At 40.8% G+C, this 60,948-nt stretch overlaps 1 protein-coding gene across 4 annotated transcripts; it reads left to right on the forward strand.

Annotated features, from left to right (window-relative positions):
* The first annotated feature begins 7,598 nt into the window (after positions 1 to 7,598).
* On the forward strand, positions 7,599 to 58,431 carry TFPI (tissue factor pathway inhibitor). Of its 4 annotated transcripts, none has more exons than XM_064158153.1 (9): positions 7,599 to 7,618; positions 24,410 to 24,529; positions 39,157 to 39,357; positions 44,400 to 44,438; positions 45,971 to 46,147; positions 47,436 to 47,516; positions 49,819 to 49,911; positions 57,613 to 57,795; positions 58,149 to 58,431. In XM_064158153.1, the coding sequence occupies exons 2-9, from the start codon at positions 24,415 to 24,417 to the stop codon at positions 58,259 to 58,261; spliced, it is 1,002 nt and encodes a 333-aa protein (XP_064014223.1). In that variant the 5' UTR covers positions 7,599 to 7,618; positions 24,410 to 24,414; the 3' UTR covers positions 58,262 to 58,431. The 4 variants fall into 4 exon arrangements, with proteins under 4 accessions (XP_064014223.1, XP_064014237.1, XP_064014232.1 ...); XM_064158146.1 differs by lacking the exon at positions 7,599 to 7,618 and adding an exon at positions 12,814 to 13,169; XM_064158167.1 differs by lacking the exons at positions 7,599 to 7,618; positions 57,613 to 57,795; positions 58,149 to 58,431 and adding exons at positions 12,790 to 13,169; positions 50,544 to 50,896.
* The last annotated feature ends 2,517 nt before the right edge of the window (positions 58,432 to 60,948 follow it).

Raw genomic sequence — 60,948 nt, forward strand, 5'->3', positions numbered from 1 at the left:
ACCAGTGCAGAGTACAGGGGCAGAATGACCTCCCTGCTCCTGCTGACCACACTATTCCTGATGCAGGCCAGGATGCCACTGGCTCTCTTGGCCACCTGGGCACACTGCTGGCTCATGTTTAGGCAGGTATCAGTCAGCATCCCCAGATCCTTTTCTGTCTGACTGCTCTCCAGCCACTCCGACTCCAGCCTGTATCTCTGCATGGGGTTGTTGTGGCTAAAGTGGAGCACCCTGCACTTGGAGCTATTGAACGCTAATAGCGTTCAATAGACGTGAGTGAAAAGGGAGGATTAATTGCTAAGATCTTTGGTGAAGCACTGGACTCAGCTGCCATGTGAGAATGCAGAATGTGATCAATAACTAACAGTGGAAAACTACATAAATGTTTAACCCATAACTGTTTCAGAATTAGACATTTGCTGAGGCAAGTGAGGAATTAATTGTTTTTAAAACAAGAGCTTCATTGAGTGAATTTTTGTTTAACCAGACTTTGAAGTATTCCATAACCTTTTTTTTTTTTAATTAATAATAACAACAGAATTCAGTAGGTAATGCTTTTATATTTGCTTCAGCTATGATCTACCTCAGATCTATATAAAATTATAGAATCATAGAATCAACCACGTTGGAAGAGACCTCCAAGATCATCCAGTCCAACCTATCCCCCAGCCCTAGCCAGTCAACTAGACTATGGCACTAAGTGCCTCAGCCAGGCTTTTCCTGAACACCTCCAGGGACAGTGACTCCATCACCTCCCTGGGCAGCTCATTCCAATGGAAAATTTTTGATCGACATCCTGAAAGGAAGGTTTTGGCAAGTCATCTTCATTAGAGCTTGCTGAAAACCCACTAGAAACAACTCATTTACAAAGGAACTTTGTGGCTTGACCGCATGGTAGCATTGTTCTGGAAGCTCCTTAGCTGGTTTCTCATACTCTGGCTGCAGCTTGTGGCAGCTGCAATGACCATGCATGGTGTGTTGTCCTATTTCTAAAGTTTGACTGTATATCCCACCTGTGCCTCAAAATTCATAGTCCAACAAACTTGTGAAATTTTATGCTTAGTTGTGTGTTCTTGAATTTGTTTAGTTTCTAATCATAGCTACAGATAGGATAGAAGGCAGATAGCTAAAAGTCACTCTAGATATATAGCAAGAAAACAAATGGTGTAAACACGCTAAGAATTTTGCACATTCCATAGCAAATTGTGCTAGTTTGAAGCAAGCTGGAATGTTTTGGTAAAAGAACTAGATAACAGGCAGTGAAATTAAAACAATTGATGTCAACTTCTCTCACAGTTACGCTGAGAACTCTGGGAAGAAGAAGAAAGACTTTTTCTCCATTTTGTCTCTCACTCTTGCTTTTGCCTTAGACCTGGTCACATCTCAGTAACCTTGCTCCCACTAACCCTGCTCCCTAACCTCTTGGCTGCACCTCTTTTCTTCCTGAGAACTGGGGTAAGGTTGAGAGGGCCAGGGGAGGTGTTGGGGTGGTTTGAGAGCCCCTCCTGGGGACTCAGGTTTCTGGGAGGGGAGTTGTGCTTTTGTATTGTTTATCCTTTGTATATTTCTGTATATAATTGTATATAACTGTATATATTGTAAATAGCTGCTTGTAAATTCTGCTAGCTGTAAATAAATTGCTTCATCTATATTCCCAGGGTCCGTCTGAGTTAGCTGGGGCAAATACGAAGTGTGGGAGGGGCGGGGTAACCCCCAAACCATCACACAAATCTTTGCTAATAACAACATATTGCAAGGTAAATCAGCTAGGTTATAGTTCAATGGAACAAGAATTCAAAGACCTGGAATGCAGTAGAGAATATGAGCGGGTATTTTTCTGGAATGCCTTCTTTGCATCATACTTTCTTCCCATGCCAGCGCCCTGAAGTTGTCTCAGTTTCCCACCTTGTCATCTGGATTGTTGTTGCTCAAAGCCCCATCCAGCCTGGCCTTGAATCCTTGCATGGAGGGCACATCCACAGCCTTTCTGGCCAACCTATTCCAGTGTCTAACCATTCTTGCTGAAGAATTTAGTCTTTAAATCTAATCTAAATCTGTCTTCTTTTAGTTTCAAGACAGTACTCCCTGTCCTATCACTACAAACTCTTCTAAAAATCTACCTCTAGCTTTATTGTAATCTCCCTTTAGCTACTTAGGCTGCTATAAGGTCTCCTTGGAGCCTTCTCCTCTCCAAACTAAACAAGCCCAAGTCTCTCAGCCCGTCTTCTTAGGGGAAGTGCTTCATCCCTCTGCTCATCTTCATACACCTCCTTAGAATTCGCTCCAACAAGTCCATATCCTTCTTATGTTGGGGGCCGCAGAATTGAGTGCGGTATTTCAGATGAGGTTTCATGAGAGCAGAGTAGAGGGGGATGAGAGCAGAGTAGAGCAGCAGTATGATGGAGTTCTTTCATTCATTGTCAAACTAATGAAATAAAAAGACCAAAAGGAATAAAGAAACCTTCCTTGTGCAGAGAAAATAACAATGTTTACCACCTTTTCATGTAAGAAGTCCCATATTCTGTATTGGTTGTGTGCAATTTCTGATGAAATTCAAACCTCACAGAGCTTCTGTGTCTAGAAATTAGTGGTATCTGGTACTGACTTGACCCCCTACTGCTTCCTCAGTTACTGTAATGGAGGGGTAATTAATTAATGCAAGATGATATTTTCAACATTAATTTTATTAATGTTGATATTCAGCACTCTCACCATCCCCAACCACTAATTTTTAATAATAATGAGTTCTTCACACAGTCATGGAAACTTTATACAGATAATAACATAGGATATAGAAATTACTTGCAAAAATATATAAACATTAACTGAACTGGAAGAGCATGTTCTTGCAGCCAACATACTGCTTACCCGCTAGATGGACTCAAGGAGCTCCTTTCTGATTATGGTGGATTACAAGAGTCTTTAAGTATTTACTCCCAAAATATTATTTCCCAACTCATGGGGCTAGCTACAGCTTCAGACAGTACCCAGATGCTTTCAGGGAGTTCTGTTACTTGTCAGCCACTGAGGCTTTGGATTCATCCCAGGCTTCATGGAGTGCTGGGAAAGGAGGCAGACCATCTCTGAACTGGTCCTCTGGATGATCTTTTTATCTCCAGGACTTCCCATCTTGGCAGGAGACTTTCAGGTATAGGCAGGATGTCTTGTGATGTGCAGTCTTAATATGATGTCATGCTGGCTATGCAGGCCTGTTCCTGGTAAACTCAAGCCAGGCAGTTTCCAGGCAATTCAGGATGCACTGAGGCAGTGAGCAATAGCAGCAGGCAACAGCAGGCATGGGTGTCGTGGAGGGCCTGTAGGCCCGAAAAGAGGCTTCCTTATGCCTTGCGTTGCCTGGACATGTTTTTCTGCCAGGACCCCTGGTTGTAAACAGGTTATGTAAGCCCACACACACCCAGCTCGTGTCTCCCTGGGGCAAATCCATGTGATCTCCGTATCTGGGAAAGTCCAGGCAAGTAGCTTCTGCGTATTATGGTAATGTTTGGCTCACTGCCAACCTGATTGGTCATTCTAGTGGCCAAAGAGGCCATTAATCTTGGCCCACAGTCAATAAATAGGGGTGCACAGGGAAACAGTGTGCTCTGATCCTACCCACAGCTCAGCTCAGACCTCATTGCAGTGCCCTGCTGCTCTGACTCACTTGGACAGGCTCAGACACAGCTCTGACTCTCACTTGTAGCACTGAGCCACTCAGACCCCCATGCTTGGATGCCATTGCATACCTCCAATGCTCAGAGGCTCAGACCTCGTGCTTTAACTCATTCACAGCTCACCTGCCTGCATACCTTAGATGCAGAGCTCGTTTAAGCCGGCACATAGTATATATATAAGGAGCCTATAGCCTCCTAAGCCAGCTGTGCACACCTGCACACTGTCATGCTACCAGGACCAGATCCTGCACTGCATTTACCTACAGAGTTCAGACTCCCAGCAGCCGTGCAGACTTTGCCTGTCCGCTGCTTATCATTGCCTGCTAAGCGCCATTGCCGCTGAGATAAACAAGAAGCAGACTTTGGATTGTCTGCACACACACACATACACGGCCTGCTAGCTGTGAAGAACCGGGCCAGAGATAGCACCGATATTCTTCCTCTACTCCTGAAATCCTGCCAGCTGATAAGCCCTGGACACAGCATCCAGAAGGAGCCAGCAGCACCAAGGCAGAGATCATCCCTCGCCAGGAGAACAAAGGTCAGAAATATTTCCCCAGAAACTGGGAAGATTCATCTTCTCCCTTCAAGTCAGGAAGATTCCAGCCCCCCAAGTCCACAGGCAAAGATCCTGAAGAATTGGACATTAGGCACAAGCTGTGGCACAGCGCCGGAGGGTGATTAATAACTGATAAGAGCTGTGAGTAAAAGCTTTGATACCTCTGTAATATAAGTTGCCTCTGCCACAGACCAGAAAGAGCTTCAGCCTGCTCTGCTGGGCAAATAGCATAAAGATCCCAAGCGGCATTAAGCCGCAGGGAAAACTCCTCTCTCTGTTTATAGTTTGAATGTTTGCTAGTTAAATAACAAATTCCCTGCACGTATTTTATCCTAAATTGTTTTCATAACCGTGTACTGAATATTTACTATTAATATACAGTGGTTGGGGGTGGCAAGAGTTCAAATATTGAATTTAATCAATCAATATTTTTATATAAAATGTATATCACCCCAATTAATTTCTCTCCTCCGCCAAATAGGCGTAGGTGCTGAGAGCCCCCTCTGTGACAATGGGTACAATGGCAGAGCATACTGCATTCCAACATGGTTGATTCTATGATTACACTTTTATCAATACAGACCGAGACTAATGGGCCTTTGGACACAGAATAGCCAATTAGAATTGCAGTTATCCAAGTTTAACCATATTAGGTGAAACCATAGGCTTGCTTTACCCAAATTTGGGAAAAGCATAGGTCTTGCACAAGGTGGGTACAAGCTAAGCATGTGTAACTTGTTTACCACAGGATGTAAACAAGTCTGGGTAGGCCAGAGTCCTTAGACTCAGTGGCTCCAGGTTCTTTGTCCTCTTTCCTGCAGTTGCTGCTCCCCACAGCAGAAGCAGGGGGAGAGCAGAAAAAAACATGCCTGGGTAAGTCAGTACATGTATAAGCCTATTTGGGGCCTATCAGGCCTAGCACGACAGTTATCCAAAAGGTTTTTGAATGGAAGAGAGTCTTGAAATCTCTGTGTTATTCAATACATCACATGGCATCTTCTGCACCTTCTGATTTTTTTATGCAGAAGTAGCTTATCTCTGGTGTTTTTAAAAATGTAGAAATATAAACTCATTTGTTAGGATTTCTACTTCAAAATATGCTCCAAGTTTCCCATTTTTTTACTGTTAAAAAGTTGGTGAAAAAATATTGTAGGAGTTATGCAAACTCATAAGCAAAAAGAAATGCACAGAAAAAAATAACCCAAAAGGAAAAATTACTCAGATGAAAACAAGCAACATGAAAGTTTGTCACATCTGTGCTTTGGCAAGAGGCAATGGTTTGGCTGCTGCTATCAGCAAAAGAAATAGGAATTAAGCCTTAGTCACAGCTGCATTGCTGTTCCCTGCTTGTTTTAAGCAATTTTCAAATTACTGAAAATACTGTGTATTTAACCCCCCTTCATCTGACATGCACACAGTAACTCAGTTGGTATGCCAGTACTGGGTTTCTGTAGGATAGATGAAAACAAGCACTGTTTAGCTTCAAGAAAATAATAATTGTTTTTTTTTTTTTTAAACGAGGTGTCACTTTTAGAACTGGATTTGATGGAAGGATAACTTAAGAAGACAAAGTTTTTCCAGGAGCAAGCACAGTGGCATCAGCTGACTGCAGGAACAGTGTGCTTTTGCTGAACAAAGCAGAAGGTTAATTTCAGGAGAATCAGTTGCTTAATATAGGACAGCTGTGCTTGGAATGAGAAAGGGAGATGCTGAATGTATTCCTGGTGTCTTTCCAAATATGATGGATAGTTCAGTTGGAAAACTTCACAAATCAGTAAGAAATCGATCTGACAATCCAATCTGTGAGCTAACATTCCTTTTCCTTTTATCAGCCCTATAAAAAGAAGGCTAATCCACTTAACTAGTTTACCTGTCACCCTTGCTACCTGTTTAACTTTCAAAGCAAAAACCACCAAGATATATATGACAAAATAAAATTGGGTGAGGAACTTGAAGATTCTCTCCCCTTTCAAAATCAATTTCCTTTCCAATGATCATCTGCAGTAGTATTGTTACTGGATTATTTCCATTATTACTATCTTTGAAGTGAGGACAGAAACAAAGCCTGTATTTCCTCATTGTACTATCTCAGTAGTCTGCTATCAGCAACAACAGTTAACCTCTCTGCTCATTCCAATTTCAGTCTTTAGAAAACACTTGAGGTAGCCATGAATTTTATATCAGAACAGGAAATTACAGGAAAGAAGGAGGAAAAGAGTAGTGTAACAACAGGCTTTCAAGAGCCAGATGCTGAGTTCTGATCTTCCTTTGACTCAAGAAGATCTTTTGTTTCCACTTACTCTCATGTATTTTTAGGTGACTTTTAAATATTAAAAAACACAATAAAAACAATAAAGCAGATATAAAACAGTAATAGAATCATTTACAAAATTCTTATTAAAAGGAACTTTTAGGTTTCTCTTTTAGAAGCTGTGTGGGTTTTTTTAACTACGGTGTCAACATGTAGTTGCCCTCACTTGGAAAAGCAGGCACATGTTTCAATTGTAAGGTAAAGTAACACCTAACTACAAAATTGACTGCGAGTAGTGTAAATGTGGAGTCCATGGTAAGTAGCTGACTGCTGCTCCTGTGTTTGCTGTGACATGCTTATTGTATGTGAGAAACAGCAGCTTTCAGTGCTTTCAGAAATTCTTCAACGGCCTTGCAGTGCGTAAGGTGATTAGTGTCTGCACGAAGTGTCATGGAAGGGAGCAGAGCTCTTGCAAAGGCCCCATTTGTACACAGGGTCGTGGCTCACATGGGTACCTTCTATCGAAAAAGTCAAAACAATATTTCTATCTGCTTGCACTGACGCAGCTGCTGTACCAGCAGACATGCAGTCCCTGGGAGAATCTCTCCCTCAGAGGAGCAAAAGACATAAACATGGCTATGTTTTGAAATAAAGGCCTTGGTTCTCACGCCCACCAAACATCTGCTGGGGGGCTGACCCCTGGGTGGTCCCATAAGTTGTTTTTGGTAAGAATTATCCAATTGTGTGAGTTGATTATAACTTTGTACCAATCTGTAAAGCTAACGCAAGTCTGCCTGAGTTGGCTGAACACACCTCTTCTAAAACACTATAAAAAATGCTGCATTTGCCTTAACTGAGCCCCTTGCCCCTCGCCCTTGCTCTTTACCCTGTTCTACTTGCACTCCTCTTTTGCTCGTTACCCTGATCACTGATTACACACACACACACACACACACACACACACACGTGCGGCATTCGCATCGCAATAACCACCTTGAGACGGCACCAAACTTGGCAGCGCCCGATTCTTGCCAGCCTTTGGGAGCCAACGTGCTGCTTGACCGGACCCGCGGAGCCTCGGACAACGCGCCTTAAAATTTGTAATACTTTGAGACTTCTCTGAACTGCATTTGGACAGTGAGTAACTGATAAACTTTATTTAGAGTCTGAATAATCTCTGAAGACTTCAATGACCTCTCTTAAAATCATGGACTCTCTTCATTTTAACCATTCTGTATTTTAATTCACAACTACGAACCAAGAATCTACATGGGATATCTACAAATAAGTGTGGGGAAGGGGATTTCTAGTGCTTATAGTAATAAATAGTTTAAACCTTTATAAAATCGGCCTCACATATCATTCCCCAAACTCCCCCAAACAAACTTTCCCATCCGTGACACTAAGGAAAAGGGCCTAGAGAGCTTTTGCTCTATATAGTGACAGTGACTGCTGCATCTTGGCTCTGATTTAAAGCTGACTGGGGCAAGCCAACTATACTGGTGGTATTTTTCCTGCAAGCTTGCTACCTGTTTCTGTCAGAGTGTTCAGAAATGCTCATTATTTTGTCATCTAATTCCAGCATCAGGTAGAAGTAGTAAATTATGACTTTGTTGAAAACAGAAGACAGGAAACTCTTGCTGCTGTGAAAAGCTTGAAAGAACTGAGCAGTGGAAAAATTAAGTGGCATCACTAGGGGGCCACAAAACATCACAGACATCTATATTGTTAAAGACCAAACAATGTCACACCATCACTGAGAGGCATTTGTGTTACTACCTGAAGAAGTTTGTGTAAGCAGATGTTATTGTGTTTTCTCTGACTGTCTTATATACTACACCTTTTATTCAGGGATGATGTAACTCAAAAAAACCCCAAATATCTGTACATACACAAAACTTCTCATATAGCTTTGTGCTGTTTTATCTCTGTTCTGGTGCAGTAAACAAGATTGGACATTTGTGCATCATTTTCATTTCTGAACACCATGCACTATGGTTGAGTATAATGTATTCTGCTAAAGCCCATCACTTTGTACAAGTAAAGCTGCATCATACAGGAGAATCTAAATTTGAAATTTACTGCCTTTCCCTCTAATGGGCTTGATATCAATATGATTTCTAGTCTAAATTCAGGACAGACATTCCACATGTGATGTTGCTCCAGTCCTCTAAAGCTATTAGGTTAGGTATTTGCTCTTTATTCCTTTTTCCTGCAGTCTTGCTGGCACTAACAATTCTCCCAGTGTAAACCCAGTAATAGCTTGCCACATTGCAGTAGGAACGTATGCTGTGGTAGTACCATGGCTGATGATGCAGCAGGGAGTGCGGAGTTTCTGGTGCAAAGTCATTGGTGTGACTTGAGAAAGAGAGACACTTATGGCCTGTGTGTTGTAGGCATTTTTTGCCTAAGATTTTTCCTATTAGAGTTGTTATCTTAGCCAACCTTCTGCAGACCAGTAGACAAGGCAAAGCTCCAGGCTAAGACATATTCTGGAATGGCACATTGTGTACTGCTTTTGCTGCTGGAAAAACTGGAGCTATCACCAGAAAGATCTCTAGGACAGAATCTACAGCTGAAGGATTTCACTTGTGGTCAGGAAGTAGCTAGCCTGCTTTTCAAGCTGTGTCTGTTCATTCATCAGGTTTATAATGATGCTGACCTTTCACATAAAGCTTCTCCCACTTTGTTTTCTTTTCTTTCTTTCTTTTTTTTGTTGTTTGTTTTGTTGTTGTTGTTTCTGTTGATTTGTTTTGGTTTTTTTTTTATTCCCTGCTCTCCTGATTTGTGGGTATGAGTTCTATGCATTATGAGAAAGTTAAAAGCTAATCATCTCAACTTTGAACTCTGCAGAATCAAACTACCTTTGAGTATTCCAAGAATTTGTACATAGACTTTTTTTAATGGCATCTCTGGTTTAGTTTACTTAAGCTGTTCTTTTGCATGCATCTATTTGTTGATGCATAGTGAGGTATGCAGGTCATGAAAACTGCTGCTTCGTGCCAGTGTGATCTGGCAAAAACCAAGTGGAATTTGTTAGATAGCTTTTTGGTATCTGTACTGGAAACAGTCTTTTCTTACACTGATTCATGAGTGTGTATAGTTAGGTCCTACCCCTGCATAACTGGCCACAGCACAACTGTGGATTGCCTTCCAAAGTCATGTAAAATGGTGGTCTTCTGGATTGCAATCTTTGTATTGGTATTTCAGTCACATAGTACATGCTGTAAATAAATATGGAGAGAGAACATAATGATAATGACACATAGTCAAAGGTTAAAAACTTCCCTGAGAAAGAATTCTTGGTGTCTCAGAAGAGCACCAAAGCTTAGACAATCACTTATAAGGAAGTAATGTCAGTGAGTTTCATGATTTGGAAGTTATACTTTTTGAGAAATTTCTAGACTCCAATATAACCTTTTCAGTGACTAGCTTTAGAACTCACAAATTTCATCTTGCCTGTCTTGAAAGCTTCTTCCAAGATGGAAAAAAAATACATTTAGAATCGCAGGAACTTTTTCCACTGTGGACCTTTAGCTATTGACAACTGTCTTAAACTATCAGCAGGTTTCAGAGCAATCCAGAGGTCAGTGTGATTGTCTAGGCAGGTCACAGCTGACTGGAGTTCTTTGATCCCACTAAAAGTTCAAAACGTTTTGTTTCCATCTTCAAAGTTTGATTGCAGTTCCAACTGAAGCCTTTACGTTACAGTTACAATGCAAAAAAGTCTGAAGAATCTCCTGACAACTAAATTAGGAAGACTGCATGTAAGAACTGGAGCAACATTAACAGAATAGAAAGAGAGAATATTGCTCTGATAAATGATGCAAAATGAAGTAGTTTGTAATTTCTTTGAAATCTCATTGGATTTGTTTCCATTGTACATAGATAGCCTGAGACTTCTTTAAATTGTGGTGTCATTTTAGTACAGCTCTTACTACAGCTGTAGTAAGCTTCTGTAGTGTAGTAAGCTTACTACATTTTCTGAACTTCAAAGGGATTTATGAACAGCACTGGTTGATACTGATTCTTAACACATGGGCTCCTAAAATGTGTTTTTCAGAGGCATCATGTCACACAAATGACTGACCATTTCCACTTTACCAATTCTCCTAAGTTGTGTTGCTCCTTACTTTATCTGAGCCAGGAGTTGGTAATTAGTAACTGTATGATAGAACCCCACCCCCATAATTTAAACTGCCTCTCTGCTTTGTGAGTGCTTTAGTCTGTTTCAGGGGGGTTAATACATGTGATTATTGACCCAGTTAGTAGTCAGTATACTCAGCTGACTACTGACTTCACCTTCAGAATTGTTACAGACATTCTTATAATCAGGAACAGCAGATAGGAGATCTAAGAAGCTGCCAGGAGCACTTGTGTCTGGGTCAGAGGCAATTAACCTGTTAACTAACTGAGACACTTCCAATCTGTTGCAGAGTAGTGATGAACAGATAAATATTACTCTTCAATGAAAGTGATTTAACCTACCTGTTTGTCTTTGCCCACAAATAATTACAGTTAGTTGCAGCTACTGTGTTTAATTACTCTTCTTCAGCTGTTACGTCTGTCTCTTGCTGTTTAATTCATCATTGAGGAATTTCTTGTTCTTTGTGTAAAGGGCTAGGGTTCTAGTCGTGTTGCTCTACATCCACAAGTTACAAGGTTTTACTATTCACACTGGAGTCCCCATCTCTGTTTTTCACTTCTTCTTTTAAAGATGGTTTAAACTTTAGTTTCAGCACGTACTAGTGTGGTTAGTAAATGTTGGTATGTTCTAGCTGAAGGCAGAATAGCTTTTGTAGCACAGCTCTAGGTACTGTGATGAATGCAGCCCAGATCTGCAGTGGGTATTATGGAATCATAAAATGGTTTAAATTGGAAGAGATCTCAAAGATCATCCAGTTCCAACACCCCACCATAGGCAGGGACAGCTCCCACTAGAACAGGTTGCTCAAGGCCTCATCCAACCTGGCCTTGAACACCTGCAGAGAGGGATTATCCACAACCCCCCTGGGCAACCTGTGCCAGTGTCTCACCACCCTCACTGGAAAGAACCCTTTCCTAAAATCTAGTTTGAATCTCCTCTATTTCAGTTTAAACCCATTACCCTTTGTTCTGTCATTGCAAGACCTTGCAAATAGTCTCTCCCCAGCCTTCCTGTACGTCTCCTTCAGATACTGAGAGGCTACTATAAGATCTCCTTGAAGCCTTCTCTTATCCAGGCTGAAGAGCCCCAACTCTCTTAACCTGTCCTCATAGCAGAGCTGTTGCAGCCCTCTGATCGTATTTGTGGCCCTCCTCTGGACTCACTCTAACAGTTTGATGTCCTTCTTGTCCTGAGGACTCCAGAACTGTACACAGTACTCCAGCTGGGGGCTCAGAAAAGCAGAGTAAAGGGGAAGAATCTCCTCCCTTGCCCTGCTGGCCACGCTGCTCTTGCTATAGCCCAGCACACTGTTGCTATCTGGGCTGCACTTGCACACTACTGGCTTATGTTGAGCTTTTCATCAACCCTGACTCCCAGGTCCTTGTCATCAGGACTGCTCTCAGCCATTCACCACCTAGCCTGGATTTGTATTTAGGATTGAGCTGACGAGGACCTTACACTTGGCCTTGTTGAATGTCATGAGGTTGGCCTGGGCCCATCTCTCCAGCCTGTCCAGGTCCCTCTGGATGGGACTCTAGCAAGTCAACTGTACCATACAGCTTGGTGTCATCTGCAAACTTGCTGAGGGTACACTTGATTCCTCTGTCCATGTCGCTGACAAAGATGTTAAACAGCACTGGTCCCAGCACTGACCCTTGAGGTCACTGGTCTCCATGTGGACATTGTGCTGTTGGTCACCACTCTCTGTGTGTGACTATCCAGCCAAATCCTTATCCAGCAGTGCTCTGCCCATTAAATCCATTTTTTTCCAGTTTGGTGACTAGGATGTCATGTGGGACAGTCAAATGCCTTACTAAGGTCCAGGCAGATGATGTCAGTTGCCCTTCCCTTGTTCACTGTTACTGTGACTTCATCATACAACCCACTAAATTTGCCAGGCATGATTTGCCCTTGGTGAAGCCATGCTGGTTACCACCAGTCACCTCTGCTTTGTTTTCCATGTGCCTTAGCAGAGCCTTCAGGAGGATCTGCTCCATGATCTTGGTCTGTAGTTCCTGAGGTTATCCTTTTTTCCCTTCCTGAAGCTGGGCATTATGTTTGCCGTTTTCCAATCAGCAGGAAGTTCACCAGTCTGCCACGACCTTTCAAATGTTTAAAGCCAGGCAGGCAAACCAAACTCACAGTCCACGACGTATCTACTTAATATGGCATCACCGTGAGCCTGCAGGATACAATGTGGAGAAAATCCTGCTGCCTGCCTCTCATTCTTCCAAGGTGCATTTCATTTTAGCAGTGGTGGTGAGAAGAGAGCAGCTGCTTTGAGGTGCCGGCAGACAGAGAAGTTGCAAGCGGAAGCGCGCCTGCCGCTGCCGCCCGGCGAGCCCGCACGCCCCACAGAGAGCAGCGCAGCGAGCAGCTGATTCATCCGCAGGCAGCAGCCTGCTTTGAGAAGATCAGGCTGCAGTTCTGCCTCTGTAGCTTTACCGCAGCACCCTTTCGACGGGAGTTAGTAGGAGAGATTCGTATCCCCCACTGATTCAGGAATTCCTTACTTCTTCAGCAACTGTTGCTAGGAGTTTGGTGAGTACTTTGTAACAGACTTTCAGTTTAGCAGGAGAGATTTTTTTTTTCTTCTTTATCTAGCAGAAAGGAGCATCTACTGGTATGTTTTCTTTAGGATGTGGTGCATGTTTCGATTCGAAGTCCAGCGATGAGTGCTGCAAAAAGGGAGACTTTTCTTCTGTAAATTTAAAACAGCAGGACAATGAATATACTTCTGTGGCTCCTAACGCAACGTATCTTGCTTTGTCAGAATCTCGGGCTAAGGTATTCTGAGCATTAAGAGGCTTCTTTGAAGGCCATCCTAAAGGTGAATGTGTTAACTGTGATCAATAGCTAGAGTTTGATAAAAAGCTTTTGTTTTTTTAAAACACTTCTCCACTACAGTAGCTCCAAAGAAAGTGTGGTCTGCTAGGCTAGTTCAAATTCATATTTTGAGCAGTACGAGAATATTTTAGGAGAATCAAATTAACCTGATGCTACTATCAGCTAATTTCACTCACTGTGTATATTGAAATTCTCAAGAAAATAAAATAGAGGGTAGTGAACAAGGCTTACAGTGGTGTCAACATAACAAACACCACTCTCGCCCTGAATATTAGTGATATTTGTAGTATTTTACTTGAAATAACCATATTTTAGAAAAATCTGCCTACAACTTTGTGCCTTTAACAAAAGGCATGGGAAAAGTGGAGTAGGGAGAACAATACCAATGTTGAGGGTATGTGAAAGGGCAGTGTGACTCAGTACTCTAAAAATTAGTCATCCAAGTGGAAAACATGTAAAGATATAACCCTTCCTTCCTGAATGTCTTATGGACAGACGCAAAGGCAGGAAGTCCATCTGTCAGTACTGATAGGAACAGCAAAGGCATGCTGTAGGAATTGCTAGGCACCTACTTGGGGAAAATTGACAGCCTTTGCCCTTTGTAATCCTCTTCCCACTATTTAATTCTACTAGGAAAGTTCGTGTTTGTGAGGACATCAGGTGTCTACATCCACAGTAAATGTATCTAGATTGTTGTTCAAACTGAATTTCAGAGTTGTGATCTAGTTTACCTTGTGTGAAATAAACACAGAGCAATGCTGAGGAGATAAAGATGATTAAAACATATGCTACTCTGGCCTTTCCTCCTGTGTTTATTTAAAAGCAGTCACGTGGGCAATTGCTTAATAAATCAAGTTCTTAGACATTTTTATAACTTTAATGCTGGAGAATCTCCAAGTGTGTGTTAAATTGCCTCTCAGTAATCTTTATGTTTATCCTTATTTTGCACATTGCAGAGTTTGTAATTTGGAGACTAAATGCAATTCAGCTGCTGTAGTTCTATGACCTTTACAGAGCATTTAGTGCCCATATTTGCTAATATTGTTGATGAAAACTCAGTTGTTACTCATCTAGCTAAATGCATAGTGGCTGCAAGTTAAACTTTCAGGATCTGACTTGGGACAGACAAAACAGGTAATGACATTGAATTTATCTCTCCTCAGGGTCATCAGAGAGTTAGTTTTGAAAGTCTAGTGGTAAAAAATAATAAATTGTTTGAATCCATTCTAAAGTTTAGTGTCAGATCTAAAGGGCAACAAGGGAGAGTGTACAAAAAGGAGACAGAGTTTCTCTCACAGAGGAAATTAAGAGATTAGGGAGAAAGTGCTCCAGGATATAGCATCTAGGAAACAAAACAATGGTGTAAAAGAGCAAACTTCCCAATAGGCTTTCAGAGAACATGTCCAGAGCCTTTAGCAAGTTTGAAATCTCATCTCTATCTAGACCAGACTCACAATTAGAGAAGGTGAGTTCCTGGATTCCAAATCTAACTTGTATGTTTCACTAGCAACCATTCCCAGTTAGATGCATAAACAGGAGCAGATACCAACATTGATTGTCTCTTCCCCCGTACAGCAGCACTGCCTTTCTGCTATTCTTCTGATTCTGTGGATCTTGAACAAACGTAATTGAAGTAAAGGGCAATGAGCAGAGACTACTCTCTTGGATGTATCAATGGCATTGGGATTGTTTCTGAAAACACAAATATTAAATCTCGGGGCGGGGGAGGCCGGAAAGAGACATTGACACACTCTTTCACAGGCTGGCAAACTGTTTTAGCCTCCAAATTTATTTAAACAGATGATTCTGGCAGTAACTCTCTTCTGCATGTAAAAATAAAGTGCTAGCAGCTTGAAGTGCTTTGTAAATGTCATGGTTTTGTTGGTGTGCATTCAGCAAGTTCAGAGAATACCAGAGGGAGTCAGAAAGGGAGAAAAGAAAACAGTAGAGCTTCAGAGCCTCAGAAATTGCATGGTTCACATCTCGCAGTTTTGAAGTAAAATTAACATTAACCTAATTCCAGTACTTAGTATTCTTCTTTGTTTAGACTACATCCCAGAATCTTACTTTTTTACTAAGAACAAGGAGGAGCTGATGAGGTCTTCATACCCAAAGATCTGCTTCACATTGAAACCAAGGGGAATTGTCTTGAAAACCAGGGACCAATTGCCTACTTCTGTGTGTGTTTCTCTTTTGAAACTCTTTTTACTTTGCAATAGGCACAGAGTGTCCCTGGGGACAGAATGAATCAAAACCATATGGAGAGTTGTATAATTGCTTTCTTCTCATAGTTATTTCACAGCAAAAGACTTATTTTTAGTCTTTTTAAATTTTCTTTCATAGCTCCTTTGTGTGGGTTCCCTAATTATTTCCTGTTGCCATTAATACAGCTATTCATTTTCCATCCTCTCTATTGTTGCTATCTTCCGTGATGTGTGCTGTTCATCACTGAAGTTAACTTAGGTAAATTTGATTTGCTGTTTAGTGAAAAAAATTAGATTGAGTGTTTGAACCCAAGATATGATTTGTACACAAGAAAATTCAGACTTCTTCCAGAAAATAGAACATTCCAAAGAGCTGATTTTAAATTAATTATGTTGGAAATAGCACTTGCAGGAAGTAAATTAGACATGCAAGTGCTACATAAAGGTAATACTTATCCAGCATAGCTTTTGTCACCTTCACAGAAAGATCTGCAGGAGTATATTAGCATCCTCTGTAAACATTTTCTGCTTTGGTTGAGAAGCAATCTTTTCTCTTCATATTTACACAGTCTTTACCATGATAAGGCTCTGGACACTGATTTATGCTTTGACCAGTCATAGAAATGTAGTGTAGAAAGATAAGCCTGATGTTTTCTGTGTTCTGAGACTGATGAGTGTCCTGGGTCCACAGAACTGCCACCCAAACAAGCAGCATTAGCTATACTGTAGTGGGAGACAAAGGAAATTTGACCCTTGCAGTGTTATTTTATGTTGAGCCTAAGTATTTGCATGATGATAATCTGAGGTGATCTGCATCTGAGAATGTTCCCACTGATGGCACTTAAAACATTTCTGAGCTATGTGATGTTTTAAAGCTTGTACATCCAATGCAGTAAAAATTTTTTTAGTGTCTCCATCTGGGAAGTTAGGGTGAGCTAAACTTGCTTTACAAAACAAAGAAACCAGCATTTTGATCTTTGGTATGTGTGTAAAATGTCACCTATGTGGTGATGAGATTACAAAAGGTTAATGGTTAGTAATAGTCAGAATCAGTGATGAGGTATCAGCAAGTCAGGGTGCTTCCTTCTGTGTTACTTTCAGTAACACAGCTTCACTTCAGGGAACACAAGCAGTTCTGTTTCTGGAGGATGCACAACGTGAACTTAGGCACAACTGAGTTGATAACAAATACACAAGACTCAAATGACTCCGTTAGGAAAGATTGTGGTAAGTCAGCTGACCTCTAAATACTTCACTATCTATCAGTAAGTACATCTGAGATTTGAAAACATATGCTGTACTTTTCCAGCCCAAAATGCTGGGAAAAAATACAAGCAGAGGCCAATGGGATGAGATTTAACAAGGCCAAGTGCAGTGTTCTGCACTTTGGCCGCAACAACCCCAAGCAGCACTACAGGCTGGGGACTGAGTGGCTGGAGAGCAGCCAGGAGAAAAGAGACCTGGGGGTACTGATAGATAGTAGGCTGAAGATGAGCCAGCAGTGTGCCCAGGTGGCCAAGAGAGCCAATGGCATCCTGGCCTGCATCAGGAACAGTGTGGTCAGTAGGACAAGGGAGGTTATTCTTCCCCTGTACTCAGCACTGGTCAGGCCACACCTTGAGTACTGTGTCCAGTTCTGGGGTCCTCAATTCAAGAAGGATGTTGAGGTGCTGGAACATGTCCAGAGAAGGGCAACAAAGCTGGTGAGGGGCCTGGAGCACAAATCCTATGAGGAGAGGTTGAGGGAGCTGGGCCTGTTTATCCTGGAGAAGAGGAGGCTCAGGGGTGATCTTATTACTGTCTACAACTACCTGAAGGGGCATTGTAGCCAGGTGGGGGGTGGCCTCTTCTCCCAGGCAACCAGCAATAGAACAAGGGGACACAGTCTCAAGTTCTGCCAGGGTAGGTATAGGCTGGATATTAGGAAGAAGTTCTTCACAGAGAGAGTGATTTCCCATTGGAATGGGCTGCCCAGGGAGGTGGTGGAGGCACCGTCCCTGGGGGTCTTCAAGAAAAGACTGGATGAGGCACTTAGTGCCATGGTCTAGTTGACTGGCTAGGGCTGGGGGATAGGTTGGACTGGATGATCTTGGAGGTCTCTTCCAACCTGGTTGATTCTATGATTCTATGATTCTATAATGCTCATGTTGGGACTGCCGTGCTATGTTCCTGAAACTATATCTAATATTGCTGCTTGTCTGTTTTGCTAGTGGCTTCTGTGAACTGAGAGTTGCTATGATGCTGAAGGCATTCTCTCTTTGAAAACAGGATCACAATACCTATGTTTTTGCTGCACACAGGTAGCTTCTACCCAGGTAGCACAGGTTCAACTGTGGTGGGTTTGGGATTTTGATTTTCAGGATTTATGAAATTATGCAAAGTAGTAATTTGGTTTTGTCCACATTAAAAAAATATTCTTGTAGGCACAAAATAACATTTCCTTTCCCTGTTGAAAGCTGCAAAAGCAAGCTGTACAGAGATTTAACTTAGGTTAAGATGTGGCCTGTCAGATACAGTTGTCACATCTAAATAAATAACTTATTTCTTTATTTGAATCAGATCTCTTTGGGGGTGGAAACTGAAATTCAGATAGTGATGTCAGTATATCCTTCATGATAAACACATAATGTTCTATCCTGTGGCATGTGTTTTACTTTGTGAGGCTAATAGAAGTTTTACTTTGTAGCTAGTAGAAATAGATACAAAATCATTAGTTCTTTTCCACAAAGATATCAGTAGTACTTATTTAATGGAAGCAAATTCAGTGGTCCTGTAAAAAATTGTGGCTATATGAAAAGATCACTCTTAACTTAAGAGTTTTTAATTCACTCGGGCTGTCCATCAGGTGCCCAGCACTGCGTGAGCAGTGAATGAAGAATATCACTTACAGGCTAGCGCAAAGACATAATCTCCCTGTCTCTCTGCCTCCCAGAATATATACAGTTCTCAGCTCCAGGGTAATGGATAGCATGGATACGAGGCCCCAACTCAGACAGGTAATAGAAACAACTCAGTTGAGGAAGAAATAAAGGTCCTGGAGCTGTGTCTCAAGAGAAGATGATTTGAGACAGGATGACAAAAATTCCCTGTACCAGGAGTGAGCTGATTAGAAGGGACTAAATAGGTCCTGGAGCTGAGAAGATGGAAGCCAGTTTTAAAGCACAAGTGAAAGGAACTGACAAAGGAAAGTGAAAAGACAGGAGAGGTTATATGAAAAAACAGAAGGGTGTTCTTATGGTAGGCATATTAATTGTGGTGGATGTTTCTTCATTTCGATTTTATAACAAAGTTTTAATTTATTAATTCTTGTATCTGTTGTTTTGCAAAACAACATTTACAACCTTAGTAAAAACAGCACCAAACTGAGACTTTAAATCTGAAACAGTGATGTCAGGCCATACAAGTTTTCAGCATAAAAGCCAATGAAGACCTTTGATTTCTCACTACTTCCCAGTTTTCACCCAGGAATTTAAGAGATGGAAATATTGCAGAGGCAAGAAAACCTTTATGTTAAAGGATAAAAGGTAGATAACCAACTGAAATTCTCTTTCATAATAAGAAGGGATTTTGAAGTTCTTGAAGAAATCTGACAGTCTGTGATCTCAGGACTGATACAGACTACCAGGATAAGTTGAGGGCAAGGAGGGGGAGAGGGGTAGTTTTGATAGCCGTAGTTTGAATCATTTATGTTTGTATGCTGAAGACCTAGAGTAGACTGCCTCCCTTTTCATTGTTACAGAGACACTGCAAAGCTTTGCTGTGGGAGAAGTCAGTTTTGAATGACAGACCAACCCTGACTCTTGTATTTAACAAAGCTTAAGGTGTCATCATTCTTTGTCCAGTTTACATCAGAGGAAGGGTGACATAATTCGTATTTTGCTCTTTATGCTTCCTCTAGAGCAAATCAGAAAACATGACCCTTCAAACAGCTGTAAAATAGCCCATGCAATAAAGTACTTTTGAAGGGAACTCACTGACTTTGCCAGCTGGGAGACAATGCTACAGGTACATCTAATTAGAGCAATCATCAAGTCCTAGTGGGGAATAAAAGAAAGCAGGGGGTCATACTATAAGGCCTTGGGTGCTATAATCCTGTCTAATTAAACTGTTTTATCTTTAATTTTAGGCTGTGCTAAATTTGGCATCTGACTATGCACATCCTATCTCCTGCTATTCATTACTCTATTTACTTACATCCTTTGCCTTTTTGTGTGTGTGTGTGTCTGTGTGTATATGTGTGTGCATTTCCATCCCTTGGGCTGTCCGTATGAATGAGGCACATTTGCAGTCATTACAATGTCACTTTATGCTATTTTGCTAGAGCTGCTTTAATTTTGGCTACTACTGGAAATGCTGTCTTTCCTTTGGCTTTTTCCAGTTAGCTACTTGGAGATAAACACTATGCTGAGAAATGTTTACTTCTAAACATTCTGCTAACTACAGAAATTGGTGTTGAAGAGACTGCTAAGTAGAAAAAAAATCTATATACAGATAAAGATCTGGCCTAAAGACTGCAAGCCTCATGGAGAACACACTAAGTTTTACAATGTCTTTAGCAAAATAAAGTCTTGATAGCTTTCTTGTATTTCTGTGTTTAGGTGACAGGATGAAATCAGCCTTGTTATAAGATTAAGTGATAAGGTTCTGTTATTGGGAATTTCCTTGTCTGCTTGTTGTCTGCTTTGTCTACTTATATGCCAGCTTGAGGGAAGCTAATGACATTATTCACAGATGAAATTAAATTTCATTAAACCAGTAAATAAATCAGTGCCAATTATTACTCATTGTCATGGAGGCAGGAAATTAATGTGGCTGAGTCAGGAATTATAAAAATAGAATATATTTTATTTTCCTGAAAACCCCACCCCAAACTATATACAGAATTAGTTTAGTTTTATTTACAGGCTCCGTTTGATTGGGAATTCTTCAAAGGATGTTATGGGCAAATTTAGAGATTTAGGAAGTCAGGAAATGGAAAAGGCTAAGCTACAAATAGAGTTTTACCCCACTGTCAATCAGGCTGAGCAGAGAATCTGAGGGAACAACAGGCTTTACTCATGGAGGTGGGATTAGAAATTGGAGATGATCTACTGGATTCCTCTGCATCTCGGCTGCCTTCTGACACTGAAAGCAATATGCAACAGTGGATCCACATGGCAGAAGTCCAAGGTGGGTGGAAAAGCCTCCAAACTCAGAAGTGTCTCAAGACAGGGCTTCCGCAAGGCAGGGATTCGTGGAAGCGATGCTGCCTCAGAGGTGGCAGGGGAGAGCCAAACTGCTAGGGTCTCCCCATCTCGTAATGGCAGCCAGGATATTGGCTGCCATATAGTCCAAGAGTAGCCGGGTCTGGATGCCACCAGCAGCTCTCTCAAATGGATCCCAGGACTTGCCAAGCTTGCAAATTTCCACAGAATGGTGCAAAAGTGGGGCAAACTGTCCAAAAGCAGGAACAGTGCAAAAACCAAGGGCCACGTAAAAGTTGGAGCAGTACAAAAGCAGGGATGGTCCAAAATGGAACCCTGTCACAGCAGAAGCTCTATCAAGATGGGGAACTGTCCTATTAAGAGCTCTTTCAAGGCAGGAACATCATGTCTTTTTCCCTTACTCTACTTATGCTTTTCTAGACAGTGTCCATTTGCCATTTTATACTGGGTGTGAAAACTCAGCCAACCACCAGCCCAATTCCCAGTGCAAGCTTCCACATGGGTCAGTACACATGTGGAAAAGGTGTCTTTTGTTGTTCCCTATTCAAACCTGGGGGGTGGGGGGAGGCACAAGGAAGGAATTTGTGCTTCAGAACACTCATAGACCTTTGATCCCCTTTGTCAAGTAACTGAAATGTTACAGGTATACAAATGTTTCATTCCAAAAGTCGTTATCTGGAAGCAGTAAAGTGCCAGGAAATCTCTTAGAATTTTATGACATTTGCATTTATGGCATTTTGATGTAGAGAAAAGCTGGTGTAGATGCTGGACTGATTCCTGACTGTCCTAAATTAGAACCCTTCTTGACTAAGAGGATATATTTGCTTCCATGATCTTCAAAATTTACTCCAAATTATCAGACCCTTTAGCATGAATTGCTTAAACTCAAAACATTTCCTATCTTTCCCATAACAAGCTGTCCTTCACTAACGTTTGTGATATTTTACTGAGCCAAATGTCATAGCTGAAGTATTTTGACTGGTGCTCTCCATATAAATACAATAAAAATAAACAAAGTTCCTTAAAAAGGAATTAAAATCAATAATTAAAGAGGCTTATAGCTTGACAATTATGTTACCAGGAAGCTGGACATTAAATCAGAAAACTTCAACTTTTCTAGAAGATTTGCATTTTTTAATTGAAAAAGCTGTGCCAAGTTCACTTTGACCTTGGATTTCACTCTTCATTGAAGACCTAATGAAGACATAATTAAGAAATAATTAAACTACAGAAGGATTTAAGCATTTTAGTATTAAACCCTTCATCCCACCTCCACCTATACCTGACACAATGTTGTGGGAACATGTAACCTTGGAGGAGGATAAAGAAGATAAAGGAGATTGTGTGTGGTCAGTAGACTTTGCAGTAAGGCAGATAGGTAGTTACAAAGTCTGAAATTTAACTCTTGGGAAACTTGCCAAGCATCAAGAAGCCCTGCTTTTGAGAGGACGTTCTTGTAAGGGAAGGTAGGAGTTGAGTGAAAGACTAGAAATACTGTACTCCAGTAAGAATTTTGTTGTCTGCACAAATGTGATAATTTATCCTCATAATAATATAGTGACACATATTTGCTAGCTCACAATATGCAAAATTCTTTCTATTTTCAAATGAAAAGAAGAAAGTTATTAAGGATTTCCATTTCTGGCTGATTGTTTCCTATATTTCCCTTCTAATTTGGAACAAGCTTTTGGGAGTAGTGGATGGTTGGATGCTGTTCCAGGAACAGTTATTACATCTGTAGGACAAAGTACCACTTTCTGAATTTGTTCATAGAAATAAAAGGAGGCTTTGAGGAAAGGTTGTTTAAAAATTATGACTAAATCACAAAATGAGGTCTGAATTATTTGTACCAGACATCTTGCCAAACTTTATATGGATAAAGGACTTTATTTGTCAACCTAGAAACTGAGCTTAGAAGGAATGAAAGACAGATGCAGTCTTCTGTTTATTTTGGCAGGAATGCAGTATGATGAAAAAGTTAATGCTGTTGTATTTTTTGGTCAAAACAGAAATTCCTTTGATCCCAAAATCTGGTTCCATCACAAAACAAAAGAATGAAAATATCTGTGAGTGGTTTTGACTGCACTATATGCTGAAGCCTTCTAAATGGAATTGTTAATTTTAAAAAATTCACCAAATAATTAGTGCTATTCACACTCTGGTCTGTAATTTCACCAAAATGTATTTTTAGGAATGTGTTTAATTTTCAGTACATGACCTATGAGTTAGGAAAACAGTGCATTTGCTGGAGGGAATAACTGGGAAGTTGTCAAGAGAAAAATTCGAGTTCTGGCTTGGATTTGGTGCTGAAGATACAACTGCACCTTCTGGCTTTGGAACAGTTTTACTATGGTTTATTTCTAACTTAGCAGACAAAGATATATCACTCAGAGTAAAGTTTAATCTGTTAAAGATGACTTCACAGAATCACAGAACACTGGGGGTTGGAAGGGACCTCGGAAGATCATCTAATCTAATTCCCCTGCCCCAAGCAGGATCACCTAGAGTAGGTCACACAAGAAATGTCTAGGTGGGCCCCAGCTCCCTCAGCTTTTCCTCAGAATGGAAATGTTCCACTGCCTTCAGTGCCTTTGTGGCTCTGTGATGGACTCTTTCAAGCAGTTCCCTGCCACTTCAGCATCATCTCTTTAGCCTTGCTGCTATAAAGCTGTCCCAAGTTCAGTGACAGCTCATTTTATCTCCTCTCATAGCCTCTCTTTCACCCACTGTTTGAGGTGATGCAGAGGTGGAATCTTTGTATGTATGTTAATAAAAACACTGAAGGCAAAAGTGTCTGAAGGTCAGGAACTTCCTAGTCCATAGATCTTCAATTTCTAGTAAGTTAATACTAATTAACTTAGCCAAGGTTAAGCATCATATTTTAAGAAAAGAGGATGTCTGGGAATGTATTTGGTGATAAGTAAAGGAGATGCCGAGCCTATTCTCTAATCGGAATTCAGAGGTCCTTGAGGAACTTGTAGTTAGTTGGAAGCTATGTACTTGTAACACCGTTAAAGCTAAAGTTTTCCAGAGGCACTCACATGTGCATGTATTACATCATCTTTGGCAGCTTGGACGTGCCAGCTGCCAGGGAACAAATGTTTTCGTTTTGTAAGACACAAAATACTTCTTAAAAGATTAAAGCCCATGTAAAAAGTTCGCTCCTGTGAAATGCAACTTACACAAAAGGCCAAGAACTTGATAAGTATACATTGATGAAATATTTGTTAAAACCAGAATCTTACATTACTGGGATGAATCTAGGGATCTGATGGAGTTCTCTGAGAGGTGATTTCAATTGTACTGAGGTGGGATGGGAGACCTGCAATCAGCTGGGCACAATTATAAATCTTGCCTTGATTTTCATTGTGCTGACACTATAATTACACTAATGTGACTCACAGTATTCCCAGAGTTCCTGGTTTGTGTATCTACCTGTATAGCCATGTGCTCCCCTGCTAGTGAATTTTGCAGAGCACTCAAGGCATTTGACTCAAGTGTGTATTGTCATTTCTGTGTTATACAGGAAAGATGAAGGGAAGGAAGAAGAAATGGTCCTTACCTTTAACCTTTATCTTGCTGTTCATCTGTATCACTGAGAGTGTAACTACTGACCTAGATGACAGTGAAGAAGAGGATGCTTTAGGTAAGAGGTTACAAAAATAACACACAAAAACTTTTTATTTCAAACAACAACGCACACTATGCACTATAAATGTAATTCTTCCCTGGGAAACTTTAGAAAGTGAAACTAAGTGAAAATACACTGGATTCTAACAGGAAGATGCTCAGAGTCTGGCAATCACATAATTACAGTTGGAAAAGACCCTCAGGATCACCACGCCCAAACTATGACCCTACTCTACAGGATTCATCTTAAACTGTATACCTAAGCACCATATCCAAACAACTCTTAAACACATCCAGGGTGGGTGACTCCACCTCCCTGGGCAGCTCATTCCAGTCCCTGACCACTCTCTCCATGAAAAACTTTTACCTAATGTCCAATCTAAACCTACCCAGTCTCAGCTTGAGGCCATCCCTCCTTGTTCTATCTCCAATTACCTGTGAGAAGAGACCAGCAGCAACCTCTCCACAATGTCCCTTCAGGTAGCTGCAGACAGCAATGAGGTCTCCCATTAGCCTCCTCTTCTTCACACTAACCAGCCCCAGCTCCCTTAGTCTCTTCTCATAAGATTTATTCTCCAGCCCTTCCCAAGCTTCATTGCCCTCCTCTGAACCTACTCCAGCACCTCCACATCTCTCTTGTATTGTGGTGCTCAAAACTGAACACAACAGTCGAGGTGTGACCTCACCAGAGCCTTATCACAAGGGGACAATCACTGCCCTACTCCTGCTGGCCATGGCATTTTTAATCCAAGCCAGGATGCCATTGGCTTTCTTGGCTGCCTGGGCACACTGCTGGCTCATATTCAGCACCTCTCTATTACAATCCCCAGATCCTTTTCTCTCCAGCCGCACTGCCCCAAGCCTGTAGCATTGCTTGGAGTTGTTGTGACCCACGTGTAGGATCTGGCATCTGGCCTCGTTGAAACTCATCCTATTAATGTTGACTTATTGGTCCAGCCTATCCAAGTCTGTCTGAAGAGCCTCTCTACCTTCATTCAAATCAACACTGCCACTTAACTTGGTGTCATCTGCAAACTTAGTGGTGATACTCTCTATGCCTGAATCAAGGTTGTCAATAAAGATGTTAAAAAGAAGTGGTCCCAACACAGATCCCTGTGGAACACCACTAGTGTCTGGACACCAACTGGGTTTAACTCCAGTGACCCCCACTCTCTGAGCCCTCCTGTCCAGCCAGTGCTTTATCCAGGAGACAGTGTGCTCAGCCAAGCCATGAGTAGCCAATTTGTCTACAAGAATTTTGTTGGGAACGGCAACAAAGACTGTTGGAAAGTCCAGAAATACATCGACAGCTTTTCCTTTATCCAGTAGCTGGGACCTGCCCCTCGTGAATCCATGGTGTCTTGGCCTGATCCCCGGTTGTTGTCTATATGTCTTATGATGGCATTTGAGATGACCTGCTCCATGACCTTCCCTGGTACCAAGGTCAGACTGACAGGTCTATAGTTTCCTAGATCTTCCTTTCTGCCCCCCCTTGTAGATAGGCGTTACATTTGTACCCTCCAGTCCATTGGCATCTCTCCAGTTAGCCAGGACTTCTGGTAAATGGAAAGTGGCTTGGGAAGCATGTCTGCCAACTCCTTCAGCACCCTTCAGTGCAGCACATCCAGCCTCACTGACTTGTGTACATCTAAGTGGCGCAGCAGGTCAGTGACCCCTTTCTCAGTTTTTGTGATGTCCTTGTTCTGATGCCCCACCCTGACTCCTACGTCATGAGGGTGGGTGCCCAGGGCACTGATGGATCCAGTGCTAAAGACTGAAGCAAAGCAGTCATTGAGCACCTCCACCTTCTTGTCCTTAATCACTAGGTTTGCCTCTGAACTCAATAGGGGCTGGAGATTTTCTCTAGTCCTCCATTTGCTGTTAATGATTTTATAGAAACATTTCTTTTAATCTTGAACAGCTTGTAGCTAGGTTAAGCTCTAGCTGTGCTTTGGCTCTCCTGATTTTTCTCCCTGCATAGTTTTGCTATGTCTTTATAGTCCTCACAAGAGACATATCCCCTCTTCCAAGGCCACAGATTCTCCTTTTGTTCCTGAGGTCCAGCCAGAGGTCCATATTTAGTCAGACTGGATGCCTTCCCCCCTGAGTCCAACCCTGCTGGACTCCTAAAATCTTTGGGATAGCTTCCTAAGGGACTTCATCCATCAGCCTCCTAAACAGGCCAAAGTTTGCCCTCCAGAAGTCCAAGGTGGCTGTTTTACTAAGCCCTCTCCTTGTTACCACAAGGATAAAGAACTGAATCATCTCATGATCACTGAGCCCCACATGTTCTCCAACATTTACTTCCCCTACTAGTTCATCTCTGTTCACAATAAGCAGATCCTAGAGAGCACCTTCCCTGGTTGGTGCTCTCACCAGTTGTGTCAGGAAGTTATCCTCCATACCCTCCAGGAATCTCCAGGACTGTTCTCTCACTACTGGATTGCATTTCCAGCAGACATCATGGAAGTTAAAGTCTCCCACAAGAACAAGGGGTAGCAATTGTGAGACTTCTCTCAAGTGCTTATAAAAAATTGCACCTACTTCTTCATGCTGATTGGGTGGTCTGTAGCATATTCCCATCACAGTATCACACTTGCTGATTCTCACTCACAACAACTCAACCCTATCATCACTTTCATTAATTTGTGTGGTTTCATTTGGTTCCTTAATATAGATGGCCTCTCCTCCACCTCTTCTACCTTGCTTATCCCTTCTGAAGAGTTGGTACCCTTTGATTTCAGCTCTCCAATTGTGGGAGTCATCCCACCAGGTTGCTGCTATGTCATAGTTACTCTGTAGTATGATGGCCTCCAGCTCCTCTTTATTGCCCATGCATCATGCATTGGTGTATAAACATTCCAGGGAGGGAGTTGAGTACATAGGTTTAATCCTTGAGGGGGAGAAGTGCTTCTGGTTGTGTAAGATACCAACACACCAGTCCATGAGTGATGGACTACCACTCCCAGGTTTCTCAGCAAGGCCAGCTACATCCCTGTCCCTCTCTGAAACTAGTTTTTAAAGCCCTGTCAATGAGGCCAGCCAACTCATGTGCAAGGATTCTTGTTCTCTTATGGGACAGATGAACTCCATCTGTTGCCAGTACATCTGGTGCCAAGAACACTTCCCCATGGTCAGAAAACCCAAAGCTTTGTTGATGGCACCATCTTCTGAGCCACGTATTAATCACCTGTATTTTCCTTTTCTCTTCAATATCACTTGCTGTAACTGCAGGGATTGAGGACATCACCACCTGTGCTCCCAAACCCTCAAGTAATCTTTCCCAAGAACCTGAAGTACTTTCTGGTTGCTTTTGAACTCCTGTATATTGTTTCATCACTCCCAATCTGCATAACCAGCAGCAGGTAATACTCAGTTGGTTGTATGAGATTGAGGAGCCTCTTAGAAATATCCTTAACCTGCGCCCCATGCAGGCACAGACATCCTTGTGGGATGGATCAGGCCTGCAAACAGGGCCCTCAGTTCCCCATAGAAGGGAATCCTCTACTATTATCTCCTTGCCACCTTTTCCTGCCTCACCAGAGAGGGACCTATCTCCATCCTTCCATATATTTTCTAATAGGCACCTGAATCTCTTCCTACTTCTTCAGTCACTCCCCTCTACTAGTGGGGTCTGCAGAGCCTGGTACCACATGTCCAACTCCTTTTCATATTCCTTAATAGATCTTAAGTCTTTCCACGTCATCCCTCAGCTCATCCACCAGGAAAAGCAGATCTTCAGTTTGCTCACACCTAGCACAGGTGTTGCCTCCATTGCTCTATTCCAAGTGCCATCTGGCAACACTCATTGCAGCCTGTTGCCTGGACACCTCTATGCTTGTGTATGGCCTCCATTTGGGTGCACACCTGTTTGCATGTGACTTCTGTTTCAGTATCCACAGCTTTTCTGACCACCTTTGGCCAAGTTGTAACTATGGTGTGACTTGGTGTTTGTTTGGTTATTTTGTGGTTTGGTGTTGTTTTAGTTTGCTGTTGTTTTTTGGGAGTTGTTTTGTTTGTCTCTCTGTTTGAATCCTGTCTATAAAGACTTCACACTATTCTGAATTTCTACTCCTAATCCAGCGTTGTGTTATTGTCCTGGAGGGTCTGTAGGCCCAAAAATAGGCTTGTTTATGCCTTGCCCTGTCTGGACATGCTTTTCTGCCTAAACCAGGGGTAAACACATAATGAGCACAAAGGGACAAAACAGACCTGGTGCCACAGAGTCTGGCCTGCTCAGGGTCTATGTTGTATAAGGTGGTTGTAAATATGTTGTGTAAGCCCCCACACACCTAGCTCGTGCTTCCCTGGCATAAGGCCCATGTGATTCCCATATCTGGGGAAAGTCCAGGCAAGTGGCATTTGCCTATTATGGTATGGTTTGGCTGACTGCCAACCTGATTGGTCATTCTAGTGGCCAATGGGCCATTAATCTCGGCCCACATTCAATAAATAGGGGTACACAGGTAAAGAACGTGCTTGGACACCCCTGCCCACGCTCACTTGTAGCTCAGACTCCCTGCATAGCTCAGACTCTCCCCGGATAGCTCACCAGAAGCCTGGAGGTTTCCATCCTCAAAGTCCATGGGCAAAGCTCCCCTGAAGTTTGGACACTAGGCATAGGCTGTGACAGAGCCCCAGAGGGTGACTGATAATTAATAAGAATTTTAAGTAAATGCTTTAACGCCTCTGTAATAATCTGTTCTCTCTGCCATAGAGCAGAAACAGTTTCCAGCCCGCTCTGCTGGGCAAATAGCATGTAGACCCCAAACAGTGTTTGCCACAGGGAAAAATCCTCTCTCTGTTTATAGTTTGCATGTTTGCTAGCTATTAGTAAGTTATACTGTAGATATTTATCCTAGAATGGTTTCATAACCGTGTAGAATCCTTTTAACATACAGTGGTTGAGGGTGGCGAGAGTTCAGAATACTGAGTTTAATAAATATATATTTTTATAGAATATTATCTCTCACCAATTAATTTCTCCCCTTTGCCAAAGTCGGCATAGGCGGCAGAATACCCCTCTGTGACAGTTAGATACCAAGTGGTTGAGGGTGGCGAGAGTTCAGAATACTGAGTTTAATAAATATATATTTTTATAGAATATTATCTCTCACCAATTAATTTCTCCCCTTTGCCAAAGTCGGCATAGGCGGCAGAATACCCCTCCGTGACAGTTAGATACCAAGGTTATTCCCTTAAAGCTCTGCTTGAGGACCCAAGGAAAAGTTCAGTGACTGGGGAAATGAACACAGAGCTACTAAAGCCAGGCTTTAACTCTCTGTGCAAATGGGGGAGAGAAACAAATAACATTGTAGGGTGATATTTCCCTGCCTCATGTAGAGCTTCTTCAGTCACAGTTAACTGGCAGAGTTTTGCCTAAAGACGATGCAGTTACTGCCTTAGTTGCTTGTCTGGGCTTTGAAGAAACACTTCATATATCCCCAAGTGATTTGCTGTTGCAATAATAAAATAATAAATAAAAACTCATCAGCTAGAGATATTTATTAAAAATAATGTCGCAAGTGTGACTATTAGAACTTAGGATATTCTCTGTTTCTTACCATTGTAACTTCATTGAAATTAAGTAAGGTAGGTCAAGCTTTGATACTGGGTTTCATTGTGAAAGATATTTTAATTTCATCCCAAATAATTTTGAGAGAGCAGATGATGGAAAAACACAGATTTTGGGCCATACCTGAATATTATGCTTTCCTTGGAGAAAATTAAATTGTAATCTCTTTCTTAAGCTGCAGAGAACTATGCAGTGGATGCTGTTCCCATTTGACACATCTGATTTTGCAGCCTAACTGGGAATGCAGCTAAGGGAAACCTTTTTTCACTATGTAGGCACCCAATTTAATCTGCCCATGCCTTCTCCAATTTTCATCCAGATTATTTCCCTATATCAGACTTTTTTTGTAGCAGTGTCCCTTGAGACAAAAATATCAATTGTGCACCCTTATGGCTATACTACAAACTAAACTTCTGTATTCAGAGCAGGTCACTGTTAGTCACTACAGTGTAAGATAGGTGCTGTTCCGTATTGAGCATGCTCTTGGCATGTTTGTGCCTTCAAGACTTTTTCATACAGAATAAATTTGTTTCTCTTTAACCCCAAAGTATGTGAATTACCTTCTTTGAAGACACTTATGTTACATTTCTCTTTACTCTGCTCTGCAGGTCTCAGTTTCATAAAAATCCTTAACCTAAGTTTTTGGTTCATGAAGATCAAATTGTCTTGCTTATTAAAATCATAAAATCAAGCAGGTTGGAAGAGACCTCCAAGATCATCCAGTACAGCCTATCACCCAGACCTATCCAGTCATCTAGAACATGACACTAAATGCCTCATCCAGTCTTTTCTTGAACACCTTCAAGGACGGTGACTCCACCACCTCCCTGGGCAGCCCATTCCAATGCCAATCACTCTCTCTATGAAGAACTTCCTCCTAACATCCAGCCTAGACCTCCGCCAGCACAACTTGAGGCTGTGTCCCCTTGTTCTATTGCTGGTTACCTGGGAGAAGAGACCAACCTCCACCAGGCTATAACTTCGCTTCAGTTAGTGGTAGACAGCAATGAGGTCACCCCTGAGCCTCCTCTTCTCCAGGTTAAACAAACCCAGCTCCCTCAGCCTTCATCACCAGAACAGGGAATCTGCTGGGTTAATTTTTTTCCCCTCAATTTAACTTGTTTGTAAAAGACAATAATAAAATAATCTCAGGGAAATCAAAAAGTATTTTTATTGGCATTATTTTATCACTGCTTATTTTACAACCAGTCATTTAAGATTATACAACCAGTAAGTGCTATAGTATGAAGAACAATTTTGAAATGCTGGACTTGTATTCCAAAGTAAAAAACAATCAAGCGTGATGTTTAGAAATTAAACTAGGGCCCAGGTTTTGTGATTACTGAAGATTTAGTTGCACTGTTTAAATTTTTGCAGTACTTTTTTTTAATTGAATGCTAATAAATAATGCTAATTATAATTATATTTACATATCATGTAACAATATAAATATAGTATAATTATATGAATGTAATATAATAATGAAAATAATGGTAATTATAATTACAGTTAAATATAATAGCATAAATAGAGTGATATAAATGTAATATAATAATGTGGAAAATGCTAATTATAATTATATTTGCTAATTATTATTATATTTGTGGCTCCTTAAGAGTGGTCATAGTGAACTCTAGATACTTTAAAGGCTGCAATTTCACAGATAGCATTTATTTTCAGTAAGGTACTTGTAAAATGTTGACATGTTTTACCATAGAATTCGATACTTTTCAGGCATTACAGGATAAGTGGTGTAAATCCACTTTTGCATTGTACTTTGTATCACAAGGAAGGGTACAAGTCAAGTCCAATTGGATAGAAAAGGGTTTTTTTAGGCAAAAGCTATCATATTTCTACCGATAAATACAGGGAAAACCAAATCCAAAATATACAATAATAACTATTTTATGTATATTGTTCAGAAATACCTTTAGTGTTTGGGGAGCATTTAGTTGATGTTCCAAAGCCTGATGAAAATGACTCAGAAGATGAGTGTGCTTTTTGTTCGTATGTGAAAGTTTATCAAGAATAAATGCGACTGCATAAAGAAAGGGTAGGAAACACATGGGTAGGAAAAGCAGTGAACAGTGTGCGGGTGGGAAGCTGTCAAACTGACAAAGATGGAGGGAGAAGAACCAGCTATTCACTAGTGACAAGGTGCTTAGTATTGATATCACTTATCAAAGACAGACATTCACAGGAAAGCCTGGAAAGATGACAGCATATCTTTATAATGAAGGATAACCACAGAAACTCTTATAAGGTTGAGAAGCCATAGCCTTAAGCAAATAAAACCAGAAAGTATTTTACATGAAAATTCAGACATATTCCTGAACAAGTTTTATTTCCTCTATTTAGTTTATATAGTTCTGTTCTGAAAAACAACTCTGCAATAATAATAATGTTGCCTTTCTTATTTATTGTGCTGCAGGAATAACACAGGAATCAGTTCACTTTCTAATTAAAATCATGTGTTTTAATAGCCAGCCTTGAAAATTATACTTAATATTCTGAAAGTCAAGCTGGAGTCTTTTTTCATGCCAGGGCATGGAGTACTGTTTTCACTTGTATTAGCCTAAGAGGATTAGAGACATAATTCACCACTTCTGGTTTTGAAATATTATACTGCTTACTAGCAAAGTGATAACAGTGCTGTATATTGATCATATAAGTTCATGTGCTCAGGGCTATAGCATGACTAACTGTGGATGTATTAGAGGTCTCACAACAAAACTACTGTTAGTTAATACTAGCTGTTCATGCATTAAACAGCCATGCCTTGAGTTACAGAAGTTGCCCCATGAATGGCAATAAATGTGTGAGTGGCTGTGCTGTGTAGGAGCAGTCTTGGCCCATGTCCTGTTTCTGACAATTGCCAAAGAATGAAGGAATGGAGGAAGGCAGCTATTCCTGCACTAACCTAGTGCTCCTTGTGAGCCATTTCTTCAGCATTAGTTTGTGCTGTCCACAACCTCCATGGAGTGGAAAGACTGTTAAGATAGAGTGGTGCCTTATGTTATAAAAACCTATATAGCTGGTGTAATGAAGTCATTAAAAATTTGAGGAGGATGGAAGAAGAGGAGAGGAAGTTTTGCTCTGCTTTATTTTGCTTTCAGCATGGAGAGTAATTACTTCTGTGTGGCAATATGTGTCAGCTGTAACCATTACTTAAAGTGTTTCTAGTAAAACAAATGCAGGTTTCTTAGTCTAGGCTAGTACAGTCTTTCAATTCTGTAGAGTTTTCTAAGTTTATTTGGACAAGATGCTTAAATTGGATATGTAATAAATATCCAACAGAGTCAGATCCAATTTTCTTTTTAAAATGACAAATGCAACATCCTGTACTGAAGGAGGAGAATCAATGCATGTATAAATACAAGGTGGAAAATAGCTGCTGAAGCACTTGCATGAGATTATATTTGCTGGAAAATAAGTGGAAGTTGCAGACTATAACTAAAACAATGCAATGTAAAAAAGGGACAAGTAATTCTGTGTTGCATTAAGAAGAAAAACAAAGGATAATTATTCCACTTGGTTTGGCATCAGTAATGCCTCGTATGGAGGATTATGTTCAGCTCTGGGCAGCAGACTTTAACAGTAATCCAAACCAGTAAAGGAAAGAGTCAAAAGGAGATTTGTTCTGGGGTTATAAAGCAAGGCCAATAGAAATATTGGAAGAAAGGAGTTTATTTAGTATAAAGATAATTAAGAGGAGACTTAAGTCTTTTGAAAGAAAGTAAGGAAGAAAGGAAAGAGATCAGAGGTGGGCTGCTGAAGTGATGCAGCAAGTGCAACAGGGCTTCAAGTAGCCTGGGAAGGAGCTGAACCTGGAGAACCCAAAGTAAAGGTCGAGAGTACAGGAAGCTGTTTCTCTATTGCAGCATCCTTGAATTGCAAGACATGAATTTATATATGGTTTTAAATTATTCTGTCTATGCACTGAAGGAAGAACAAAAATATTCAGCATGTAATTATGGATGTTCAGCCTGTGTATTACAAAAAAGGCCAATCTTACAAGAAGCATAGTGAAATCCTGGAACTGGCTGCTTCAGGATCCTGAGACCTTCACTGGAGTACTTTACAAACTGCTTAGACAAGGTATTTATTTATCCCATAGAAATATGCCAAAACTTCAGTGAAAAACTTCATTGAAACTCTTTCTAGTTCTAAATTCCAATGTTGGTGTTGAAGAAAGTTCACTGACCTTCCTGACAGATGTCCTCCCTAAATATCATCTCTAGTGCTCTTCACAGAGGACCTAAAATGTAGTAAGAACAATTTGTTCTAGTGTTCAAGAATAAAGGATACCTCATATGAAGAATTAGTTTTCTTAAGATATATTCCACATGTGAACTGAATAGAGGTAGATTTGTATCCCATATGCAGATCTACTGGCCAAACACACTTGCCTGCTCATCTGCTGCTCTAATCTGAGAAGGAAAGCTAGTTTTATATCATCTGTGTGAGTTAAGTGTTCCCAGGTGTAAAATAATGGGGAACAATTCTTTCACTGTTCCCAGACACAAGAATGATTCAGTTCCTGTGAATCCCCTTGAGACTTCAGAGTCACTTGGTTGTCATTTGAAGTTGGAAGGTTTGATCCCTGGGAGTTTCACAGGGTACAGTCCAAACTGTGGTAACTGGAGTATTCCTAAGAAAATTTAAGTCTAATTGTCGAAAAGTGTGACACAGATAGTCATTATGTCTGCAGCAGATGTCACCACATCTGACAGTGGTGGCAGTGTCACTCTGAAGAGGAAAGGCCTCAGGAGGTAAGCAAACAGTAATTTAGTTCTATGCGTTTGATGGGAAATAGGCTAGGGGTTGAGACTTAAGTTCCTAAGATGAACTCTACTAAGCCATTTGTTCATCGTCTTTGTGCCGTTTTGCAATTATGCTCACACACTGCTTCTGTTTTGATAGCCCACACCACTGGCATGGCGTAACGTGGCAAGCAAAACAAACTGATGTAACTCTGAAATTCCAGCTGTTAGGAAATCTACCCAGTTTTCACAGCCTTCTCTGTGGATGAAAACTGTGTCACTGACACAGATCATGTAGGAGATCTCATTTCTTGTGTGCCAAGAAATTAACATGTTTATAAACCAGCTGCCAGTCCTCACCCCAACCACATTTAAGTTGGATGAGTTTCATTAGAGCTCTAAATGTTTGATTCAGGAGTTATTCCAAAAGTTACTGAAAACTTCATTATTGTGAAGGCAATTTTACCCTATTATTGAGTGGAAGAATTCCAGCATTTCATTTTGCAATGCAGTATCCTCTCAACTTTTCATGTTGAGCCTTTTAAAATCTCTTCCAAAGGACTCCTAAACCTATTGGAGAACTTTAGACTTTGAGGTCAAACTTGTGATTTTTAAATCCTAATTCTTTGTGGATTCAGGAAGACCCAGATAAGGAAACTGGCAAGAAACAAAATTCAGAAATCTGTTTGGCAATCTGAGTTCTGTGGGAAGTTCACCAAATCTAACATTTCTGAAAATATATAATTGGTCATCTTAATATGTATTTTACCACCAAACTGCCCATTTTTGGAAATCTAATTTTCACATCAATGGTAATTGTGTAATAAAGGTTGTTAATTTTTGGGGATTGTTGTGGGTTTTTAAAAAGAGACAGCAGAGATTAAACTCTCAAGTCAAATTGGAGAGAAAATACAGAATTATATTTAAAGAGAGAAATACAGCGATAATTACAAAGCAATTACCATGGCAAACCCCCTTGAAGTTTTTCCCCATCCCAAAAAAGCTAAATCTACATTCCCCAGAGCTCCAATCCTCCCCCCCCCCAACACCTCTGCCATCCAAGAGGCCTACTGCTTACATGTTCCCAATAAATTGGCTCCTGCCACACACTCAGGGCAGGAGGAGGAGGAAAGGAGAGCGAACTGACCTTGTGGTGAGTCTATAGAGAGATAGCAGAATTAGGGGATTGGATAACAATCTTCTAGTCCCCAGAAAATTTTTTAACCCTGCAGCCTCAACCTGGAATAGGGATTTTAAATGCTAGGAGTTAAAAATATTTTAGTGCTGCAAATTTGCCTTTCCTCTAGCTTTAATAGCTAGCAGTGGGTCAATCAGAATAAAATTAGTAAAATTCCACTGACCTCAGTATTTAGGAGGATTTATCTCAGCTGTGTATTTTATTTAAACGTTATATAATAGATCTCCATAGAGCAGGTAGGTACTAACTATAGCAATTTTCTTTTACCCTGCCATAAAGCCTGACTTTTGTGAATTCTTTTAATTAAAACTGGAAACTTCATCTAATTAGTAGTAGAAATCTGTGTGATGATTGTGTAAACTCTTTTCCTCAGTTTTCTTTTTCTTCCCTGGCACACAGCAAAGTGCAATGATAGCTACTTTTACATACACACATTAGGAGACATCAAGGTTCTGACAATGTCTGGGAGAAGTAATGGCAACTTTTAGGTCTGTGCTTCTGGTTGCTATTGCAAACACACAAAGTCTTTTAGGGTAAAATAGTTCTTTGAGAAAGCACACCAAGACAAGATGTCAAAGGATATTGATAAAGGAAGAATGTCACAGACTGGGTCATCAACCAGAACATCCTTGTGGACACTGAGAAGGCAGAACTTTGCCTTAGTGTTCTTCACAGTATATATTTTTACAAAACTTTCTCTGACCTAATAAAGTTTTTTGAAACAGATAGAAATGCCACAATTTGAAAATACAGCTTCTTTTCACTTTTACTCTCTAGTTGTGTGCTTCTTATCATTGATTTAGGGGATCAGATCCAGCCAGCACAGATTTAGGAGGGGCAGGTCCTGCTTGACCGACCTCATATCTTTTTATGACAAGGTGACCACCTGGTGGACATGGGGAATGCTGTGGATGTAGTCTACCTGGACTTAAGCAAGGCCTTTGACAGCATCTGCCATAACAAACTCCTGGCCTTGCTGGCAGCCCTTGGCTTGCAGAGGGGCACTCTGTGCTGGGTTAAGAACTGGATGAATGGCCAAGCTCAGAGCGTGGTGGTGAATGGAGCCACATCCAGTTGGCAGCTGTCACTAGTGGTGGCCCCCAGGCATGAGTGCTGGGCCCAGCCTTGTTTAACATCTTCCCTAATGATCTGGATGAGGAAATTGAGTCAACATCAGTAATTTTGCAGGCAACACCAAGTTGGGAGCATGTGTGCATCTGTTAGAGGGCAAAAGGGCTCTGCAGAGGTACCTGGGCAGGTGTGCTAGTTTGAAGCAGGCTAGAATGTTTTGGTGAAAAGAACTAGAAGATAGGCTATGAAAGGAAAACAATTGTGATGTCTCCTTCCCTCAGAGCCTTGCTGAAGAAGAATGTAAACATTAGATAACACTTTCGCCATTTTGCCTTCACTTTCGGGCTGGGCTTTGGCTGAGCTGCATCTCCTTAACCTCTTGGCTGAACCTCTATTCTTCCTTAGGACTGGGGTAAGGTTGAGAGGGGCAGGGGGAAGGTTCAGGGGTGGTTGAGAGCCCCTCCTGGGGACTCAGGTTTCTGGGAGGGGAGTTGTGTTTCTGTATTACATTTTAGCTTGTATATTTTTGTATATTGCTGTATATACTGTAAATAGCTGCTTGTATATTGTGCTAGCTGTAAATAAATAGCTTCATTTATATTCTCAGAGCCCGTCTGAGTCTAGTCTGGGTATTACTAAAGTGTGGGGGGTCAGGTAGCACCTAAACCACCACAAGAGGCTGGACAGATGGGCACAGTCCAATGCCAGGAGTTTTAACAAGGCCAAGTGCCAGGTTCTGCACTTTGGCCACAACAACTCCATGCAGCACTACAGGCTGGGAACAGAGTGGCTGGAGAGCAGCCAAGCAGAGAGGGACCTGAGGGTACTGGTTGACAGGCAACCGAATATGAAACAGCAACGTGCCCAGGTGGCCAAGAACACCAATGGCATCCTGGCCTGTATCAGGAATAGTGTGACCAACAGGACCAGCAAAGTCCTTCTGTCCTGTACTCAGCACTGGTTAGGCCACACTTTGAGTACTGTATCTGGTTCTGGGCCCCTCTATTTAAGAAAAATGTTGAGGTGCTTGAATATGTCCAGAGAAGAGCACCAAGGCTGGTGAGGGGGCTGGGGGTGTTCAGCTTGGAGAAGCAGAGGCTCAGGGGAGACCTCATTGCTCTCTACAGCTACCTGAAAGGATATTATAGCCAGGTGGGGATTAGTCTCTTCTTCCAGGCAACTGGTGACAGAACAAGAGGACACAGCCTCAAACTGTGTTGGGGCAGGTTTAGGTTGGGTATTAGGAAGTTCTTCACAGCAAGAGTGATTGGCATTGGAATGGGCTGCCCAGGGAGGTGGTAGAGTCACTATCCCTGGAGATGTTTAAGAGGAGGCTGGATGAGGCACTTGGTGCTATGATTTAGTTAACTAGAAGGGTTAGGTGATAGGTTTGACTTGATGATCTCAGAGGTCTTTTCCAACCTGGTTAATTCTGTGATTCAAAGCTTGGTGAAACTATGCACGATGACCTTTCCCTGGTACCAGCTGGGTTTATGTACCAGTAAAGAGTAATCCTACAGGGTAATGGTGCCCTCTTCTGGGTTGCCTTGCTTAGTTCATTCCACACTGCCATGAGGTGTCTGAGCTGTGTTCACTAGTAGAAGTGCACGGAAGAGAGCACAAGGAGGACTCTTTTGCGTGTTCCCCCACCACTTTTTTTTCTTTTTTTTTTTTTTAGGCAGGGATAGTCACTGTGTCTTTGGCAGCTACTAAGATTTTCTCAACATATCTGTTCAGAATCACTTACTAATTCCTGTCACTATTTAGAGATTTATGATGATGAGTTAGAGTTTATAGTATGAACTGCTTTGGTTAAAAGTTGGAACCACACTGCTCATTTGATCAAGTGGAATTTGTTTTCCAATGCAGGTGATAATTTTATTTACTTTAGATCTATGTTTAGCGTGTTTAGAACTTTATAGATAGATGCTATGCAGTACCTCTAGCATAAGATGCAAACAGTCCCATTTTGAAGTTCTGCTGTACAGTAAAGCAAACTTACTCCATAACACTTACCCTACTTCTCTGTATTACAGGTGCTGTTTTGCCACCACTGAAACTAGGGCATTCAGTCTGTGCCATGAAAGCGGATGAAGGTCCATGCAAAGCAATCCACATGCGCTATTATTTCAATATTCACAGCCGTGAGTGTGAAATATTTGAATATGGTGGATGCCATGGCAATGAGAACAACTTTCTTACACTGGAAGAATGTCAGAAGAAGTGTGTAGTAACAGGCCAGTACCTATTCTCTTATCTTTTTAATAGTTCTTTGTCTACATTGATTGATTTTCATCCCTAATGTGAATTTTGGAAGTAGAGACCATCTTCAGTTGCTATTAATACAGTGATGTGATATCTCTAATTATTTCCCAAGTATATTCCTAAGTTTCTGCTATGTTGTATTTATCTGAATTATTTTACATTGTGCAAACATTCAGGACTTGTGGCTTTTTAGTGGATGTGTGGAATGTGTGGATGTGTGGAAACAAAGCTTCTTTTCTAGCTAGAGCCCTGTTTCGAATGCATTCTTACAACTAAATGGATTTTGAGGCTGGCCTAAGCTGCTGTACAGAACAGATGTTTTTTATTGTCCAATTTTTGATCCCAGGTTTCTCCTTCACTTGAGAAGCTGATAGAAACTGTTCAAAATCTTGGGGTTTGAGTATTAATTAATGCTGCTTATTCTTTATGGTCATTAAGAAGATGTTTATCTCTCAAAGCTGAATATTTCTATGAGTGTCAAGACAGATTAATATAGTTTAAAGAAGTTAAAAAGTATTAAAACTGTGGTGTTCATATTTCACATAGTACCTTTTGACAAATGGTCTTTCTAGATTCTAATTTCTTTGTCATATAACATCTGAGAGTCATAAATCTTTATTGTGGATTTAACTGATTTTTTTTCCTCTTTCCACACTTATTAAAATTGCAGCAGAGAAATAAATGAAACTTGCTGCTGAACTCCACAGAAGCAATATAAATGTAAAAATTAATGTGGAATTTCATTCCAAGATAACTTTTCTTAAAAGACTTTTTTCCCCCTTCTACAGTGTTTTGTTTAGAAAATTGTGATTAATCTGTTTCTAGTTATGGCTTCACAAAGCTTAATGAATGCAATCTTTCAAGAGGAAAAAATATGGACATTTATTTTTCTTAAGCAGCGTTTCAGTAGCATGTAAGAAAGACCTGGGGTCTAGGATGTGAAGATAGCTTTTCTTTTTCTGTCGCCACACTGGCTTTTGGTATCTGGTTTTGGATTTCAGCTGGACCCACGGCACATTTGCCATGCTTGTAGCAGGGTTATTTTCAGGACTGCAGCTGCCAGAATCTCATCCAAAACATGTGACTTCCTGGTAATTTAGAGTGTTTGTCTTAAATAGCAGTTTAAAGGCTAAACCAGAAGTCTAAACTGAAAAAGGCAGCGGTGATGGATAAAGAATTCCAAATTAAAGGTGTCCAAAAGATGTGGTCAAGTGCCATAAATGAAGATCTATAATGTTCTTCAACTATTTCAACTAATATTGTGGGTTTAATTCCAACAGATATGTTAAAACCAATATCTAGAGAAGACATTCTGGACCAAGTCCTGTACTTGCATATAAGTGGCAGAATAAAACAATGTTATTTAAAATGAGTAGCATCCATGATTTAGTGTCTGCATTTTGATTCTCAGCCCGAATAGAGTATTTCATATAAGCAATCATTGAATCTGCTATGAGGAACTGCTATGGAGCAATAAAGGCTCATTATTTCTGTATTCTCTGAATAGCAGCAGATAAAATGGTTTGCTGGCAGACACAGTATACTGTCAGCCATCAGGCATAAACTAAACTAATAACTTAACCTGCTTTTGTCAACATAATTTGGTTAAAAAAAAAAAAGAATAAATACAACTCAGTAGGTTCTATTTGTTGAATCTGGCTCACTCTGTGCACTCTTGTAGTGTATGGTTGCGTTTATCTTAATAATGTTTCCAATATTTATGACTGGAGGAAAATCACTATTTAATACCTGTAGAAATCAGACTGAAAAGGCAGTATGAGTGATAGGAAAGTCTTTAAAATAAAGAATTATCAGATAATTACCACTGTGAAAAATGTGAAGGTCAAGATTGATAAAAATAAGGTAAAGGGAAGTTTTGCAATACCTATTCAAATTCAGAAGAAATAATGCTACCAGTCAGAGTATTTGATACTAAGTACAAACACAGGAACAAATGAGCCAGCATGAGTGAATTGCCAGGCTTCTTCTATCAGAGCAACTTCTTAACATTTTTGAATGCAAAGACAAAAAAATGAGCAATTCATGGAACTGACTGAAGTCATTACAGGAGCGTTCAGGGAGCCCAACTACAGGCTATCCACTCCGAGAGACTCTAAGACTGTTCAGATTCTAGATGCCTAGTTCTGACACAAGTTCTCCTAGAAATTAGATGCATTTGTTTTCTCATGTACCCAGTAGTCATTATTTCAGAGAAGAAAAAACTACTTTTAAGAGGAATTCCCTGTATTCTCCATTGCTTACTGGATGTGAGCAGAATCACAAGTGTCTTTGCTAGTGCAAAGTTCCTAATTTTCAAGGCAGTAGATACACATCTTGGGCTACTCGGGCTACTGCGCCATGAGGACAGACTGAAAGAGTTGGAGCTGTTCAGTCTGGCGAAGAGAAGGCTCCAAGGTGACCTTATTGTGGCCCTTCAGTATCTGAAGAGGGCCTACAAAAAAGCTGGGGAGGGACTTTTCAGGATATCAGGGAGTGACAGGACTAGGGGGAGTGAAGCAAAGCTGGAGATGGGTAGGTTCAGACTGGACATAAGGAGAAAGCTCTTCACCATGAGAGTAGTGAGACCCTGGAATGGGTTGAGGCCCTGTCCCTGGAGGTGTTTAAGGCCAGGCTGGATGGGGCTTTGGCCAGCCTGATCTAGGGTAGGGTGTCCTTGCCCATGGCAGGGGGGTTGGAGCTAGATGATTCTTGTGATCCCTTCCAACCCTGACCGATTCTATGATTCCACTTAAGTTTCTAGCATGGGAAAATACCTGCTGATAAAAGATTCTGGACATGACAGCAATTCTAATGGCCACTATTTACACAACAGCTTACTCAGAAATACAGTTTGTTTCCAAAGAAGAAATTAACTCAGCTGTGGATTTGGTGTTTTTACTGAAACCAGAAGCAAAAAGACACTGTTGACATTGTAGTAAGATTAAAACATCCTAAGCCTGTATCCCCTCACATTAAATTCTTCCTGTTCTGTGCCAGGAGAGCAGCTATCATATGCACAGCTGCTGATTTTGGCCTAGGGGAACAGCTGAGTGAAATTATTTCACTCAGTGAAAGGGCCTGATGTCCATGCTTTAGGTCATGGGTTTGGGTTTAAATGCTGCAGGCACAGCCTCCAACTAATAGGAAGCACTGGAACTACATTCAAACAACTGACATGCCACTCTGAAGTGCACGTCCAATCTTTAAAGGATACTTTTTTAAGGATGTCAGCTACACTGTCCTAGAGATGAAAGGAGGATGTAACACAACAGAATTTCTACTTGACAGATTAGCTTTGAAAATACAACACGGGTGGGTTCCAGAAGAAAATAAACAAATAGAGAATCCCACAAAAAAACCTGGGTGGGATTACAGCACACCAGGGCAGTACAGCTATTGCTAAAATCTTTTTAGACAGCAGCAGCACCTCTTAAAACAGAGGCCACGGAAGGTATATCACTATGTAAAGTGTTTCTGACCAATGTTAGAAACACTTGCTCTGGAATATGAGTGGAGAATAAACTGTTAAAACTCCTTTCCATTTTGTCCTGTGAAGCGATTGTTACTAAGGGGGAGAGGACAGGACCTTATTAAAATTACAATTTACAGACAAAGTGAGGCTACAAATGTCTTTCTGTTATTGGTTCCATAACAAGGAAGGGCACAGCAGCAGCTCTGCTGTCCGGCACAAGTTGTTTACAGTCTGAGGTCTTGCTAGTAGGTACTTCGAAGCTGGGATAGGGCACAGCATGACTATACCCCACTCTTATCAGCTGGACAGAGCAAGTGCATCTCACCCAGTCACAGAGGCTGTAACCATGTCATTCAGGTGTATGGCTTAGAAGCTTTTTGTAAATAAGGTGTGGTAGACTAATGCACATTATTTAAATCTAGCACTTCCCCTTGAAATTCCTCTCATTTCATGTTTCAGAGAAAGCTAGGCCATGGGTTTCACTGAGGTCTTACAGGCAGGTCTTCCAAAGATGAACCCACTGAAGCAGAGCCATCAGCAGCAGAAAGCAGTTGTATTACACTTCTACTACTGAACTACTACTCTTGGTATCTTTTTAAGGGTAGCTATGATAGCTGAGAGAGATGGCCAGGGTCAGACAAATGTATTGCTTCATTATAATATTTCTTTAATTACATTTGCCTTCCAGCAGACAGTTTCAAGCAAAGCATTACCTGTACCACTCTATTCCTTCTCTCATATGCAATAGATCAGTAGGCAAAGGAGGGTTTTAGAGAAACCAGCACTTTTTAATGCCATTAAGAAAAGCATGAGTACAAAATACAAATTATGGAGCAATGCAATTCAGATGACTTAGGTGAGGTCTAGAAGCTGATATTTTGTGTGCCTTGTGAAATACATCTGTAATAGACAATGTGTAAGCTAACTTTAGCCACTTCTTTCTCTATCAGCTGCTGAAAACTTTTCAGCTTTTTTTTCACATTGGCTCAGCCAGGGACCCTTTGGACTCATTTGTAGTTTTATGATTAGGCAGTCTCCTAGAAGGGAAGAAGGTTTGCTTTCAGTTACTAAGAAGGAATGTGGGGTCAAATTGAGTTATCTAGCTTCTTAAGCAAGTATGACAAACCTCAGGCTTCTCCATGAAAAATGGCAATAGAAACTTCATCACTGCTGATTGCTCACAGAACAGTACAAATGAGTTTGTTGCCTGTACTACCCTAAAGATACATGAAGAACAGCAGTATCAGCAGCTACCACAGCTGGGTTAAGTTAGTCTGCTAATTACCTGTCTTTTGCCCAGCAAGATTGCATAGTGCAGGATCCTGGTTCCATTCAATTCATAGTGACCTACTATGGCACAGTCTATATCCTCAGATTTCCAATATAACAGATTCTTTGTAATTCTCAAGTAACGAGAAGAGAGAAGATGAACAGATGCTATGATCTTCCTCTTCAGTGGTCACTGTCATTGCTAAGCACCAGTATCACAAGAGGAGGCTTACTCTGTTTGCTTCTGCTAAATTCTTTTTGTTTGTATTGCAGAATTGCCTCAGAAGATGATGACAGCAAAGATTAAGAAAGGTAATTATGTTTACATAGCAATCTAAGACTCTTACACAACAATAAGGAATTTATCTTGTTTTGGTAACTTGGAACAATACATAAAGAACTTCACTCCTAACAAAACCAGCAATGTCAGACAAAACTGAATTCTGACTCCTAATCTTGTTCTTCTGTAGACTTCAAAGACTTTGAGGACAGTTGTGGTCACTGAAGATGATAGCTGAAACCTCTTCTCCCCAAAATAAATACATTGTGACACTTTTTTCCTTCTATTTCTTCAGTAAAGAGAGAAGCAACCTGCAGAGATTCAAGCACTGTGTTATTAGATGTGATGCAGAACTCTTATTGTGTGTTTTGAGAGCAGTCTAAATGTTTCCTCCAGTAGAACTAGCAAGTTTCCCACCCCTAAAGGGACACATCGTCTACAGAAATTTAAATGCCTGATATTCAGCCTTTCTCATTAGGCCCTGCTTAAGCATCAAGAATCACTTGCCTGTTGGTTTGTTGAGGTAATCTATGTTCTAACAAGGATATTTAGGTTTGACACCTAGAATTGAGCATACTCTGTTAAATCAAACTCAAGGCTATCATCAACACCATCACATGTTTACTGCTGTTTCTAGTGATGTGATCTTGAGTATTGAGTCTCTGGAGAACGACATGGGATGTAGAAGTATAATACTAGTTTGTATGGTTAGGATTATATTGCCTCCATGACCTCTCTCTTCAACATTGTCTGTAAATGTTTGCTGTGAGCTCAATTTTTTTTATTCATTTCCTTTTTCTGCAAGGACTATTTCAATGTAAGATTTAATGGAGAGCAGCTAGTTTTAAGAATTAGTCGTAGTCTTCCATTCTGCTTTACATACTCATTATCTACCTTCAGTTAATATCTATCTAATGATATTTTTCTCTCATTTCACAGTACTATGCAGTGTTTAATGAAAGAATTATTTCTGTAGCTGCTACTGCCTAATAGGTGGTGTATGGAATACAGTTCCTAGATTACAAGAATTACATGATTTGGAAGGGACCTTAAAAATCATCTAGTTCCAAACCCCTTGCAATTTATAGGGACACCTCCTACTAGACCAGGTTGCTCAAAACTTCATCCAGCCTGGACTTTGAACACTTCCAGGGGTGAAGCATCCACATCTTTGTGATCATTTGTCCCTATTTGACAAGGTATAGAATCATAGAATGGTCCAAGTTGGGAGGGACCACTGAAGGTCATCTAGTTGAACTCCCTCTGCAGTATGCAGGTGCATCCCCAACTAGATCAGGTTGCTGTGATTGACAGGCTACTGAAAAAGAGGGGAGAAAAAGCAATAAAAATATTCCTATAATGCATCAGGATATTACTGCGAAGTTATATATCAAACAAAAATGCCACAATAAAGCAGCAGTTATTTTGCTGCTGCTTTGGTCTTTAGTCCAAAGTTACAGGTGTATTGTTCTATTTTACAGTGTGTCCAGTTCTATTGTTATGTTGGAATGTATGTTGATTTTTTTCTGCCCCCACTCTGTTCATCATTTGCCATTGTTTGTAGAAAAGCCCAGCTTCTGCTTTCATGAGAAAGACCCTGGAGTCTGCCGAGGCTATTTTTCCAGGTATTTCTATAACAAAGAAACCAAATCATGTGAAGTATTCAAGTATGGTGGCTGCTTTGGAAACCAGAACAACTTCAAGAGCTTGGAAGAATGCCAGACTACATGCCAAAACAACTGTAAGTTGCTATCCTTGTTATTCTTAGCCTTATAGAAAAAGTGTCATCTTTTCAAGGTATCTTGCTGTGATAATTTGGGTGCTACCTGCCACCCCCCACTTTAGAAATCACCCAGCCTAGACTCAGCCAGCTCTGGAAATGGAATGAAGCATTTATATTTACAGCTTAGCACAATATGCAAGCAGATATTTACAATATATACAGCTACATACAGAAATATACAAGTTAAAAGGTAATATAGAAACACAACACCCCTCCCACAAACCTGAGTCCCCAGGAGGGGCTCCAAACTGCCCTTCCACCTTTTCCCACTCCTCTCTACCTTACCCCAGACATTGCCTTGTGCCCAAGGAAGAATGGAGGGTCAGCCAGGGGAGTTAGGGAGCAGGTGGATTAATCAGATTAGGTTAGAGAGAGGGAAATGCAGCTCAAAGCCTGGACAGAGAGCAACTGCTTTACCTATGTTTGGATTCTTGCTCTTATACCTCTCAACAAGCCTATAAGTACAGCAGACATCACCATTGTTTCCCTTTCACAGCCTGTAATCTAGTTCTTCTCACCAAAACATTCTAGCTAGCTTCAAACTAGCACACTTGCATGGCGAAAAAGGCAACTCAGGATATTCTGAGGTGTCATTATTTTTTATCTGATATTTGCCTTAATTTTATACATATTATATATATTTAAAAAATTATAGGTGTGGAGATATATAGTATATACATACATGTGTGATTTGGTTGTGCAGCTGCAAAACAGCCATTCTGATCGTTCATCCACTTCCTCATCCCACTAGCTCCTGTTAATTGTTCTGTGTCAGAGTACAGTAACCTTCATAACATCTCTCCCCTTCACAAAGTGCTTCATTTTATTCACGGGGTGGACGCGTTTTCCCACCCAATGCTTTTTGTATTATTTGTCTCTAGTGAGCCTCTTTCCAGGCCTGTTTCCTAATCTGTCATTTTGGCAAGAGGAACTTGAGCTTATTCCCATTTAGGAGAGGAAAGAGCCCATTGTGATTCTTTTTTAAATTATATATAGAGAGAGCCATGTACATTTCCCCTGCAATCGCTGAACCATTTCTTTCTGGGCTCTGATTCCACTTTTACTTTGCAGATTAAAAGTTGCAGAATGCAGGGTTTTTTCCCACATAATTTTAATTTGAAATAACACCTCCATGTAAATTTGTATGAATACCCAAGAAGAAAGAGAGGAATAAGGGACATTGTTTTTAATGTCTTTTTTTCTGGTTGTTTTCCTTCCACGTTTGTTTCACTAAATTTATTGCCAGTTGTTCCAGCTGAAGAGCATCCTAATGGTGTCAACAGTAGTTCCCCAGTGGAAGAACCCAACCAGTCCCCTGGGATTTCTGGTAAGAATTTGCTGCTTATAGTTACCCTTTCTTAGTGCAGACACTTCTTGCCTTATCCACTTGTATTCTCATTTATTTGAAGATGTATGTTAGCTGAAATATGTAAGCACAGTGAGGTCAGTACTACCAAAATTGGCTTCAAAGCCAATTTTTTGTCAGTAAGACATTGTTATGAAGGGGATTTCTGTATTCCTCCCTTATTAGGGGGAGGTGAGAAATTAATTTGAGGCAGTATAAATTTTTTATAAAATATATTTATTAAAATTAATATTTACAAACTTAGCCACCCCCAACCACTGATTCATTCTAGTGCAAGGTTATGAAAACAATTAGGATATGATATAGAGAGATCTGGTTAATAACTGGAAATATCAACTATAGACAGAGAGAAAGATTCCCTTAGGCTTAGTGTTGCCTTGGGACTATGCTGTTTGCCCAGCAGGGGCTGAAACTGTGTCTGCTCTAAGGCAGAGGCAACTTATATTACAAAGGAATCAAAGCTTACTTAGAAGTCTTGCTATTATTAATAATCACCCTCCCAGGGTTGTGTCACAGCCTGTACCCTGCGTCAGGGTCTCTGTGAGGCTGGAATCTTCCCAGCTTGCGAGGAAATTATAAGTCTTCCCAGTTTCTGGGTAAACAGGTTTTCTCTAACCTTTTCTCCTGGTGTGAGGTGGTCTCTGCCTCGATGCTGCTGGTTTTCTGGATGCTGCATGTCCAGGGATGATCAGCTGGCAGGATTCAAGGAACAGGAGAAGGATTTGTCTGCGCAGCTTCTGGCACGGTCCTTTCACAGCTAGCAGGCTGTGTTTGTGGGTTTGCAGGCAATCTAAAAGGTCTGCCGTCCTGGTCCTTCTTACCAGGACAAAGCTAGGAGCCTGTGCTCCGTAGATAAATGCTAGATAGGTGGCCAGTATGCACAGCTGGCTCTAGGCTTAGGGGGCTATCGGCTCCCCGTACGTATCAGGTGCAGGCTTGAATGTGCTCTGCTTCTAAAGGTATGCAGACAGGTTAACTGTGAGTTGAGATCAAAGTAAGAGGTCTAAGCCTCAGTGAGCATCAGAGCAGTGCTTTGGCTTCCGAGCATGTTAGTGTGAGCAGCTAAGCGCTTCAGCTGCAGGTCAGAGCTGCTATGTGGATCAGAGAGCTGAGCTGTGCTGCAGGCAGGGTTAGAGAGCTGAGTCTGAACAGCTAAGTCTGAACACTCTGAACACGTGGTGCACCTTTGCAACCCTCTTTATAGACTGTGGGCCGAGATTCGTGGCCCGTTTGGCCATCCAAAGTGACCAATCAGGTTGGCAGTAAGCCAAGCGTTACCAGGCAGGAGCTGTTTGCCTGGACCCTCCCAAATACAGAGATCACCTGGGCAGACCCCAGGGATACATGGACTGGGGGTGTGTGTGTTACACAACCTGTTTGCTACCATGGGTCCTGGCAGAAAAACATGTCCAGGCATGTAGAGGCACAGGGAGGCCTCTGTTTTGGGCTGCAGCCCCTCCACCACAGACATATTTTGAAAAAGGATTGCAATTGCAAAGGTTATAATGTCTGCTAGGAATATAAATATCATATTGGATTTAAATTTTATATCAGAAAAATTAAAGAGGAGTCCATCCCAAAGTTGCCTCAGTGGTTCAGTTTCCTATACCTTTCAGACATAGAGAAATTCTGACTTTTAGTGATACTAATTGTGCTAGTTTGAAGCTAGCTAGAATGTTTTGGTGAGAAGAACTAGATTACAGGCTGTGAAAGGGAAACAATGGTGATGTCTGCTGTACTTATAGGCTTGTTGAGAGGTATAAGAGCAAGAATCCAAACATAGATAAAGCAGTTGCTCTCTGTCCAGGCTTTGAGCTGCATTTCCCTCTCTCTAACCTAATCTGATTAATCCACCTGCTCCCTAACTCCCCTGGCTGACCCTCCATTCTTCCTTGGGCACAAGGCAATGTCTGGGGTAAGGTAGAGAGGAGTGGGAGAAGGTGGAAGGGCAGTTTGGAGCCCCTCCTGGGGACTCAGGTTTGTGGGAGGGGAGTTGTGTTCTGTGTTACCTTTTACCTTGCATATTTCTGTATATAACTGTATATATTGTAAATATCTGCTTGCATATTGTGCTAAGCTGTAAATATAAATGCTTCATTCCATTTCCAGAGCTGGCTGAGTCTAGTCTAGGTGATTTCTAAAGTGTGGGGGGGCGAGAAACACCCAAACCATCACATGGAGCAAGGTGAATGGATACCATTCATAACTTATTGTGTCTAGATAACCAAACACTTCCTGTTCCACTCTTTCTTCTGTCTTTCAGTAAATTTGTTGCCAACTGCTCCAAATGAGAAGTCTAACACTCCAAACAGCAGTTTCCCAAAGGCAGAGGGCAACCAGTTTCCTTTTTTTTTTGGTAAGAATTCACTTTGGCAATTCTTAGTTCACAGACTCCTAAATGCACTGTGAATTGCTTTGCTATTTTCACCCTTTTTCCTACACACCTGACACCAAAGAATGGGCTTCCCTCTATATCAATTGTTGTGTTAAGCAAAGAAAATCAAAACAAAGAAATATATGCTACTTACAGATCTCCCATAAACATCAGAAAGTAGAAAACTGATCATATCCTGTTCCCTTCTGAATGTGTGCACTTTCTGAAGGTCTGATAAATACAAAAATTTAAGGACAAAGATTCATAGTTCTTCTGATCAAAGTTAATATTATCATTCAGTTCTAATTGGCAATTGATTTAAAACTCCTTTTATCCACTTAAAAAGGATCATCTTTGGGTTTTGGAATATGGCACAATATATTTATAATAATTAATTTTTATTTTCACTGAGGCATTAAACTCAGATCTTGGTTTGAGCATAGTCAAAGTGATTGTAGATTAATTTTGTGTCTGTCTTAATGGATTTTTGCACTGTTTACTGGATGTTTACTGTAGAGGGCTAGTTCTAACAGTGCCCACTATAGATTGCTGGTACTTGCTCACACTGCAGAGGGTGATTGAATTTGAGGCCATGTCATTTTTGTGATCCACAGTTATGCAAGAGGAAACAAGGAACAGTTGGGGAAAGCCTGAGCATTCTTACCAAGTATTTCTGTTGTTTTTTTGCATTTACACTTGTACTTTTGGGGATTGAGTGGTGGCTTACAGATTCATTAAAGCTTTTGTTTTATATATCTGTAACATAGTGGGCATGTAGGATGGCATTCCTGTGTTATGGTATGACTAATAATGCTCAAATGCGTGTTGTATTCTGTTCTTCTCTGCTGTGATCCACACGTCCTGTTGGGTTGAGGTAATTTTCTGTGATAGTTGGATTGTTCATTTACCACATACAAAGCATCAATACACTCTGTTATTAAAATGACTGTGAATATGAAACCATAAAGCTTTTGCCAACTTCTTTTATTGAAAAATATTCAAATGATTTAAGGCCTGGTAATGAGTCTAGGTTCAAAAGAACCTACACATTCCCTGAAGGTTTTCTCTCATCACATTAATCCCCCAAACAACTAATCTCTACAAGCAAAAGGGCATGATTCACTATGCTTTCTTAGAGGAAATCGAAGGGTTCTTGGATGTGTCAGCACTGGTGAATTTTCCAGTATAGCATATTTGGGGATGGGGAGGTGAACATAAGAGAAATAGAAAAACTGAAGGTTGGTAGAAGAAAGGGTCAGGGAACAAGGGTGAGTGGAGTCAGTGTAGCTAGATCAGTCAGGCAAGAAATGTGATGTTGGAAGGGCCAGCATTTCAGTGGAAAGTCTGAAGACCTCATAAATTCTTCCTTACTAAATAATCTTTGTCTGTCTTGCCCTAGCCTGACCCATGCATCCGCTTGCTGTCATTCTGTTTATCAGCCCATACTTTTTTAGGGATGAGCTAAAACCTGTGTTTCTGTGCAGTCACACTACAGGGGAGGAAAGGGTAGGACAAAAAGTAACAACAGATTTCTCCGGAGATGTGGGTAACATAGCCTCTATCCTGCTATTCCAGGATGGGCTGTTTGGGACAAAAAGGTGGATGTCCATCTTCTCAAGTGCAGGCCAAGTAGCTGGTCTGCCACTGTAATATCTAGTTTGTGTGTATACTGGCCTAGCTCTAGATCTTCTGTTTTTAGACACTTGGCCACCAGTAAAAATAAAATTTGCAAGGAGCTATTTCTTATAGAATACTTTACCTCACAAATGAAATGCTATTTAGTCTTGATTCAATAAATATTAAATATTACTGGTGCTATACATAACTCTGTAATGATGCCAGATGAATACATTTGCAACAAAATTCTTGACCTTTGGAAAATAAAACTTCTGTGGCAGAACAAAGCAAAGCTGTTTTTTCCCCCCCTCTGTATATAAACATGAAACATCTAGCACTGCCTCTCAACAATGAGCTTTCTTTAGAGACTGAAGATTGTTCTGGTCTTATTCTGCTGCAAGATCTAAAATAACTACAGGTAAGGTATATCAAACCTTTCATTTTTAGATTATATCTAACAATTTATGTTAGGAAATTTAGAGTGCTGCACTTTACATTCCATTTTTGAGATCTAAGTGGGATGCAGGATCAAAAGTCCATTTTCAACTTGGCACATATGGGATGGCACAGAGAGCAGTTCCTGTTATAACTGCTCAAAGTCAGGGCCATATCTTTTACTGATATAAATTGACACAATCCGATTTGCTGTAATGGAGCCACATCAATTTATACCTATAGAGTACTGTCAACAGCAGATGACTCATTTTTCTAATAGCTTGTCTACTTGAAGATTCTTTTATTTTCTCTTTGCTTCAACCAGAAATGAGATATTGAGGTCTGCGTATACCAAAACCCCAAACTTTTGAGAGTGTTAAATGCCCATGTCTAGCAAAAGAGAGTGCAGCAAGCATTGTTCCCTATCCAGCTCACCAAGATCACTTCAGACATTTTGTGACCAAGTAGCATTTCATTGTCACACAATCCCAGCTGAGCCTGAGCGATAATGAGTATTGTTGCAATGCAAAGTTGGGATGATTTTTGATAAATATGAGTCTATATCTGAGTATGCTTGTCTGAGAGATTCTGAAGTACGATTATGACATCTGTTTACAACACAGAGCAGGCTGTCTGGGATTCAAGAAAATGGTCTATGAGAAGGATTAAATCTTAAACCATGCACATTCAAAGTTTGTTTAGGTAGTAGTGAAGGCTAAGATACAATACTTATAATGCTGAAGGAATTAAGATTAAAAAGAAAGTGTATCACCTTTGGAAACGAGAAGAGGTGTCTCAGGAAAAGTTCAAGGAAGTTGCTAGGTCTTGTAGAAAAAAAAAATAGAGAGTCAAAAGCCCATTTGGAGCTCAGGCTGGCCACAGCTGTCAAGGAAAATAAAAAATGTTTCTATAAATATCTGAATGGCAAGAGAAGGGCCAAGGACAACCTCCAGTCCTTATTAGCAGGTTGTCTCCAGGACAGATGAACTCCTGAAGTGACAGATGGAGTCAGGGACCAGTATAGTCCCCTTCTAATCCATGAGGAAGAAGTAAGAGACCTGCTGAGACATTTGGATCCTCACAAGTCCATGGGACCAGATGGGATCCATCCTAGGATGCTGAGAGAGCTGGCAGCTGAGCTGGCCAAGCCACTCTCCATCATTTTTCAGCAGTGCTGGCTCACTGGAGAGGTTCCTGAAGACTGGAAGCTGCCAATGTGATACCCATCCACAAGAAGGGTCGTAAGGAGCCAGAAAACTACAGACCTGTCAGCCTGACCTCAGTGTCAGGCAAGGTCATGGAACAGGTCATCTTGAGTGCCATCACACAGCACCTACAGGATGGCCAAGGGATCAGGCCCAGCCGGTATGGGTTTAGGAAGGGCAGGACCTGCCTCACCAACCTGATCTCCTTTTATGATCAGGTTACCTGCCTGGTGAATGTGGGGAAGGCTGTGGATGTAGTCTGCCTTGACTTCAGCAAAGCCTTTGACACCATCTGCCACAAGAAGCTCCTGGCAAAGCTGGCAGCTCGTGTCTTGGACAGATTCACTCTGATATGGGTCAAGAACTGGCTGGATGGCAGAGACCAGAGAGTGGTGGTGAATGGTGCCACATCCAGTTGGCAGCCAGTCACTAGTGGTGTTCCCCAAGGATCAGTGCTGGGCCCAGTCCTGTTCAACATCTTTATTGATGATCTGGACGAGGGGATTGAGTCCAGCATCAGTAAGTTTGCAGATGACACCAAGCTAGGAGCAGGTGTTGATCTGTTGGAGGGTAGGAGAGCCCTGCAGAGGGATCTGGACAGGCTGGATAGGTGGGCAGAGGCCAATGGGGTGAGACTTAACAAGGCCAAGTGCAGGGTTCTACACTTTGGCCACAACAACCCCAAGCAGCACTACAGGCTGGGGACTGAGCGCTGGAGAGCAGCCAGGAGGAAAGGGACCTGGGGGTACTGATAGATAGTAGGCTGAAGATGAGCCAGCAGTGTGCCCAGGTGGCCAAGAGAGCCAATGTCATCCTGGCCTGCATCAGGAACAGTGTGGTCAGTAGGACAAGAGAGGTTATTCTTCCCCTGTACTCAGCATTGGTCAGGCCACACCTTGAGTACTGTGTCCAGTTCTGGGCCCCTCAATTCAAGAGAGATGTTGAGGTGTTGGAATGTGTCCAGAGAAGGGCAACAAAGCTGGTGAGGGGCCTGGAGCACAAACCCTATGAGGAGAGGTTGAGGGAGCTGGGGTTGTTTAGCCTGGAGAAGAGGAGGCTCAGGGGTGATCTTATTACTGTCTACAACTACCTGAAGGGACATTGTAGCCAGGTGAGAGTTGGCCTCTTCTCCCAGGCAACCAGCAATAGAACAAGGGGACACAGTCTCAAATTGTGCCGGGGAAAGTATAGGCTGGATGTTAGGAGGAAGTTCTTCCTAGAGGGAGTGATTGGCATTGGAATGGGCTGCCCAGGGAGGTGGTGGAGGCACCTTGCCTGGAGGTGTTCAAGAAAAGCCTGGATGAGGCACTTAGTGCTGTGGTCTAGTTGACTGGCTAGGGCTGGGGGATAGGTTGGACTGGATGATCTTGGTGGTCTCTTCCAATCTGGTTGATTCTATGATTCTATATCTATACTTTGTATAGGTTGGAACAATGGCCTTTTTATCTACTACTTGTTTCTCATCATTAGTTTCCCTATTTTTTTTCTAGAAACAAAATATCAAGTATTGAAGTTTTGGGTTTTATTCTCTCACCAAAATGAGTCCAAACATCTGCACCATGAAGAAAAAGAATTAAGAGAAATGTAACAGAATGTTATCCTGTATTTTGGTCACTGTAAAGCATAAAGCCCATTTGAGACGATCTGGCAAATCTAGTGGTGGGGTAGTTCCAGTTCCCAAGCTCCAGCTGAAATTGGTTACAAGGTGATTTAGTTGGGGCAATTAATGAAGCAGGGATTATAAAATGTAGTTATTTCTGGAAAGCCCTGCTCACAACTATATACAAATTAGTTAAATATGAGTTCCAATTCAGTTGGAAAAATCTTCACAAGGATGCTTAGGAGCAATTCATTCATTTAGGAGAATCAGAAAAATTGGAAAAGTTTAGCCATAAAAAGGCTTTGCCACACTTACAAATAGGTAGCCTAGAGCCCTAGGGAAAGTCTGTTCTACTCACTGCAGGGGAGTAGAAATTTTAAGGTAGTTTCTGGTTCCTTTGTGGCAGTGTTGGAACTGCTCAGCCATTGAGGGGCTTCTAGATCTTCCCATAGTGCTGGGAAAGAGGCAGACAATCTCTGCCTTGATCATGGTTCCTCTTGGCATGGAGGTTTGTAGAGGTGCAGGCAGGATCTCTTGCAGATGTGCACAGAGCACAGTATCAGTGGCACGGCATGAGGCACTTAAATGTCTTCTCCTGGGAAACTGACTTTGAAAAAGAACAACAACATTTTTAGAAGGAGTACAAGAGTGATTCTGAATAGCATGTGGATGATGCTCTGTCAGTTGGATCATACATGCATAGATAGTTCTTATTCAGCAGTAACCACATCACTGGCTTCACGTCTACCCTAAAGCTTACAGTTGTGAAAACTCCTTCCTGAGGTGACTGTGGAGCCTCTCTGAAAATTCTACACACAAGATAAGTAACTTACCTTATGAAGCCTATATTTAAATTCTGTTATGTAATTAGCTTCTGCTCTTTGGCCCTTTTATCTCTGGTAAGCCTTTCTGCTTTATTCTTTTTAGGTTCAGAAACTGTCAGGTTAGCAGAGCTAAACATTTTGGTTTAATGATGCTGAACATATGCTTTGAAAGCTATCATTCTCTACAGAGAGACAGATAAAATTCCATGCACAGGAGTCCTCACTTTGTGATATCAAAAGCATTGCATTAGTTCATTTGACAGCCACCTTCGTCGTAAATAAAACTGTGGATTTAATAGGAATTGAGAAGTCTTTCTCTGGATCCAGAGTGAGTTTTGCTCTTACAATTGTGCCACAGTAATACTTATTTTATAACCTTCAAGTAATTTACTCCTTCTCTAAAAAAAAAAAAAAAAAAAGAAAACCAAACAAAAAGGCCAAACCCCACCAACTCATGCACTTCTGAATTCTTTTTTGTACAATGTTGCTAATACAGTTTCAAGTGTATTATTTTAATTTTACTGTCTTAGCTTTCCATGGATCAGATCAGTTTTTGTTTCTTTCATGGCAATTCTTCATGCTTTCTCACCATGCCAGTTCAGCTGTTATATTTGGCATATGAACCTTTTTTGGCAGGTGCAATGTGTAAGACACGCAAGATGCAGCACATTCTTTTGGGGTATTTCCTTGTCATCCATTTGAAACGCCTAAGTTAATTTATAATTTCTTGCTTTCAGCAACTCATCTGTTCCTGCTTTTGTGACAGAAGGACGCCTTCAGCTCTATTGCAACCCACATTCTTCCTAAAATGTTTACTTGCTTTTTTAATCTGAAACACTTATACCTGACTTTGTAAAGAAGGCCATCTGAACAGCCTTACATTCCACTTCTGTGTGTTCAGACCTCAACTGTCTCAATCCTTCCTTTTAAAAGGAAAAATATAAAACAAGGTATTAGGTTTCATATTAGAAGCACCTGCCACTTATGACTGAAAAGTTAGCAGGATATTTTGAAGCTCTTCCCTATCTGCTTTGAAGCAAAATGGCACTCCTTTGGCTCCCTCATAACTGATGATATAATGGCTCTCCTTCAGTTTCTTGCATCTTGTGCAGCAATTGTATCAGTTCTAATTTTGTATATGAGTCACTCCAGACTGATAGATAAGAAAGTTTCTCCAAGGTTGGGAATTCTGTCATGGATTTGCTTCTTGAACTTGTTCCAGTGCCCTACAGGTTCATCTTCCAGTGTTTCAGTTCTCATACTGTCACTTGCAGCGACACTGAAGAAACAAACCATCAGCCTACTCCTTGGAATGGTAAAAACCTCACAGCATCACTGAAGCACTAGCATCTCAGTCGCTTTGTGCACTTATCTTCACGTGCAATCCTTTGTTATTCTAGGAGTTACAAGCTATTGTTTGAAAATTGCTCAGTGTTTTCTAACAGACTGACTTCTGTCTCTTTAGTCAAGCTTTCTGTATTCATACAACAAACTCAGTATTAAGGTATTGAGTCTTACATGGGAAATGCTGGGTTACCTTCTGCTTGACTTCACAATGTCTAGCAAGAATTAGGAAAATTCACTTCATTAATGAGTATTAATATTTACCATCTTTTGAAAGATGACCAATTTAAATTATTTCACTTTCTACAAGTACTTCACTTAAACTTCTCTAATCAAATTTGAACACTATCTCCTGTCACAGAAATAACTACATATTTGTCACAGAAATAACTACACATTTATCACTAAAAATGTAGGAAACCTTTCTTTCTGGAAAGTTTTTGCCGGCTTTTGGAATTCAAAGTCAATAACATTTGCTGTGGTACTTTTTGTAATCGTAAAAAGACAGCTGTTTCTGTAAAGCAGCCTGTATTTTCAGGAGAGCAAAGTTACATTTGCAAGAAAAATTTCTATAAATATCAATGTAATAACATCAAGAAAACAGAAAACTGGTGAACTGCAGTGCTATCTCTAACCTTGGTTTTCTTGCTGTTTCTAGAACCATCCCCTATCCCATCTTTGTGCATGACTGGTATGGACAGAGGACTTTGTAGAGCCAAAGAATTAAGATTTTTCTACAACTACACAACTGGAAGATGTCGCCCATTTAGCTACAGTGGTTGCGGTGGGAATGAAAATAATTTCACCTCCAGAAAGTCATGTTTGAGGATCTGCAAGAAAGGTATGGGAAGTGATACTGCCAGAGACAATCATGAGAGGTAAATATTATGAAGGCTGAAACACTCTTGCAACTTCCGGTAGTAAGTATTGCCTGATAGTAGTTGAAAGTCATAGAAAAGTGAAAATGAAAATCAGAAGAGACATGGAGCTAGAGTGAGAAAATAGGACAGTAAAATATAGCGTACAAGAACAGAAATGAGACAACTTGGCACTGGTCAGGCATATGACAACTTTTAGGTAAGACAACGTTCTTTTTAAAAGAGTATTTCTTGAAAACAAGGCTCACATCTTCTTTCCAATAATCTCAAATGCATTAGTCAGCATCCAACCCTGTTTTCTTCATTTCACCTGTAGGATTCAACAAGAAAAAAGGTGAAAGAAGATCAATAAAAATCAAGAAGAAAAGAAAGAAAGAGTCAGTAAAATACTGGGATGGGGAGATCAGCCCTGGAAGAACACAACTGTGATTTTACAGAAAAGTGAAGTAAACAACTACTTACCACTGAATGACAGCCTTTAGTGTACACTACTTAAATGTATTTACTGTACCAATTATTTTGATTACATATTATTAAACTGCTTATATTTTTATTATGTATTCCTTATCCGTGTTAATAAACACTACCTTTTACTTTGATACAGGCTCTTAAATTGTAGTTTGATTGCATGTAATGACTGAAACAGGACAGAACAGACTGTGTGGGTGTATAGCTCATAATGACTAAAAAGAAGACAAGATTCAAGTTTACTTTATTATGCAATTATTCTTTTTTTAAATCTGTTTTTGCACTAAAGAAAGCATAATGCTTGTCAAAGAGTAATCACTTGTCAAGTGTGATTGTTTCAGTCGTGGATTAAAAGATAGGTCTATTGCTATAAAGAGAAAGTAGACACTGGGTTTGTTTAATCAGAATTATTTTAGGTTATGCAAGCTAACTTAACTCCATTGAAGTTACTCACAATACTGTGAAATGAATGTGGGGTCAGAATTAGCCCATAAAGTGTTAAAGTATTAAATGACTGAAGCATTATTTCAGATACTTGCAAAAATTTAAACATGTATTTGCTGAGAACGTTGATTTTTATTCTTGTTACTGAATTTGACTTATGACTAGCAAGGCAAAAACTTCCAGCAATATGTGTGGAATTTTTACAAAAGCCAGAACAAATTCCTGTTATAGAAATAAATTCAGTTGCTTTAGACATAATTGTGCTTATTCTTCAGTTTGCTTTGAGGGTTTTTTTGGCTGGAACATTTTGAAGATTGACATGAAACAGTGGTAGAGTTCCTGCCCTTCTCCAAGGCACCTCTCTGATCTTGAGTAAATCTATAATGAGACATTTTTAAAAGGAAAAACATGGTATTAGGTTTGTATTAGAAGCTGCTTATGACTGAAAAGTTATCATGATATTTTGAAACTCTTCCCTATCTTCTTTGATGTTGTTATATTTTAATGTATTGCATTTCTATTAATGGTTAAAACTGGTAAGGGTAGTTACTCTGCTATTTGCAAGAGGTGGAGCACAAGTAAGTAGGTGAAATAGTTGTGAAGGGCTCAGATACTACAGCAAGGAGCAAGAACAATGACAGAGTAATGAATGATCTGTTGGACTCAGCTGCTTTTGCTTACACACTATGAATCACTTGTGTGATTTCAGAAAACCTATGTTTTATTGCCTGACTAGCTCTACAGAGGGGCTAAGCTTTAATGTTGAAAATGAAAGCATTTATGCTTTGTAAATGTCTAAGTGACAGGGTAAGTGTGATGGTTTGGGTCACAGATTCTGAAACAAAATTCTATCCAAATCTCTCTTCTGGTGCCTAAATCCTTCCCTGACTCCTTCAATCTAGGAGCGTTAAATCTGAGTTTGAAAACTGCTCATGGGACTGAAACACACATTGCAAAATATTTATGTAGAGTCTTGTCATATAAAATACATAAGCACCACAAACCTCCAATGCAGTATATAGATCAAACAAGTGCAGTTGTGACAGGAAACCTGTAAACTCCATAGACTGCTGAGAACCAGTAATATCAGCCTTCCACACAGAAGTAATATGGTGTGTCACTACCTGCCAGTTTCAGTTCCAGTTTGATATCTTCCTGTTCTAACTAATAGTTTTTATTGACTTTACTCTCTAGGTATTGTCTGTACTCCATGCACCAGCAGTCCTGCCTGTAGATGTGAGTTGCACTATGCAAGAGCAGAGCAAGTAGGTTAAACACTTGGACCTTTTGGAATTTGTCATTGCAGACAAGTGTGCAAAGAGCACAGGGTTTAAACAGCTCCCAGTTCTTTCCACCTGTAGCACTGCAGATGCTTTAGCACAGCTGTGTAAGTGGTCTCCAAACACAGGTTCTGTTTTTAGGTCCCAGTCGTTATGGGAGACGCAGGATGTAGCAGTGGGCTGAACACCCCATTAACGGAAGTTACCCTGCTTCTACGTTGACACTTTCCTGTGTCTGCCTGGCTAGTAACACAGGTGAACATGCAAACATCTGCTCCTTTTCTTGAATAAATGTCATAATAAAGGCAGTAAAAATATTTAATTTTTCATTCTTAGGTATATCAATTTCCCATGGGCTGCTCACATTAAAACTCGGGTAGCTGCTAGAATTGTGTGATGTACTTTGGAGCAGCAAGTAAGCTGAGATAGGCTTGGCTTGGCTAGGCTTGCAGCTTGGCTCCTCCAATAGCCCAAGGACTCAGCAAGAACATTGCATCTGTTGTTTCAGAGTAAAGCAAAAAAGTGTCAAGCACTGGGTAAATAACACACTTATAACACTCACCTTCTGTCACTGCTTGTCTTTTCTTTCCAATTTATTTAGGCCAGCATCTCTCCTTCCAATCCATCTACCATTTCAAAGACTTGTTTACATTTTGAGAAAGACTTCACCTTTCTAGATTGTACCTTTCAAATATATTAAAGCAGACATAAGGATTATGGAATCATGGAATGATGCAGATTGGAAGGAATCATTAAAGATCCAACCGCCTTGTACTGAGCAGACGTATCTTCACCTAAATCAGTCTGCTCAAAGCCCCATCCAACCTGACCTGGAATGTTCCTAGAGGTGATGCTTCCATCACCTCTCTGGGCAGCCTGGGCCACTGTCTTCCCACCCTCAGAGCAAAACGTTTATTCCTTAGA

The sequence above is a fragment of the Pogoniulus pusillus genome, chromosome 2, assembly GCF_015220805.1.
Source record: "Pogoniulus pusillus isolate bPogPus1 chromosome 2, bPogPus1.pri, whole genome shotgun sequence".
NCBI lineage: Eukaryota > Metazoa > Chordata > Aves > Piciformes > Lybiidae > Pogoniulus > Pogoniulus pusillus.

What these genes read in the sequence shown, in the direction of transcription:
- TFPI (XM_064158153.1), top strand. Translation starts at nt 24,415, where the DNA reads ATGAAGGGAAGGAAGAAGAAATGGTCCTTACCTTTAACCTTTATCTTG. An exon ending in TGAAGAAGAGGATGCTTTAG is followed by an intron (nt 24,530 to 39,156) that starts GTAAGAGGTTAC and finishes TCTGTATTACAG; the next exon opens with GTGCTGTTTTGCCACCACTG. An exon ending in GAAGAAGTGTGTAGTAACAG is followed by an intron (nt 39,358 to 44,399) that starts GCCAGTACCTAT and finishes TTTGTATTGCAG; the next exon opens with AATTGCCTCAGAAGATGATG.